This window comes from Trachurus japonicus, chromosome 3 (assembly GCF_045865225.1).
Source record: "Trachurus japonicus isolate A0001 chromosome 3, Traja_1.0".
NCBI lineage: Eukaryota > Metazoa > Chordata > Actinopteri > Carangiformes > Carangidae > Trachurus > Trachurus japonicus.
Window position 1 is genome coordinate 34,389,101 of NC_140909.1, and position 72,089 is coordinate 34,461,189.

The window sequence follows — 72,089 nt, forward strand, 5'->3', positions numbered from 1 at the left end:
AAGAGGAGGAAGAGGGAGAGAAAGAAGGCAGAAGGAGGGAGAAGAAGAGGAGGAGGAGGGAGAGGAGGAGAACGAGGGAGGAAGGGGGAGAAGAGGAGGAGGAGGAAGGAGGGAGAAGAAGAGGAGGAGGAGGAGAGAGGAGGGAGAAGAAGAGGAGGGAGAGGGAGAGAAAGAAGGCGGAAGGAGGGAGAAGAAGAGGAGAAGGAGGAAGAGGGAGGAAGGAGGGAGAAAAAGAGGAGGAGGAGGAAAGTGAACTTGGTGGAGACATGAAATGATGTGGTAATGGTTTAATTCAACCAGTTACTCTTTCTAAAAAATATGTTGATGTTCATCTGGCCTCTAAAAAATAGAGGAGGACCAACCTCCTCTGACTCTATGGACCAGCACATAGCCAGAACAATACAAGTACAATAGTTGATCACCACAAAACCCCTCCATGTGCTAATGATCTGATTGAATACACCTGTGTGGCAGCCTGCACCATGGTGACTAACTGCTTACCTTTTACTGGGTGGCACTGTGGGTAGGTTAACTGTGTGTGTGTGTGTGTGTGTGTGTGTGTGTGTGTGTGTGTGTGTGTGTGTGTGTGTGTGTGTGTGTGTGTGTGTGTGTGTGTGTGTGTGTGTGTGTGTGTGAGACTTGATGGCCACCTGCACAACAGAGCAGGAGCAGAACAGTCAGTTTTGAGCTCGGCGCAGCTCTCCTAATGACAGCCAAAAAACAGAGAACCGTACCTCTTATCAGAATGTGGTAGAGACCATCTGGGCAAGGAGACCTTCCTGAGCATTCTGATGTGCATTAAGTGTTTGTAGGACAAATACTTTTCTTGCCGTCGCAAGGTAGAGAAGGGGGGCATTTCTGTTTTTCTAAAAAAATCAGCTCCTACTTTTCTATTGAAGTGGATGAGCCACTGGAGCGGGTCTAGCTGCACAATTAGGCTCACTGAGACAATTCTGTAAGTCTGTCTGCTGTTTTGAGCACATCAGATGAGACACGACAAGTGTGGCTACAAACCGGTGAGGAAATCATGTGTCTAGAGTTAAATTTGTGGCCGTGCTGGCAATTTATCCAGAAAAAATCCTGAATGTTTTTTCGATCCCTCTCACTCTAACGATGATGTCACTCACTCTGACCCAACCCCATACACACTCATTGAAAAGTGTGAAATTTGTCAGAAATCCTCATGTGCTTTTAAAGGATTTATCTCAAAAACGGTACAAGCTATGAAAAAGTTGTAAATACAGGATGAATACATTAGAAGTTTGTCTACAGCTCAGAATTTGAATGAAGTCTCTAGCTGAAAGTATGTGGACGCTTTAAAGGCTGAAAGAAGTAAGAAGATTTGAAGAGTTTCAAGACTGTTCCAATGCATTCTCTATGGGGAAAAAAAAATCAGAAATAGTTGAATATTGCAAAAAGTATGAATAGTTGAAAAGAGAAAAGACATAGCACACCTGTCCCGAAAAGGCTGAACATTTTGATATTTGAATTGTTGAAATAGCACAAAGTATGAAGGACTAGTTACATGACGAAGAAAGGCAGAAAATGGCCGAACCGAATAACAATAGTGTGAATGCTTCCAGCATTCACACTAATAAGGTTGATATGGATAAATAACTCGCACAGTCGTTGCCATAACGACGGTGACGCTGCTCACTGGCAGCGACTAGTTTCCGGTGTCCAAACTTTGTTGCTATTTGAGGCCAATGTGCATTTAATGAGGTCTGTGTTTAACTGCTAAACTAGTCAATAAAGCAATGTGAAATGTAGCTGGTAATGATCCAAATGTGACCTTAATGTAACTGACAACAAGTCACGTCTTTCTGAGAATTGACAGCCCGGACAGATTTGCCAGACGCACAGCTTCCGCCAACAGAAACCACGACAAAAGTCGTTTATTTCAGCCAGGCGCCTCTATTTGACACGGTTCTTTGGCGGGGGTCCGAAGAAAAACGTAGTCACACTCGTAGACTGCTGTCTCTCAAGTTATAATCATTCATTTATTAATCATACGATAGAAATTATGACGTCAATACCTCGGAGCCATAGACGCTCAGCGCCAGACACAACAGCGCCTCCCCGAGTGCCGGCAACGTAATGACACCAACAGTTAAAAACATAAAAAGGAGTTGTGAACAGATTACTGACAGGCTGTAGTGTGTATTGTCTGTCTATTCAAGGCTATGATCACGGTAAGCTGTATACTAAGGGAGCCATGTTAATTTCATTTAAGATAAAATGTGGAATCTAGTTCAATTATCCACAAGAATAAAAAGTGAGAAGTCAGAACAGTTTGTAAGCCCTTTTGAATAAAAACCAAATGAGACAAGTCAAACATTCTTTCTTTTTTTTATTATTTTGACTGTTTTTATTTTATTTCTGCACTCTTAACACGTGCAAATTATTATTATTTTTTTTCAGAACACCCAACCCCACCCCACCCCAAGATTATAAACAATAAACAAACAATATAAAACAATGTACACAAAAACATCATTGTTGCAGTCCCCCCAGGAATGAGCGTGGCTCCCATGTGGGCTTCCATGTACGTTTACTGTTAAAAAAAAGAAAGAAAGACATTATTTTTAAAAAATGTACATGTATTATTGTAGGTAAAGGTATGATCACCACACCATACAATTTATTGATTCTCCCCATCCTACATATCTAAGTCTTTCCCTGTTACAACCTAATCCTTTTAAAAACATTTTTTTTTCAGTCATTCACATTTGCTAAAACAATGTCATGTTGGACCAGACTCAGGCAGCAGAGAGGAGGAGGAGTCACTTTGCCTCACTGTCAGCAGCATATGATGCAGCAAATTAGCTGTTGTGTGACAATATTCTAAATACACTTTCAACTGGTGATTAAAAAAAAATTCTTTGCTGGTGTCTCAATCCACAGAAATACATGGTTAGCTTCTCAGCACTTTATTGATGTATTTTTGGTTGTAATTATTGTGATTATTTGTTCTATTGTACTCTTTTATCTAGGGAACATCCATTCGGGACATACGATGGAAATTAGCTGAACGGCTACAATCTATACGTGCATGGTGATGTTCATGAGCACTGTCCCTTCCAAATAAATAAACTTTAACATCTGTTGGGATACTAACATCTGTTTCTACAAACTGAGAGTGCTGTGATCCAAATCTACTGCAGTTCAGTCAGACATGTTTACAGTTTGGCGTTTAGGCTTCGATCTCATCACTCCATGCAGATCCCTCTTTCATAAGGTATTATGGAGTGATAAATACATATTCCCCCCCAAACAGAGCCTGCAGGTGGATGCTGGGGTGGTGGTGGCACTGAAAAAGCAGGCAGCATGGCTGACACAAGAGCAGCAATGACAAACAAGAGGAAGAGGAGGAAAACCATGATGACACTGTGGCCATGAATGAAATAATACAGTGGGAACTCGGGTAATTGGAGCAAATCTTTAAACAATTTACCCCCCTACACAATTCATATTATATACATATTACATTACATATTGTATACATGTTACCCAACTGAAACCTCAATTTTAAAACATCCTAAACCTTAACATACCACTGGATTAAGAAAAAACTTACCATGTCCCACATGGTTGCCACTCAACCAGGGCCTGGAATAAAAAATAACAACAAAAACAAATCAGTAAATCAGTACAAATTAGAGTGCACACGCTTCAGCCAATATCTGCTTCATGCCAATGCTACAGTTCTGATCCATCCAGCCATATAGATAGTGGTCACATCAGAAACATAGCCAGTTACTTAAATAACGATGAGTGAGGGCTAGATCTGTCCTGATGTTACAAATGCCTTATTTTGTCTGACTATGCAGCAAGCTCATGTGTGAAACGTCCATCAAAGGCTGTCAGACCAAAGTCTGATGATCCTAATCATAACAATAGGCTGTCAGCGGTCTGCATTGGGTCCCTGTCATCACCAAGCATTTGCCACTGGAGTGACAACTTTACCGCTGTCTGCAACAGTACAGCAGGGCTTCAGGATGTACTATACAAGTAAAAATATTTGGACTAACAACTCATGTAATACCGGAATTAATAAATCTCTGAATAAATAATTGAACATTTATTCAGCTCTGTGTCTGAGCATGGACTTTGAAATTGTATACTGGAATACTAACTGTAATTGGACAAATTATATATATATGTCAAGTACAAAACAAGCGAAAATACTGAGTTTGAGTGTTCAAAAAAACCCTGGTATGAGTCCTGGTATGTGTTGTTTTCACCAATTAGTTTGTACAAATAACTAAAAATAGGCTAAGACCGTTTGAGTTGTCTTCAACATAAACTATGTTTAAAACTAATAGGCTACTGTACAATCTTTGTCTCAAGACGTAGACAGAATCTACATGAACTGCCAAAATAACACTGTGTATCAAAACTGTAGCAGAATAAAAACTGTCTTTCAAATTTTACATGTTCATGATTCGAATGTTTCGTCTTATAGTTATGCTCTGATAAGGTTTTTAACACCAATACCAATTTCATTCCTGTAATTTAAAAAAGATGACACTGTTTATAGCCTGCTGGGAGTTTATACCAAGATTAGGTTGCTTGATGTATAGCTGTTGTCTAAGTTGTATAGATGAGCGCCAATAAATTGGTGTTTTCTCTACATTGAAAGATGATTTCAGGCTGTGAATATTCTTTCATCAAAACAGGTCAACAGACAAAACAACAGTCCTACTGAACATGAAAGAATATGATGAGAGCATTGACTTACCTTTTGACCTCTCTTTTTAATGACTCTGGAGTACAGGAAGACCCCTGAGAGGTCCCTCTCCCTGCACTCCAGGCAGTTGCTGAGCCCCATAGCCTCTTCAGCCGCTCTGGCTTCTGACTCCCTCTCCGATATCGGAATTAATGTCAGAATTACTTCTGAATCATCTGCAAAGTTAATCATAGAATGTTAAGATTTCATAATCAATATTAAAAGTAAACCTGTTGGTACAAATTTGTCTCTTGTTAAAACATATCATACAACATTTATACGTTAAAGGGACATTGTGTAAGAATTACTCCCATCTAGTGTTGTAGTTGTATGTAGGAAAGCAACTCAGTCAGTTTCTATATGCTGCTACATTCACATGAAATCAGGCCGGCAGGCAGACGACAACCGCTGCACGTAATGACATCTGGTTTGTTACCAAAGGCCGTCTTCTGGCCTCCACCTGAATGCACAAATCGTTGTAACACTCCATTCCTCCTCACTGCACTGACTTTTCACAGACCCCACCTCACTACTTTTAATGTATTACTGTTATATGACTGTGTTGATGTTGCCATTACTGTAATTTTGCCTTGTTGTTACCATTACTACTACTACCAGTACTATTATTATTATCATTACTATTATTATAATAACTAACATAGACAAAATAGCAATATGAACTAGAAAATTTCCTCTCGGGAAATTTTGAATGGGCCACGGGAGCTACTGCGGGTTGTGCCATCTCTGTCAACATGGGAATCAAACCCATGATCTTAAGGTCAAGACAGAGCTGATCAGACAGACACATGATCATCTTTCTATAAGCACTGATATGGAGGAGCTGTAATCACATTAGGTTAACTGTGTGTGTGTGTGTGTGTGTGTGTGTGTGACTGTAATCACATGAAGCTGGCTCTAGAGTCTGTGTGTGACTGACTTGACACATAGTTAGTTAGTAGCTGCATCCTGTGTCAGTCTGATTTAGCTGTGTCTGTGTTTATAAACATTTAAACGAGCGCCAGGTGGATTGTTTATGAAGTTAACGAGCTCTGGCCTGAGGATCAAAGAGGTTACCACGGCGATAGGGGCCCCCGCAGGCTGAGGCAGACAGAAACGTGGAGAAAAAGAGCCATTTTCTGCCTCTAAACCGGTCTCACAATTAGGCTTAGCATGACAAAACGGTAACTCCTATCAGAACAAAACACAGATCAACGTTGCTCTAAGGACTTACTGAAAATTTCGGTACGATTTGGTGTTTCTACAGTAAATATTTTGGCGACGCTGGCAGTTTTAAAACATCAGGCCGTTCTGCTCCTCTCAGAAAATATTTGTATTGGACTCAATGAGGAGCAGAGACAGACGTGGCCGCACTCAGAGGCTGATTCTGTAAGTTCTGTAAGTCTCTCTGATATTTTGAGCACATGACATGAGAGATAACAAGTTTGTCTTACAAATTCTGAAAAAATTATGTCTGTAGAGTGTAAATTGTGGCCGTGCTCACAGTTTATCCAGAAAAAATACAGAATGTTTCTTCACTCTCTCCCACTCTAACCGATGATGTCACGCACTCTGACACGAACATTCTATGCAATACACACCCATTATAAACTCATAATTTCTCCAAAAATGATCATGGTCATTGATCAGGGATTGATCAAAAACTATATGACCTATCAAAACGTGGAGTAATGCGACAATACACAAGACTTGTGTCTACTGTTTAAAGTTTAAATGGAGTCTCTAGGTGAAAGTATGCCTGAGCAGTAGACGTTTGTTAAACTCCAATGATTGGTCTTTTTCGCTCTTTTTTTTTCGCCCGTCCCATTGACTTACATGCAAAAATTTTGCGCAGTTTTTCGCGACTTGCGTCGCGAAAAATTTGTACACTGTTGAGAAACGTAATAGCACACCGATCCCGATCAAGCCGCACGTTCTGATATATAATATGTCCTGCAACTCTTCGAGTTGCAGGACTAGTAGCGAACCGAAAGTCGGCCGGAAGTGGAAAAATAATAACTAGAAAATTTCCTCTCGGGAAATTTTGAATGGGCCACGGGAGCTACTGCGGGTTGTGCCATCTCTGTCAACATGGGAATCAAACCCACGATCTTAAGGTCAAGACAGAGCTGATCAGACAGACACATGATCATCTTTCTATAAGCACTGATATGGAGGAGCTGTAACCACATTAGGTTACCTGTGTGTGTGTGTGTGTGTGTGTGTGTGTGTGTGTGTGTGTGTGTGTGTGTGTGTGTGTGACTGTAATCACATGAAGCTGGCTCTAGAGTCTGTGTGTGTGTGTGTGTGACTGACTTGTCACATAGTTAGTTAGTAGCTGCATCCTGTGTCAGTCTGATTTAGCTGTGTCTGTGTTTATAAACATTTAAACGAGCGCCAGGTGGATTGTTTATGAAGTTAACGAGCCCTGGCCTGAGGATCAAAGAGGTTACCACGGCGATAGGGGCCCCCGCAGGCTGAGACAGACAGAAACGTGGAGAAAAACAGCCATTTTCTGCCTCTAAACCGGCCTCACAATTAGGCTTAGCATGACAAAACGGTAACTCCTATCAGAACAAAACACAGATCAACGTTGCTCTAAGGACTTACTGAAAATTTCGGTACGATTTGGTGTTTCTACAGTAAATATTTTGGCGACGCTGGCAGTTTTAAAACATCAGGCCGTTCTGCTCCTCTCAGAAAATATTTGTATTGGACTCAATGAGGAGCAGGGACAGACGTGGCCGCACTCAGAGGCTGATTCTGTAAGTTCTGTAAGTCTCTCTGATATTTTGAGCACATGACATGAGAGATAACAAGTTTGTCTTACAAATTCTGAAAAAATTATGTCTGTAGAGTGTAAATTGTGGCCGTGCTCACAGTTTATCCAGAAAAAATACAGAATGTTTCTTCACTCTCTCCCACTCTAACCGATGATGTCACGCACTCTGACACGAACATTCCATGCAATACACACCCATTATAAACTCATAATTTCTCCAAAAATGATCATGGTCATTGATCAGGGATTGATCAAAAACTATATGACCTATCAAAACGTGGAGTAATACGACAATACACAAGACTTGTGTCTACTGTTTAAAGTTTAAATGGAGTCTCTAGGTGAAAGTATGCCTGAGCAGTAGACTTTTGTTAAACTCCAATGATTGGTCTTTTTCGGTCTTTTTTTTCCGCCCGTCCCATTGACTTACATGCAAAATTTTTGCGCAGTTTTTCGCGACTACGTCGCGAAAAATTCGTAAACTGTTGAGAAAAGTAATAGCACAGCGATCCCGATCAAGACGCACGTTTTGATATATAATATGTCCTGCAACTCTTCGAGTTGCAGGACTAGTAGCGCATCGAAATCTGGCCGGAAGTGGAAAAATAATAATAACTAGAAAAAGATAGCATTTCCTGCAGAAAATGCGTGTGAATGCTGAAAGCAGCTGAACGCTGTTGCTGAAGCAATGCTGAATGAGCTGAAGAAATTGTTGAATCAATGCTAAATTAGTTGACGAAACTGCTAAAGCAATGTTGAAAAGACTAATGCTAGAGTAGAGTAGAGTAGAGAGTAGAGGAATACTTTATTCATCCCTAGGAGGGAAAAAGCTGAAACATATAACTTGTAGTGTGAGATGAATGCCTTTTTAAAGGTAAAAAGCAGTAGAAATGCTAAAGGGAGAAGAAAACATTGAAATTCTGCATGTTTAAATGTAATGGTTAAATAGTTGAAATCTGCAGCTAACCTGACAGGAAGGACAACTGATGAACCAGCACTAACATAGCCGAAGCAATGGCTGAGAATATATTTAAAAGTAGAAGATGTGAGACTTTGTATGAAATGGCTGGAAATTACTTGAATTGTCAAAGAAGAGTTTGAAATATTCCTGAATTAGGAAAAAAGTTAATGCCTACTGAAATACATTGTAAACTGACAGCAGAAGAACATTGTTGAAGAATATAGATGGAGCATTAGCTGAGGAGTAGAACATGTAAACAGCGGGTTTAATGGTGTGAAATGGTTGAGAAGAGCCTCAGTAGTTTAGGATACGTGTAAAACAATGTGTTCAACATGACCAAAATGGGGAAATGTGTATTTTCAGTTTAAATAGCTAAAGAACAAAATTAACAGCAACGAGTCCATTAACTACAACAGGAAGATAGAGAGGTACATACAAAACAGTCAGACAACTGTAGGAAAAGTGTGTGCGTGTGCGTGCGTGTGTGTGTGTGTGTGTGTGTGTGTGTGTGAAAGAGAGAGTGAGAAAGATATACAAAAAGTTCTGAACTGACAACTGTATGAAATGTGTGTGTGTGTTGGACGTGTGTGTGTGTTTGTGCATGGTTAGTGTGTGTCCATTTGTGTGTGTGTTTGTTGTGTGTGCGTGTGTGTGTGTGTGTGTGTGTAATTGTGTAAATTGTGTATGTGTTTGGTAAGTGGTTGTATGTTTGTTGTGTGTGTGTGTGTGTGTGGTAGTTAGTGTGTGTCCATTTGTGTGTGTGTGTTGGATTTGTGTGTGTGTCCATTTGTGTGTGTGTGTAGTAGTTAGTGTGTGTCCATTTGTGTGTGTGTGTTGGATGTGTATGCATGGTGAGTGTGTACATTTGTGTGTGTGTGTGTGTGTGTGTGTGTGTATGGTGAGTGTGTGTCCATTTGTGTGTGTGTGTGTGTGTGTGTGTGTGTGTGTGTGTGTGTTGGATATGTGTGTATGGTCAGTGTGTGTCCATTTGTGTCGGTGTGTTGGATATGTGTGTATGGTCAGTGTGTGTGTGTGTGTGTGTGTGTGTGTGTGTGTGTTGGATATGTGTGTATGGTCAGTGTGTGTCCATTTGTGTGTGTGACTGACAGACAGTCAAATAGAGAGAATGTGTGTGCGTTGCCATGGTGACGTTGCCATGGTGAGGTTACCATGGTGAGGTTGCCATGTTGAGGTTACCATGTAACTGGTGGCTGGTGGCTTTAAGGCATGGTGGCAGCTTTAACCATAGGCTTTAACTGCTCTGTGACACCCTCAAACAGATCTAATGTACGACAAATCTGTACTTAGTACGAGCAAAAGGTTTACATTTTCCGAACCATAAGACCTTGCTGAACGCGTCCATGTCACTTTGGTGTTTCTAGAGTAAAAATTGTTGATTGGGTCGCAGGTTGGAAACTTTGGGACGTTTAGAAAATCAGCTCCTACTTTTGAATGGGAGTCAATGAGAGGAGAGAGGGAACTGGCCGCACTCAGAGGCTCCGAGTTTAAATTGTGTAAGTCTCTCTGGTTTTTTGAGCACATGAAGTGATCGAGGATGAGCTTGTCTACAAGCATGCCCGAAATTATGTGTGTAGAGTGTAATCTGTGGCCGTACTGACAGGATAGAGAGAAAAATGTGAGAGGATTTTTAGACCCTCTGTCACTCTGCCAACTGCCAACGTCCGAACATTCCGTCCCATTGACTTTCATGTTAAATCTGAATTTTGTCAGAAATTTTAATGATTTTAAAACTATACATATATCTGAAACTGTTGAAGATATCAATAAGCTGAGATATAGCTGAATAGTTGAAAGGTTTGTGAACAGTTTAAAAGTTGAATGAAGTCTGTAGCTGAAAGTATGCTGAAGCTATTAGAGGCTGAATGAAGCAGAAGATTTGAAGAGTTTGAAGACTGTTTCAATGTATTTCCTATGAGAGAAAAATTGCAGAAAAAGTTAAATATTTTAAAAAGTATAAATAGTTGAAAAGATAAAAATCATAGCCTAAATGTCCTGAAAAAGCCGCACGTTTTGATATATGAATTGTTAAAATGCCACAAAGTATGAAGGACTAGTTAAACAGCGAAAAACGGCAGAAGAACCCAGAATAATAAGAATAAAGATTTGAATAACAATACTGTGAATGCTTCCAGCATTCACACTAACTAGAAACAGCATTTCCTAACGGAACATGCGTGTGAATGCTGAAACCCAATGCTGAACCATGCTGAATTAGCAGAATAAATTGACAAAGACATGCGGAATGGCATACAAGAAACATGTCCATGGAAGGAATTGAACCCACAACTCCATGAGTGGTAACCTAACACACTAACCATACGGCCACAGAGAACCTGAGTTACAATGAGCTTTATACTATGAGGAATCAAAGACTGTCCAATGACAGCTGAATAATTGGAATCAAAACTCAAGCAATGATGTGAAATGCCTGAGGCAGGAATCGAACCCATGACCTTATGATCATAAAGCCTTCACTCTGCCACTCGGCTACAGAGAGCACACTGCTTTCAAGACTGTTGTCATTCATTGTAATGTGATGATGTGCTGCAAACTGGTATGAGTAATCAAGCAGATAACAAACACCTGTAACCAATTGAAGGCGGGGGAGGAGAGCAGAATTCAACATAACATAAGAAGAATTCTTCCCTTGGATTCGAACCAGTGACCTTAGGGATGGCAAACAGCCACCCTAACCCCTACACTACAGTGGTGTTGTGCAAAAGAGGTTGAGACTTTGATGAATGTGAGATTTTTCAATGATGCTTAAAAAAAAAGTAAGGAAAGTGCAGAAATTAGCCACACCAAGCAAGAAGAGGACTTTTTTGTGACCTGTGACTATTTTTTGGTGAATTAAAATGAATTAAAAAGCACTTAACAGCAAGTTACAAAGTTGAGCTCCTTCTCCTGCTGCAGAGCAGAGAGCTCCCTGGCTGCATTTAAAAAATATTTTAAATTATTATCTAAGAATGGAAGAATGAAGAATGGAATGGAATTGTTTGTTTGTGTATGCGTGCATGTGTGACTGTGTGTGAGTGTCTGTGTGTGTCTGTGTGTGTCTGTGTGTGAGTGTGATACCTGTGTTTGTGCGTGGACATCCTCTGTCAGTCTGGTTTATCATGTGTGTGTGTGGGGCTGTGTTTAAAAACATCTTAACGAGCGGCCAGGCTGCACCTGACCTGTTCTATAAATAGACTTTGATAACGAGCTGGCCGCTACAGCTGGACCAACTGCACACAGAGCAGAGCAGAGCAGAGCAGAGAGATTTGAGCTCTGAGCAGCTTCTGAAAACAGCCCAGAAAAAGAGAACCGTACCTCTGATCAGAATGTGGCCATGTGACTACTGGGGCAAGGAGACCTTCCTGAGCACATTGATGTGCATTAAATGTTTGTAGGGCAAAAACTTTTCTCAGGGTCGCAAGGTAGAAAAGGGGGGCATTTCTGTTTTTCTAAAAAAATCAGCCCCTACTTTTATATTGAAGTGGATGAGCCACTGGAGCGGGTCTAGCTGGACAATTAGGCTCATAGAGACAATTCTGTAAGTGTGTCTGCTGTTTTGAGCACATCAGATGAGACACGACAAGTGTGGCTACAAACCAGTGAGGAAATCATGTGTCTAGAGTTTAATTTGTGGCCGTGCTGGCAATTTATCCAGAAAAAATCCTGAATGTTTTTTCGATCCCTCTCACTCTAACGATGATGTCACTCACTCTGACCCAACCCCATACACACTCATTGAAAAGTGTGAAATTTGTCAGAAATCCTCATGTGCTTTTAAAGGATTTATCTCAAAAACGGTACAAGCTATGAAAAAGTTGTAAATACAGGATGAATACATTAGAAGTTTGTCTACAGCTCAGGATTTGAATGAAGTCTCTAGCTGAAAGTATGTGGACGCTTTAAAGGCTGAAAGAAGTAAGAAGATTTGAAGAGTTTCAAGACTGTTCCAATGCATTCTCTATGGGGGAAAAAAAATCAGAAATAGTTGAATATTGCAAAAAGTATGAATAGTTGAAAAGAGAAAAGACATAGCACACCTGTCCCGAAAAGGCTGAACATTTTGATATTTGAATTGTTGAAATAGCACAAAGTATGAAGGACTAGTTACATGACGAAGAAAGGCAGAAAATGGCCGAACCGAATAACAATAGTGTGAATGCTTCCAGCATTCACACTAACTAGAAAAAGATAGCATTTCCTGCAGAAAATGCGTGTGAATGCTGAAAGCAGCTGAACGCTGTTGCTGAAGCAATGCTGAATGAGCTGAAGAAATTGTTGAATCAATGCTAAATTAGTTGACGAAACTGCTAAAGCAATGTTGAAAAGACTAATGCTAGAGTAGAGTAGAGTAGAGAGTAGAGGAATACTTTATTCATCCCTAGGAGGGAAAAAGCTGAAACATATAACTTGTAGTGTGAGATGAATGCCTTTTTAAAGGTAAAAAGCAGTAGAAATGCTAAAGGGAGAAGAAAACATTGAAATTCTGCATGTTTAAATGTAATGGTTAAATAGTTGAAATCTGTAGCTAACCTGACAGGAAGGACAACTGATGAACCAGCACTAACATAGCTGAAGCAATGGCTGAGAATATATTTAAAAGTAGAAGATGTGAGACTTTGTATGAAATGGCTGGAAATTACTTGAATTGTCAAAGAAGAGTTTGAAAAATTCCTGAATTAGGAAAAAAGTTAATGCCTACTGAAATACATTGTAAACTGACAGCAGAAGAACATTGTTGAAGAATATAGATCATTAGCATTAGCTGAGGAGTAGAACATGTAAACAGCGGGTTTAATGGTGTGAAATGGTTGAGAAGAGCCTCAGTAGTTTAGGATACGTGTAAAACAATGTGTTCAACATGACCAAAATGGGGAAATGTGTATTTTCAGTTTAAATAGCTAAAGAACAAAATTAACAGCAACGAGTCCATTAACTACAACAGGAAGATAGAGAGGTACATACAAAACAGTCAGACAACTGTAGGAAAAGTGTGTGTGTGTGTGTGTGTGTGTGGTAGTTAGTGTGTGTCCATTTGTGTGTGTGTGTTGGATTTGTGTGCATGGTGAGTGTGTGTGTCCATTTGTGTGTGTGTGTGTGTTGGATGTGTGTGTGTGGTAGTTAGTGTGTGTGTGTGTGTGTGTGTGTGTGTGTGTGTGTGTGTGTGTGTGTGTGTGTGTGTGTGACACTGACAGACTGAGAGAGAATGTGTGTGATAGATATATGAATTGTTGAAATAGCACAAAGTATGAAGGAGGAGTTAGATCCTGAAAAAGAGCGGAAGAAGTAAGAATAATAATAAGATAGATAGATAGATAGATAGATAGATAGATAGATAGATAGATAGATAGATAGATAGATAGATAGATAGATAGATAGATAGATAGATATAGAGAGAAGGAGAGAGGGAGAGAGAGGGAGGGAGAGATGGAGGGAAGGATAGAGAGAGGGAGGAAGGGAGGGAGAGAGGGAAGGAGGGAGACAGAAGAGAGAGAGGGAAGGATACAGAGAGGGAGGAAGGGAGGGAGAGAGGGAAGGAGGGAGACAGAAGAGAGAGAGGGAGGAAGGGAGGGAGAGAGGGAAGGAGGGAGAGAGGGAAGGATAGAGAGAGGGAGGAAGGGAGGGAGAGAGGGAAGGATAGAGAGAGGGAGGAAGGGAGGGAGAGAGGGAAGGAGGGAGACAGAAGAGAGAGAGGGAAGGATAGAGAGAGGGAGGAAGGGAGGGAGAGAGGGAAGGATAGAGAGAGGGAGGAAGGGAGGGATTATAATTATTATCATTTAGAAGTATATAGTATGAATAATATCATTTCAGACAGACAGACAGACCCAGAGAGAACAAGAGAGAGAGACAAATAGAGAGGGTGACACAGAGAGAGAGAAAGAGAGAGAGAGAGAGAGATAGATAGATAGATAGATAGATAGATAGATAGATAGACAGACAGACAGACAGACAGACAGACAGACAGACAGACAGACAGACGGACAAAGAGAGAGAGACAGATAGAGAGGGTGACACACACCCACAGATAGATAGATAGATAGATAGATAGATAGATAGATAGATAGATAGATAGATAGATAGATAGATAGATAGATAGATAGATAGATAGATAGATAGAGAGAGAGACAGACAGACAGACAGACAGACAGACAGACAGACAGACAGACAGACAGACAGACAGACAGACAGACAGACAGACAGACAGACAGACAGACAGACAGACAGACCATGCCACAGCATGGTGGCAGCTTTAACCATAGGCTTTAACTGCTCTGTGACACCCTCAAACAGATCTAATGTACGACAAATCTGTACTTAGTACGAGCAAAAGGTTTACATTTTCCGAACCATAAGACCTTGCTGAACGCGTCCATGTCACTTTGGTGTTTCTAGAGTAAAAATTGTTGATTGGGTCGCAGGTTGGAAACTTTGGGACGTTTAGAAAATCAGCGCCAACTTTTGAATGGGAGTCAATGAGAGGAGAGAGGGAATTGGCTGCACTCGGAGGCTCCCAGTTTAAATTGTGTTTGTCTCTCTGGTTTTTTGAGCACATGAAGAGATCAAGGATGAGCTTGTCTACAAGCATGCCCGAAATTATGTGTGTAGAGTGTAATCTGTGGCCGTGCTGACAGGATAGAGAGAAAAATGTGAGAGGATTTTTAGACCCTCTGTCACTCTACCAACTGCCAACGTCCGAACATTCCGTCCCATTGACTTTCATGTTAAATCTGAATTTTGTCAGAAATTTTAATGATTTTAAAACTATACATATATCTGAAACTGTTGAAGATATCAATAAGCTGAGATATAGCTGAATAGTTGAAAGGTTTGTGAACAGTTTAAAAGTTGAATGAAGTCTGTAGCTGAAAGTATGCTGAAGCTATTAGAGGCTGAATGAAGCAGAAGATTTGAAGAGTTTGAAGACTGTTTCAATTCATTTCCTATGAGAGAAAAATTGCAGAAAAAGTTAAATATTTTAAAAAGTATAAATAGTTGAAAAGAGAAAAGTCATAGCAACATTGTCCTGAGAAAGCTGCACGTTTTGATATATGAATTGTTGAAATAGCACAAAGTATGAAGGAGCAGAAAACTGCTGAAAAGGGTGGAAGAAGTAAGAATAATAATAATAATAATAAGTATAAAGATTTGAATAACAATAGTGTGAATGCTTGCAGCATTCACACTAACTAGGAAAAAATCCACACAATAACAGTAGTGCCCGGGCTTCGCCCGGGCACTGGTCCCTGCAGCTATTTCATAGCTGTTGGGACCAGTGCCCGGTGCGATTGCCCGTGGCCCTAATAATAAAAACTAGGAAAAAATCCACACAATAACAGTAGTGCCCGGGCTTCGCCCGGGCACTGGTCCCTGCAGCTATTTCATAGCTGTTGGGACCAGTGCCCGGTGCGATTGCCCGTGGCCCTAACAATGCCATCACTAGTTATAGGTCGATATGTATATGTGTGTATGGATGTATGTGTACATATATATGTATGTATATGTGTATGCATGTGTATATATATATATATATATGCGTGTGTGTGTATATATGTGAGCGTGTATGCATATATATTTAATAGTATTATTACTTACATTATTATATAAACCTTTAGTTATTCATAGCAGTGAAAGTGATTGAACTATATCCTTAGACCTACCTTATAACACAGCTCAACTAGATATTATTCCTAGGACCTTCTACGCACTTTTGATGACTGTAAGCACTTTATCATGACACGGTTGCACTTTTGTACTGTCTGAATCTGTATTATTTATCTATTGTACTGCTGCTATTTTTATAACATGCCTTTGTTTTTATTTATTGTAATTTGTGTGTACCAGGGAACATCTATGTATGGGACAGCGGATGTAAATTAGCCTGTGGCTACAATCCGGCGTGCTTACGATTGTTTCGTTCATGAACTCGCATTGTCCCATTTTAAAAAATAAATTGAAATTGAAATTGAATAATTTCCCCCCAAGACGGGGTCTCCGCTGACTACGGTCATGCTGCCACTGAACAACATGGCAGCCAGCACCAAGCTCGCCAGCTCGCACTATGTACTGTATGTAGAAATGATATGAATGGCTAATTCATAGTCCATACTGGAACACTTCACTTTGTTGATGAGGGAATTACTGATTAATGAAAAACATTGAACAGCTGGTCCTCTGGTGTGGTCAGAACAACCTGGAGCTGAACTCGTTCAAAACTGTGGAGATGAAAGTGGATTTTAGGAGGAGCCCCCCAACACTGCCCCCCATCACTGTACTCAACAAGACTGTGGCTACTGTGGATGCTTTCAGGTTCTTGGGAACCACTATCTCCAAGGAACTGAAGTGAACATCAAACAGAGAGAGCATATTAATAACAATAATACTTAATAATAATAATTTTGATTTATATAGCGCCTTTCAAGACACTCAAGGATGCTTAACAATAACACAAGAAACAACAAATTAGCAGGTGAAGGCCTGAGAGGACAAGCGCCTTTTCAACAGGAATTTAGTGGAGACCAGCGTTTGTGCTTGGTGGAGATGTTGTAGGAGCAAGTTCCACAGAGTGGGAGCTGCCACACTGAAGGCCCTGCTCCTGATGTTGCATCTGCTTGTGCGAGGGATGGTGAGGGGACGCAGGTTGGCAATCATCATCATCAAAAAGGCCCAGCCCAGGATATACTTCCCGCACCAGCTCAGGAAGTTCAACCTGCCTCAGGAGCTGCTGATCCAGTTCTACTCTGCAGTCATCCAGTCAGTACTCTGCACTTCCCTGATTGTCTGGTTTGGTTCAGCCACCAAACAGGACAAATACAGACTAAGAATCAGGACTGCAGAGAGAATCCATAGTGCTTAACTGCCCTCCATCCAGGACTTATACAGCTCCAGAGTCAAGAAACAGGCAGCAAATATCACCGCCGACCCATCACACCCCGGACACAACCAGTTCATACTTCTCCCCTCTGGTAGATGCTACACAACTCTGTATGCAAACACAACAAGACACAAACCACAAGACACAACAGTTTCTTCCCACAGGCCGTCACTCTGTTGACTCTGTTGATTCGACGATTCGATTCGGAGAGGTCTGATTCGACTATGAACCTCATATGCTGACATCTAACGTTGTCAGCATGTAGGTTACATATGGAGGATGCAGACTTTGACCGGGTTGCATTCAAGATCCTGCTTTCAACCACAGAAGGTGGAAAACTCGAGCTGTAATTGTTTTTCCGATCATTCAGCTGTGTTTACCGTTTCATGTGTCGTAGTTCTGATGTTCAGACAGATTAATTAGTTATCTAACACCTTGTAACTTTGTTTTGAAAGGTGCTCTACAAATAAATTATTATTATTATTATTATTATTATTATTATTATTATTATTATTATTATTAACACATCCTAAAGTTTGACATGTCAAGAGTTTGTCAGAAGAGGAGCTCGTTTTTTGCGACTTCCGAGTTGTCATGAACGCACCATTACGCACCATTATCCCTCTGCAGCCTGTCTGTCTCTCTGCCGCTGCTGGTGTCGCGGTCACAGTGTGTATATTGATTAAGCTGAAGGGCCCTATTTTGCTGGCGCAACTCAGGGGGGCGCAGCGAAGCGAGCCCTGACGCAGCTGGCGAAGTGGTATTTTCCTCCAGTGCAACAAGGTGCGCAGCGGATTCGGTAAATAGGCAGACTGCTGTGCGCTGAGATGGGAGTGGTCGCGCAGCAGGGGGAGGTGTCGACAGATTCGCCGTGGCGCAGTGACAATTTGTTGCCGATAGACCGCGCGGAGAGTGCGCCGAAAGCTCGTCAGCTCCAACCTGGTCTAATGTCAGCGCAAGGCGCAGCGCAGCCAGTGCAGTGGCAATTTGACTGCCCAGCGCGCAGTGCAGACACGTCACCAAGACCTCACAGGCAGATTTCCACACTTCCAGGCACATTTAAATGCAATTAATAATAATAATAATAATAATAATAATAATCATCACAATAACCCCTATTTATTGTATCTGAATCAGCACATACACCTATATCTATATAGATTGTCCCGTCACACTGATGGCAGATCAAAGGCTTGCGTAATGGAAACTCATCCTGACTGAATTAACACAGATGAAACCAGGGAGGGACTGAGACAGCCGTGGATGTCCCAAGAGCAGGTGTTGACACTACACACTGTGCCGTTGCAGATGATCAGCTATTTATTTATTTACTTATTGATTTATTAGGGGCCAGCGCCGCATCGTCACGCGACCATAACAAATAAAACTGAAAATAAACTATCATCTCTCACAGCAAACCACAATCAGCCTCGGCATCATAGTGAGCAGATATTAACATCTCCCCTCTCAGGTAAATTCTAAAGAAAAAAGAAAAAGAGAGACGCTCCGTGATGCTTCCGTTACGCACAGCTGTTTGTTATGTTGTGATCTGTGCACACGTGTTTAAATATAGGTTACTAAATATGAGTGTCTTTATTAATGGAAAAGGGGTGTGTGTGTTTTGTTTTTTGTTTTTTTTTTACTGGGCAACAGCTCTCAATCTGTCAGAGCAAACATCATAACCTCCTCCCTCCCAGACTACTTTTGCATCATCAGCCCGTGAGGTCTGTTCGCGCGACCGGACACTGCCAGCTTGGACCGGACCAGAGCATCAGTTTCCTCCCGTCTCACTTGCTCTGACGGATTGAGAGCTGTTGCCCAGTAAAAAAAAACAAAAAACAAAACACACACACCCCTTTTCCATTAATAAAGACACTCATATTTAGTAACCTATATTTAAACACGTGTGCACAGATCACAACATAAACAAACAGCTGTGCGTAACGGAAGCATCGCGGAGCGTCTCTCTTTTTCTTTTTTCTTTAGAATTTACCTGAGATGGAGATGTGAATATCTGCTCACTATGATGCCAGGCTGATTGTGGTTTGCTGTGAGAGATGATAGTTTATTTGTTTTCAGTTTTATTTGTTATGGTCGCGTGACGATGCGGCTCAATAAATCAATAAGTAAATACATAAATATAGCAGATAATCGTGTAGTGTCAACACAGCAGTAATCCATCCTCATCTTTCATCTGTGCAGCCTTTGATCTGTCATCAGTGTGACGGGACAATCGATATAGATGTGCTGAATGTCTATGCTGTAATCTGTAGGTGCTGATTCAAATCTTCTCTTCCACGGTGAAATCAAACGTCCGCCTTGCGTGCGCGGCGGATTTAAAGGCGAGGAGAGGAGCTCATTTGATTGGTGAAGATCTGACTCGGCTGTGTCAAACCCACTCCACGCCTTCTCTCCTCCCTCTATGCCATTTGCGCCGGTGGGAGGGAAGTAGGCGGGATGCGCTCCGCTGCGTCTCGAAGGAAAATCGCAATCTGCTCCTGACCACTCCCCATTGGCGAAGCGAAGGCGAGGCGCAGGCCTTATCCGCTGCACCTGCGCTAGTTTACGAAAGTAGAGCCCGAAAACACACAACGTAATGTACGGATTGTTGAGTCCTTCTGACCTCAGTTTGTTTTGATATTAGCCTACATGTTTTACCCATGGATGTATTGGTTTTACCCGGTTTATCTGTGAAAGGGGAAAAAGTCGCAAATAAGATCTTGCTGCTATCTAAAATAAATAAATAAATAAAGGTCCGACTATTAGTCGACTACAGCAAAATCTGACGAATCAGATTCGACTATGAAAATCCTTAGTCGAAAACAGCCCTAATATATATACTGTATATCTGCACTACCAAATGTCCACCTTAACCCACCTGCCACTTTACTTATCTATCTGTACTTGTACGTGTTCTCTGTTGCATTGTATTACTGCTCAGTTGTTGCTCTCCTCATTCTGTATGTATTTTTATATATATACATATACACATATACACATATTTGTACAAGTGAGTTCATAAACCAGAGTCAAATTCCTTGTCTGCACATGGCAAGTACATCTGATTTTGATTGTGAAATAATCTATTTTCATGCATGGACAACAACAAGGACACCTACACACTGTCCCTTTAGAGGTTGAAATTACATGAATGCTTGAGTGTGTTTGTTTTAAACTGCCATCATGCCTAAAAGAAAATCAATTCAATACCTCCCTGGACTGGTTCTTGGGAGGGTCCAGGGCTGGAGCTGGGCTCCAAAGAGGCAGGGCCTGAGGTGGAGGGCTGCGGAGAGGCCAAGGTCAAGGCCTCCCTGGACTCGTTGCACCATACTATGAAAAGGATGCATTAAAAGAGTATTGTTGTGAAACACATAGTTTTAAACAAAAAAAATCTATTTTCATGACAACAAGGAAAGCTACATACTCAGGGTCCCCACTCTTTAAATAATTAGAAAGAATTAGAAGACTAGAAATAATTTTCCATGGCTTTTCCAGGACATTTTCCATAGCTACAGTCTGAACAACATGTTATTAGGTCATACACTAACACATCCCCCGTCCTATTCATGCTTTTAAGAAGTGTTCTTTTCAACAGTTGGACCTTATTTTGTGTACATTTGTTTCTTTTCTATGTTTATTCCTCTCTCACCCCCAGAAGTCTGATTTAAAGGAATAGTTCAACATTTGGCTCATTGTCATAATCACTATAGTCGCAGCAGTAGGTTTGTTACCTTTAATTGTCTGTGCAAGCTATTTTTAGAAAGGTGGAGCAGAGCCGTGAGCTGCTCAGAGCTACGTTGCATCAAACTCATCAAATACATAATCCAACACCTCAAAAATGCTCTGGTGGACAAGTTGTGACCTGCACATTCACCACGCTATGAGATAATAACACAACGTTACCACACAGAGTTGCTTTAGAGGGAAATTCTTTCAAAATGCTGATGTACGTCTCTTATAGGCTTAGAAATTTTGTCAAATTCACCATACAACAACGCAAAAACACATTGTTTTTTTTAACCAGGCCCACAACAGCTCTGTGCTGCTTCTGAATCCATCACTCATGTTCATGGTCCAACACTGGTAACATTCATCAACAAAAAGTCTCTATTTTTCTCTCTTCTTTGGAAAACAAATCCTTAGCAGGTATGAAAAACTCAAATAGAGCTCTGGTAGCTGATGTGATTAATAATTCTCCAGGACAACTCAAGTTTTTCAAGGACATTTGATTAGTCTCTCATTTTCCATGTGTTTTCCATGACTGGAAAATTGGTCAGCCATTTTCCAGGTTTTCAATGCTTTCCAGGACAAGTGATAACCCTGACAATGTCCCCTTAGAGGTTGAAATTACATGAATGCTTGAGTGTGTTTGTTTTAAACTGCCATCATGCCTAAAAGAAAATCAATTCAATACCTCTCTGGACTGGTTCTTGGGAGGGTCCAGGGCTGGAGCTGGGCTCCAAAGAGGCAGGGCCTGAGGTGGAGGGCTGCGGAGAGGCCAAGGTCAAGGCCTCCCTGGACTCGTTGCACCATACTATGAAAAGGATGTGTTAAAAGAGTATTGTTGTGAAACACATAGTTTTAAACAAAAAATCTACTTTCATTTCACAACAAGGAAAGCTACATACTGTCTCTTTAGAGGTTGAAAATACATGAATATGTGTGGCAAGGTGAAGAGGGCCCGGGCGGGGATTGAACCCACACCTCCCGGTTAAGAGTCATACACGCTTGCCAGTCAGCCAAAGGGACATCCCCTTGGCCAAGTAGCCAGGGCACATGATCAACTGGAGGCATAGTGACAGGGACCTCAACTGTCACATATGCTTGAGTGTGTTTGTTTTAAACTGTCATCATTCTTAAAAGAAAATCATTTCAATACCTCCCTGGGCTGGTTCCTGGGAGGGTCCAGGGCTGGAGCTGGGCTCCAAAGAGGCAGGGCTTGGATGGGGGGTAGAATGGAAGAGCCAACAGTTTTAGACTGCTTCGCTACATAGACAGAGAGGAGTCTTACGAGTGTATTTATGCATCATTGGGTGTTTAAGTAAGAAAATGAGCAAACAAAGCAAGTATGAAGTGGAAATTCCAAGTGCAATTGCATGCTTTCATCTGATCTGTGCTTTTGTTCTCCTTTTTATTTATCTTTTTGTCAATTTGAAGCTGCCCAGTCAGAAGTGCAAGAGGCACAGCAGACTATTGGTAAGCCCTAAGCTATGTTATTAAATTAATGGTGCGTTCTAGGCAACCCGTCCATTGTGTTTGTGCGACCTGTTCTTATGGTTATCCATTGGAACGTAGAGTGTAACTCGTAATGTCTCACCTGTGAACTCGTACTAGATTGATCTACTCCCAGTTCCTAGTGGTAACTTGTAAATAAAAGCTACAAACTTGTAACTGGTGACTTAAAGTTGTAACTTATGAGTTCAAAAGCCTGCCTGGAACGCACCAAAATAATCGTAAATAAATAAATAATTTGAGCCGGACTCAGCAAATGTCACTCTGTTCTAGACTGCCAGCTCCAGATGTTGAAGGACACCTTAAACGATGATCCATTCCAATGTTATGAGGCTGTGGTGTGCAGTAGTAGAACTTGGGACATGCGGCAGACACTGTCTGAGGCAAAGTGGGAAAATGCCAGGCCACTGCTGTTGGACATGATGCTGTCGGCAGAGAACACTCTTCACGAGCTGTGTCACCACTGCAACAAAGAACAGGCTGTCATCCGTTGCCGGGAATGCCTTCCGAAAGAGCTGTTTTGCAGCACGTGTGATGTATCTGTCCATCGCAATTCTGTTTTGCACAACAGAGACTGTATGTTGGAAGGCTTTTACCAACCGATTCCTCCAACTCGATATATAGCCAGTGATAATGGGGCACATACAATACGTGAACAAGGTAAGTTTGAAGCGGGACAGTTTTTGTCCATTGGCTTCTCAAAACATTTTCAAAGGCAAGAAATGCATTTGTCCTATTTAGTACAATGGACCTCAATGTTTGTAAGTTTGTTGCAGCTCCTTATTCAAAGACTGCTTTGAGGACTCTTGTCATACAAGCTTACCACAAAGTCTTTACATTCCAAAAAGTGTCAATTTTATTCTTGCTGTATTTTAAAGACCACATCAATGTGACTAATAGCACTCTCCTCAAATATCATCTGGTCTGACAGCTTTTTAACCTAAATGTAATTGGTTAATCACCCTTCCCTGGTTTGAAGTGGTTCAAAAGTTCTGTTTTTTTTAGGCTTTCTTTCTTTTGCTTATTTGTAGCATGCCTGTTACCAGTTGCCTGTCCAACTCGGATTTGTACATGTGACTCTGCCAACAACACTGTTGGTGTTGGACGAGCCATTATCCTGGTCTCCATAAATGGTAATCATGCTACTATGATGTTTTGAATATGTTGAGTTGATCAAGCAAATCTCTCTTAGAATTGTTAATTTTGAGAACGTTATGTTTCCTTTGTCTCGACAGGACGATACGATCTGTCACTACCCCACATCACCTGCAAGTCCTGCGTCGCAACATGGACTCCTGGTCTTAAGCACCTCCTGGCCAGTGGTTACTGGCCTGGAAATGTTGACTTTCACACAGTGTATACAGTAGATGTTTTCAACTCATTTGAAGAGATGAAAATAAGTGCACCAGCCTTGTCCAGACAGGCTTTTGTAAAGATGCTAGACAATCGTTCCAGCAACTTTGGCCGTGTAAGTCATAAAATATTTTATGCCGTTAAATATTGCAGTCAGTAACATATTTTCCTCCTATTAAAAATTCTACATAATGTTCTGCAGAGCTTATCAAATTAACAATTAAATATCTTTACATCCTGTTTACTTGCAGTCTGGGAGTATATGTGGTGACAGCCTACAGCGCAGCTTCTTAGAGTGGACCTACTGTAGGCATGAGAAGGAAAAACTCTTGAACATTGACCACTTCTCATGCCCAGCCTGCACTGAGGACATGACAGCAGTGTCTCTTGATGGAAACAGAAAGATGTATCGTTTCAATCGTACTAAAGGGTATTAATTACTTAATTTAAGTACCATTTGTTATTTTTGGAGAAGAAATATCAATCACAAAACTTACGTGTGCTACAATATCAAAAGAGCTTTGGTGTCTGTATTGTAGTAGCTCTCTTGTCTTATTTTTCAGAACGGGAGAAAAAGCATACTTTGATGGTGCTTTCTTTGCACGGGACAAGGATGTGGCAGACTTTGTGGGGACCATTCGGAATGCAGTCCAACCTGTGAGTTTTGCTACTGCTGGGTAGATAAGAACAGTTTATGGATTAGATCATAGATAGGTTTATCGAATCATTTCAAATTTAAAATAAAAATAACATAAGATACAACCTTAAAGATGTGGGTGACCTAGCCTTTTATCTGAAGAATAAATTATTTGTATTTGTCAAGTAAGGTATTAAGAGGTGTGCTTACTTACTGTACTTGCTGTGCCCCATATTTCATGGGAAAGGGGAGGAAGGTGTCTCCATCCATACCCCTGGGTGTCCCCACCTACTAAATTTACTTGGGTTCAGCAGTTGCTGGTTGAGATGGATGGGACAGGTTCTGATTGGCACGGTTACACTAGAAGGGTGTGAGGTAGGTGGGACTGCCTCTGACTAGGGTTGTTTAGACAGGATGAGAAGGCTGCTGTGGTACTTGATCCTTGTGGTATTTTTGATTATATATTTCTTTGGCTTTTGATCCCTTTTTTTATTTATAGTATAGTTGAGGGAGACAGGAAACAGGGAGATGGAGAGAGGGGAATGACATGCAGGAAAGGGTGCCCGATGCGGGATTAGAACCGGGGCCAACTGCATTGAGGACTGTGGCCTCTACATTGGGGACCTGCTTAGCCTCTTGCGCCACTCAGTGCCCCAATCCTTGTGTTATTTTGTTGAAAACATGTCCGATATTAGATTAAGACTCCATGGAACCCCTAACACTTGGAGAAGGACTATGATATGGCCCCTACAGATGTGATCCTACATCAGTAATTGGATGGAAAGTAAAACATTAAGACCTCTGTAAAAGACAAATCCACCAGAACTGTACTGAATACTTCACTCTTCTCCACCAACCACAACAAAGTGGAGTAACAGAATAGTCAATTTTGTTCAAATATCATGTTAGAATAGTGTTACAATATTAAAGCATAAATAGTTTTCCATGTTTTTAATGTGTTCCAAATGATTCATAGGTATCTGGAAAAGGTGTGTGTGGGAAGTCTCGCTGGACAGCGGCAAGAGAAACTTCCAAAAAGTCGGGGGCAAAGGTGGATGAAGAGGGTGTGGAGGTGGCTGTCTGCCGTCATGGCATGTTGTTGAGGGCACTCAACATGTTCAGAGGGGAAATCTTCGCCTACCCTATGTTCCTGCAGAAGGAGCTTGGCACAGCTGACACCAAAATAGGGTTTATTTGCACAGACATTATGTGCAAGTATTACCCATATCTGCAGAAGGTGTGTGAGACATTTCCAGAACTGTCCCCACTTTTAAAACAGAAGCCATTCCTGTCAGTGATGCACGCTAAGGGGCACTCCGGCAAATGTGAGGTAAATTAATCCTTCACCTTATGCATTGCTTGTGCTATAATAAATGAATAAAATGTTATACAGTTGAAGCTTAAGTCTAGGTTTTATTCTTCTAAACTAGTTGTGTCCTTTCCCAATTCAAAACTTGTGTGCTATATTTTTTTAAAGCATTTATTTAGATTATATGTGGAATGATAAATGTGATTTCCTATTGCTCTACAGGTGCAGTGGGGTGGCCGTAATCAGGAAGGAGCAGGTTAGTTGTCAAACATGCAGCAGAGAGACAGCACAGAAGACAGTCACTTAAACATTCATATTTAAAATGGCATTAAGGAGTTATTACAAGGGCTGTGTTCTGATTTCAAATAATATCATGACTATTGCAATGTATTCCTTGATTAATGAGCAAATATTTGTTCACATTTTCAAGTGATTAACAAATTGATAGTAGTCCCCTTAGCCTCTCAAATGTTTCGTTTTAAATTCGGCTTTTGGTTTGTGTTGTCTTCAATGAAAACAAGTTATGTAAAAAGCATGGCTAAGCATTTTTTTTTATTGGTATAACTCACTCGGCCTCTGAGCTGTTTGTGTCATCCATGCAACCACATTCACTTTGAATGTGGACTGTGGTTAACATCACTACAGAAACATGTTGTATTGTCTTAAGGGGACAGGTTGAGCATGTGGATTGGGGAAAGTATTCATTGAATTAGTCAACATAAGCAAGCTGAAGTGTTATAAACTCCAAATGTCTGTTTATCTGGTTAATTCCATTGGTTCTAATCTGCCCAAGTAATTTGAAATCAAACTTGAATTACACATACTGTATTCTAATCAAACTGTCATATTTTCCCAATCTTATTAGGTATGACTGTTGGTGAGGAGGTAGAGCAGGTTAACTCCTTCTTGTCACGGGTTGCATTGACAACAAAGTATATGACCAAATCCAGTAAGTAAATAATGCATGTACTCTGCAACTTGTCCTGTAGTACAGAATTTGTCATATCACCACAGTGATTATTGTAACAGTTGACTTCACATTTCTGGCTCACATCCAGGCTTTTTACATTTATCATGATAGAACAAAAGTGAAATTGTTAAGCTAAAAGCTCTCTATTGCAACACAAGGTAACCTTTCTCCCCTTCACTCATAGCACGCACAGATATGATAACTCTGCAAGCTAGAGGCTGGAATAAAAGGAAGAGGCAAAACCTGCACAGATACCTCTCTCAAAGATATGTCAAGGTATGATTCCTGCTGACACATTAACATGTCTGATCATGGAGGACATTGGGCCTTATTCACAAACCGTTCTTGAGAAAAAATTTGTTCTGAAGTTCTAACTCGAGAACAAAATCCCGGAAAAAAAAAATCATGAATGCCACAATCGTTCAACAAACGTCTAAGAACAAAATCAATGCACACTAAGGAGCATACTTGCACACACATTTGAGAACTGATGCTTGTGCAAAATTGTTTTTTTCTGTGCAGTTTGTAGTGTATGATTTGAATTGGAATATTGTCATAATTTAGGTTGTTTTTAGTAATATTTTAGTTAATTCATATCAGTTATGTTTATTACAAAATTGAGTCCAATAGCAATGATCATATGATATATGATATTTAGAAGGCAACACAGGGTGCCTCTCACTGATGACCTGATGTGCTGGTCCAGCTCAGATCAGTCTTGACCAGCCTCTCCCCTCCACTGCTCTGCATCTCCCTTCTTTAGCTTATCTCTTTTAGATTCACATTCATGAGTTATTGTCCGCTGGGGGAAATTCATTTGCACAGATCTGCTCCAAAGATACCAACACACAAACACCACCAGAAAAAAAATACATATACAAATAGACAACCAATGACATCTACTGCCTGCTGTTTAAAGCTGTGATGGCAGAGGTTAGACAGTTGTCTAACCCTTCAAACAGAGGGGAGGAGCGTAAAGTATGGATGTGTTTCGTTTTTTTCCATCACCTCTTTTTTTTTTCTTTTTCCATCACCTGAAAATGTCACAAATGTGATTTTTCACCGACGTAATGCTCATCAGACTGCTGCTTCAGCTTGAACAGCATTTCAAGAGTGCCTTTCTGTAAGACTCTGCTATAGCTGGTGTTTAGATGTTACATAAATATCTTAGGATAATACATAGTTATTATATTTCAAATTTCCAGTCAACTTCTAACATCAGCTTTATGGAATCACAGCTTTTAATTTCTACTACCCGTTTAATGAATCTGTTACCTATAGGGCCCTGCCATCAGTTGATGGGATCAGGCCCTCGTCACAACAAACACACTTGCACGCTGGTGGGCCACCCTACCACTGATCTTAACAAGTTTTCTGGGGGAAACCCAGCAAACCATTTCTTCTTTACTTCATCAGTTGGCACTCTGCTTCTTTCACTTCCAGCAGCAGTACCTCCATGTCACTACTAATGTTGTTTATATGTTTGCAGTCCAGTGCTCTCTCAGCAGATTTTAGTTTGAGCCTTTTAACTTTCCTACTTACCTCACCTTCTCTGCTGTTGATTAATGCGACATTGAGTTCTTGATTCTTAAGAATTTTCATTACAGATTCTTAAGAATCTTTCAGAATTTTCTTTCTAAAGAAGATATTGGTGAATGAGGCCCATGTATTAAATGTATTCTTGTGAAATTGAGTCAGTTGAAATAAAGAAATAACAATTCTAACACAAATCTATAACAGATATTGCAGAGGACAGTCCAAGAGGAGAAGGAGCTGAACATCTTGAAAAGTGACCTCTGCATCACCGATCAAGATCTACTGCAGTGGGTTGACGATGTTCGGGCATGGGCTGCAGCAAGTATGTATGGCTCTAGCTAAAATATAAGTGACAATTCTTGACTATTTAAATGTATGTTTTCTAAACTCTGATATTGAACAGCCCCAGCAAACATCAGTCCAGAGGATGCTCCTGGGCTTCAGCGTGTCATGGAGAGCCTGGTGTTAAGCATCCAACAAAAAAAGCAAGCCAAATATCGTCAGTATGGTGCGTACAAGTCAATGTTTTTGTCTTTTGGTCTCATTACAATTGTAATAGTCATTATTTAATGAGATGTATGTGCATTTATATTTCAGACAGCAGCAAGGCCAGACAGAGGATCACCACAAAAATTCAGCAGGAGAAAAGCAAACTGGCGGAGGTCATTGGTTTTTACAACCTGCTCGTCCCTTTTGAAGAGGCTGTTCCTGCTGCCGATGATATCCTGGCTGTGGAGTGCCCTCTATGGCCATGGGATCAGGGTATGGGTTTACCTCAGTTTTGTAGTTATTTCAAAGTATGTAATGCATTCATATCTGACTTAAAACATCAGTCCCTTTTTTTTTTCTTTTTTTTTCTCATTACAGAATCGGACATTCCTTTAAGAAGGAAAAAGATGGCCTTTGACAAAGTCATGCTCGTCAAGCGTCTTGGAGAAGAGGCTGGCATTCTCCTCAAAGAAATGCAGCGACACTGGAAGTCGCTTTGCCGCTACTCGAGGCGTCTGAGAGAATCCATCAGTGATGACGAAGTGAGAGACTGTAAGTGTATAACATTTTTGAATGTTGCAACATTGCAAATGACTTTAGTCAAGTTTTTTACGTTATAACAAAAGGATTGTTACATACACTTAACAAGTAAAAGTGAATTAATCATTCTTTTCATACCTACCTGTGTACAAATCTCCACCTACTAAGGAAGCTCAGGTCTTTCAGTGATTCAATGTCAGTACAGACGCATAAAAAAATCGCAGCTTGCTCCCGCACTCACAATAAGCTCTTTTTAATGGGTCAACGTATTAGTCTATACTGTAGACCTTCATGAGGACCAACTGTGGTGTTCAAATGAAGCCACACAACAAGTGTAGCATGTTGGTCCTGATAAAGATCAAAAGACCAAAACGTTGGCCCAATGAACAGAGCTTATGTTAATTTATTTTATTAGAATTTGACTGGGGATCTGCTCCCATCACCACCCAACACCAATGGAATGTGCGTATTGGTCTACAGGATTGTATTTTCGTGCTTGCCAAAGATGATTTCCGTTACTGTGACAGACAAAGGTTTATCTTTCCCCTTGCCGCCTTATAGACATGCACTTACACCCACTGATACACACGGACACACTCACTGACCACAATGGAAATGAGCCAATGGCTTTTTTGTGTTTTTATCCCTTTGGCAGCAGTTGTGTTGACATGTTTGTTTTTAAAATATTCTGTATTTTGCCAATAAAATCTATCTTTCTATCTTCAGCTCTTCCTCCTGAGGCCTATGAGGGACTGTGGTGCACTGTACAAGCCCAGTTGGATGCAACAAAGAGGCTCATGGCGGAGGTGCAGGCCGTCTATCAAACACTGGTCACAGGAAGTGTCCTGCAGGAGGAGGAGGAGGAGGAGGCAGAAGAGGATGACATTTTTGAAGGCATAATGGATTCTGACAGCGATAGTGAGACTGAATGAGCTGTAGTGTTTGTTTGTATGTGAGAGTGCATGTGTGCGGCTGGTAGATATGATTTAGTGGGTGCGGCTGCCCCTCCCATCAGCGCCTACATCCTCTGTCAAGGACAGACACAGTGTCTCAGACACTTGTTTGTGTTTATGTATTTGTGTATAGTTTTTTTCTTTCTTTTTTTTGGGACCACACATGTAACCAGGTGACTTTCATCTGCGCCTTCAGTTCATTGAAGCCACGGACCAAACAGTTATTCGCTAAAATTTCTTTTCACTCATGGCAGGGCTGTTTTTTGGACTTTGACATTTTTATGTTTTCATAAACTGACTTGACTTTTTTTGTAACATCTATTGCACGTCTAAGGCACACCTTGCCTTATGCAATTACAAAATGTTATGCGTTACAGACATAGCAGCACAGTCAGTGTTTCAGAGCAGACACACTCGCTAAGGTTGGGTTATGTTGATGGGAACAAGTGAGCAAATGTTTTCTACCGTAAAACTGAGACAAAAAACTGTTCAATAGTGATATGTATGACATGGCAATGGTTCATTCTAATGGATGGGTCCATTTAAAAGCATAATGGAGAGCTGACCCTCTGCAATAGCACTGTGCTAACAAGTTGACAGTGGTCAAACCTTTCACCTGTGGGTGTTAAGAGTGCAGCTTACTGTACAGGAAGCGCTTTGAGAAACATTGTATAATGTGCATTTGTGTTGAAATAAAGCAAAGAATTTTGGAATTTGTCTCATTTGGTTTTTATTCAAAAGAGTTTACAAATTGTTCTAAATTTTTATTCTTGTGGACAATTGAAATAGATTCCACATTTTATTTTATTTAAATGAAATGAACATGGTTCTCAGTATACAGCTTACTGTGATCATAGCCTTGAATAGACAGAATAAACACTACAGACTGTCATTAATCTGTGCAATCCCTGTTGGTGTCGTTACGTTGCTGGCACAGGAGGAGGCGCTGTTGTGTCTGGCGCTGAGCGTCTATGTCACCGAGGTATTGACGTCATAATTTCTATCGTATGATTGAAGAAATACGTACGGTAGTCAGACTTGTAGACTGCTGTCTCTAAAGTTATTTATTAGACACCAATCAATGAACCATGTCATATAGAGGCGCTGGGCTGAAATGAACAACTTTCGTGGTTTCTGTTGGCGGAAGCTATGCGTCTGGCAAATCTGTCCGGGCTGTCAATTCGCGGAATGACGTGACTTGTTGTCCGTTACATTAAGGTCACATTTGGATCATTACCTGCTACATGTCACGTTGCTTCATTGACTAGTTCAGCAATTAAACAAAGACCTCATTAAATGCAGATTGGCCTCAAACCAATAAAGTTTGGGTACCGGAAACTAGGTGAGCAGCGTCACTGTCGTTATGGCAACGACTGTGCGAGGCACAACTTATCCTTTATTGAGGAAATGTTTTTATTAAAAAGTTGTCAATAAGCAGTTACATGAAATAACGCAACAAAAAAAACACAATAACGTCACAGCTCCGAGGAGGCAATGATTCAATTAACAACTGTAATCGCCGTATGAGTTACAAACAAAACATAATGCGCATGCATTCAAAAGTAATACACATATTTGTCGATAGAAATGTTATCAAAACACTTTTAGATGCCAGATCTAAATTTATTCTATTTTAAAATTTAGTTTTTCTCACTGCTATTGAGCGTTTCCGCAGCCAGAAAGCAAACGTGGATACACGTTTCAGAAATGTTAATATGGAACGTTTCAGAAATGTTGATATGGAACGTGATTTTGGCCCATGTAAAATGTGCGACCAACATAATGTTGACATTGGACGTAATTTAGCTCAAAAACGTTGAAAACGGACGTTTCCGTGGTTTGCAGAAACGTCCAATGTCGACATTTCATCCTGGCGACTGGGTTGTGCACCGACAATTAAAGGTAACAAACCTACTGCTATGACTATAGGGATTATGGCAATGGGCAAACTTCAAACGTCAAAATGTTGGACTATCCCTAGTCTATAGTTTCCGAATACAAATGATGGTATAGCAAACACTGCCTTCATTTACATTAACTGACTGTTTAACATAATTACAGTTACACTGAGTTACAGTAGAAGTAAAATACAGTATTAAAATAAATATATTGTAAATATAAATACAGTACAGTAAAAAATAAATAAATAAATAAAACCTCTGAAATATCTTGTTGTCCAGCACGGCCAAAAACACAAAATCTAAACTCTTGGCAAACTGAGCCCAGGGCCTCAACGCCTCACATTTATTCATGAGCTGTAAACACATTACAGAGTGAAGCAGCATCGAGCAGAGATGGTGAGAGCTGGCTGAATCACATTAGGAGAAGAGAATCTCCATAGAGCAGATGAGCACTGCAAGGATTTAGGATCTGAGTCCTGCATATCACTGAGGGGGATGTTGTGATCCCACAAGCCACAGAGAGTCAGGAGAGAGAGGGGAAATACATGGGGGGGTGATGAAGGTGATGAAAGTGTGGAGAAGGAAAAAGGCAAACATGGAGAAGATATGAGACGAGACAGAGACACGAAGTCTGTGAACAACATCTGTACTACAGCAACCATCTTCATCTGTGTCTGCAGAGAACCGCTGCTGAATAAACTGGAGTTAATCAACACTCACTGAACCACAGCAAAGAAGAGCTAAACCTTAATCCTGACGATAACCTCAACTTAATCCTAATTATACTTTAAATCCTACATCAGAAGTCCTCACCTTAAATTAACCTCAGTCATTAACCTGCAGTGAAGTGGTGGAAGTGGTGGAAACTGGTGGCTGCTTTGCTTCACATACTGTTGATGGTTCCTCCATCTGCCCAGTAAACATTAAACTTTAATTGGAATTGAGTTATTGTATTTTAGGCCTGGACTATAAGAATACAATATTTTCCTAAAGGCACATTTTTCTGTCCAATTGGGCCTCTCAACCACACGAACACGGCAAACACCCTAACTGCCGCCGTTTGACTGCTTCTTCTGGACAGTGTTGCCAACTCCTCAGTAAGCAAAGTCGCTATTGGCTGTCGTAAAGGTCGCTAGAAGTCGCTAAATGACATCATTACCTCAGTGCTCTTTATATGTCTGTAGCGTGGAGCAGTGTGTCTCTGAATGCAGCGGAGACTGCTCCGTGACACTATTGTGTAGGCTGACTACTGGTGAGTGCTTGCGGCAGCACCGCTGCTCGTGCTTTCAGGTCCGAGTCTCCAAACCAGAAACGTTTATAATATCACTGGAAAAAAGTCACGAGATTTGTCGCTAGTCGCTTTTGACAAAAAAAGTCACCAAGAGGGTTTGGAAAGTCGCCAGATTTAGCGAGAAAGTCGCCAAGTTGGCAACACTGCTTCTGGACCGTTTGACTGCGCATGCTCATAACGTTCTTCTTCTGTGATATTTTACGTTTTGCTCATCGCCACCTATCGGCCGGGCATGGCATTGCAGGCTTCAGAGGCGATCGTTTTCAGTTTTGCCTCTTCATATGGACAGAGATATTTCTGTGGTGTGGACAGAGTTTAAAAAAAAAAAAACGAGGACGAAAATATCCGCTTAAAAAAATATCCTGGGGCGGTGCGTGGCGCAGTGGTTAAGGCGGCCGCCCCATGTAGAGGCTACAGTCCTCAACGCAGGCGCCCCCGGTTCGGGTCCCGTGTCGAGCAGACCTTTCCTGCATGTCATTCCCCCTCTGTCTGCCTCCCCCTTTCCTGTCTATCTCACTATGTGCTATCAAATAAAGGCAAAAACGCCAAAAAACATATACTAAAAAAATATATATATATCCATATACGTGTAGTCCAGGCCTTAAATGGAATCTGATCACAAAACAAGAGACAGTTCTTGGCTATCAGTGTGACAAAGGAGCAGAGCGAGGCGTAAACTGTGAAGCTCTGAGATTGGCAGATGAGCCTTTTCTGTCAGAGCTACTAATTATTGGAACTCAGTACCAAGCGAGATCAGAGAGATTAGCACCGTTTAAAATCCAAGATAAAATCATGGCTTAAATCAACTCAATCATGCACCCATCAATCATAAATTCAAACATTGGCTCACCATCCACTGCTAATCTAGTGTGAAATTTTGTTATTGTTGTTGTCTGGAAAGGCTGTTTTTGTGACAATGTTTTTATATTAGTTTGTATTTGTATGTGCTTATTTGTTTTGTGCTGTAGTGTTAGATTTCTGTCATAACACGTCATGTTCTCTGTTCCCGCTCAGGGATTACAAATGAAAATTAGCTAGTAGCTAACTGGTATGGCTGAGAGCTGTGCACTGTCCCTGTTAAATTAAATAAATAAATCTCGGCCAATCAGGACCCTTACGAAAGAAAAATATATTTACCAATATATTACTTGAAACATATCGTAATATATTATTCTTCCATTACATTTTCCAATATATTATATATTGTAAATATATGGAAAAATATATTGATGACACATATATTATACAATATATTATATATTGAAATATATGGAAAAATATATTGATGACACATACTATATTATACAATATATTATATATTGAAATATATGGAAAAATATATTGATGACACATATATTATACAACATATTATATATTGATGTAATATATTGCAATATATTGGGAAATATAAAAATTAAATCCCATATATGGGAATATATTGCCTAATATATCACATGATATTTTCCAATATATTGCAATATATTTTTCTTTCATAAGGGGAGGTTGTTTAATGCACCGGTGGCTCACCTGAAAGAGTATGTCATACGTTTAACATGAAATAATATCAAGAAAAGAAATGATTTGCTATGGTTTTTCTGCTGAAATCCTTCACATGGTTGACTAAATACGTTGACTTTTTAATTCTACCTTCATCATGTGATCAGACAGGATGTGCCTCAGTGGTGACACGACCACTCCAGTGACTGAAAACCCGTTTTCTCCTTAGAGCTCGGTAAATCCACATGTGATCTGATGAGGGGAGAATTTCTGAGTGTAGCCTACCCATCAGACTCATTTTCCTCTTTCTCAGTCGACACTTATCTGACATCTACAATCACAGCAGCTGTTCAGTGATTTGTCTCTGGTTTTTATCAGCTGCCAGCCGGTGACATGACTAATGGAGCCGCAGCTGCAGAGAAACAGACACCTCTTTCTCTTCACGTCCTTGTTAATTAGAAACTCTTTATCTTCCCGTACACCTTGATCACACACAGGCAAATACAGACACACACCATTTAAAATGACTTTAACGTATTCATGATTTGAGCTCATCCAACTGAGGATGAGAATGGAGGGAGAGATTGCTGTGGAGAAAGGTGGAGACTTGGAGAATGTCTGTCAGGCTGTGGTCCAGACTCAGAGTCTCATCTGTTGGACAGACTGTCCAAACTTGTTGTGCAACGAGTCCTGATTTTTTGCCCGGGGCCATGAGGTTGATGTTTGCGGTTTTGATAGAACTGTCTTAACTGTTGGTGATGCTTGTGGTGAAGTATGATTCAGATGTTCATGTCTCCCCGAGGATGGAGTGTAATAACTGGGATGGTCAGACCGACGGTGGTCTCAGACAGCGAGCGGTTTTACTGCAGGAGCAGTAAGGGAGGGCAACAGCTGCTGCAGCTACCCTTCCTCAATGTAACCACGGAAACCACTGTGTCTGACTGAATGATTCAAACTTTCACCTTCTGTTTGATCATCTGCTTAGACAATACACTAAGACGACTGATAATTCACGGACAGAACAACAGAACAGACCCACGTTAAAGGGACAACGAGGAGTTTTGGAAAAGCGAAGTGTTTTCACACTACATTTATGAGCCTCCGTGCACCGTGAAATTCTTTGACCGGCGCAAGACAGACTCATGTTTTCATTCATCAAGAATTAAAGTCAGAGGTTCTAAGACGATCACATACCGTCGTAGTTCCGACCATAAATGGCGATTCGGCGATTTGTTATTTATTCTATTTTATTCTCTTTTTTTTTTAATGAGTCCGTACCTTGACTTTGCACCTTAATTTTGTTGTACATGAGTATAAGGACAATAAAGTATGATCTTAATCTTCCACTATGACCCAGTAAAAAGGTTGTAGAAAGTAGAAAACCATATAAGAGATGATGTTACTGTTATTTATGGAAGTAAAGACACATTTACAGTGTGGATTTATCATCAGTACATCATTCATGCCCTTTTATCACATAAGAAGGGAGGGTTCTTTGGTCCATTTTTACCCTTTGTCATAAAAGTGTATGAGAAAAAAAATAGGTTGGTCTAATTCTGCACTGTGCCTCAGTGTGATGGAGAAAGACTCTTCCGGTAAAAGCTGAAAAACGAAGTGTTCAGTAGACGCCTGAAACAGAAGCAGTGAGCGGTCCAGATAATGAGCTCAGTGCAACACACTGCAGTAATCCAAAGACCACTGCTGAGACTTAGGGCTCCATTAACCTATCAATCCTCCAGCTGAGGGTCCCTCACCCCTGGAAGTGCAGGCAGCTGAATGCAGCCTCTCATTGTAGTCCACCCCGCATTCAGTCACGTTCAGTTCAGTTCAGTCATTTGTTTCCATGATGTGACGGAGAGGTGGAGCGGCGCGCCCTCTCATCAGACTGTGGACGTGGCAGGAGGGTGAAGGACGCTGCAGGGTCACTGCATTTATTCCGCTCTGCTCCACAGAGTGCAGCCATCACCATCTCATACATAATTCACCAGCAGGGTTTCAAACTCACATTCGGCAGCGGCTCAGAAAAATAAGATATGTTCTGGTTCTGGGTTAAGTGATCCCACTAACACACACACAGCGCATGTATGACAACCAGGACTGAAGGTTGTTTACAGCTCACAGCCATCGGGGCTCCATTAGAGGAACCTCCCTTTACAGCTCTAATGAGAACCACCATGACCCACAGCTTCAGGCTGGGAGATGGATTACACCACACCTCAGGGATTGGTACCTCACCTGGGCTTCTCTCCTGCACTGAAGCACCCATGGGTGAGCAACTGAAGCCATTGGTTATGGACTTGGCGGTAGTGTTGCTTTGATCAACAAAAATTATGCTGAAATATCATTGTCAACGAACCTTTATCACGTGACGAAGACGAGACGCAACGTAAATGGCGTTCATGTGACATATACAGTATGATACAATATTGTTAACGAATAAAAACGAGACTAGATAACCATGTTTGAATTGTGAAATGAGTTTGACTAAAAGAAACATTTGGTTTCATCTATACTATACTACTGTAGGTAATTGCCGTACTTTTCAGTATTGAGCGCACCTGAGTATAAACTGCACCAGCTAAATTTTAAAAGAAAATACATTTTGTACATATAGGCCGCACTTGAATATAAGCCGCAGGTTTTCATGTTGTAACATGTCATATTTACATAGGAAGACAATAGGGAACTATGCAAGTCTGCTCGCTTTTCTGCTGAGTTGGTTACGCTCCTCTCCTCCATGTGCATTTCTTTACAATGAAGCTGGTGAAAAATCAATAAATGGAGCTGTGGATAACGTTACATAACATATGCAATGTTACAGCGTGTGTGTTTGTGTAGTCTTAACCGTCATAAACAAAAGATTACAGGTTATGGAGCGCATTTGTGTTGCGGTGCGCAGAGACAAGAGCTGGGACAGGGGGAAAAAGTAGCGGTTTATAGTCTGAAAAGTACGGTATACTATATTGACTGGGTTAAATAGAATTACATTACTAGAAAGAGATTAAAATCACTGACTAAAACTAGTCTAAAATGTCATCAGTGTTTGTCGACAAAAACTAGAGGAAATTAGTCATGGGTTATTCTGACCAAAATAAACTAAAATGCTCAGACCTTTAGTCGACTGAAACTTGACTAAACAAAAACTAATAAAAACTAAAATGACAGTTTGACACAAAGACTAGACTAAAACTAAAATTAAACAGGCCGCCAAAAACAACACTACTTGGCAGTCTGTGCTGTTCAACAATGATAAAAAGGAATGATTAACATGGAATTAGCATTTTTCTTTTAAACAAAGACAAGACCAGAGGATACAAACTTAGTTTTTCTTATGAGAATTGTCTTCTCTTTAGTCATCTGAATTGTTATTGCCTTTCTAATCAAAAGATTAATTTGAAAATAAAGGTGTACTTTACATTTGGATCAAATCAAACGCTTCCCTCCACCATCCATCCTGTTGCTGTAACATCTATAAAGTCTTTGGACGGGACAGCAGATGATTTAACTCAGCCGGGAGAGAGAGAGAGAGAGAGAGATCTATTGAAATTCAGTGCCTTTCATCAGTGAAGGCCTATCGCTGCACCAGCGAGTCGGCCGCACTAAAGTGTCTGTGGCTCTTCAGGTTATTGTGTGGAACAGAGAGGGAGAGATTAAAGGACTGGTTATTACTGCTGCAGGAGATAATAACAGGAATATATCTCCCTCCTCTCTCTTATCATTTCACCTTCATTTGCCGTCCCCCTCATCTGTCGAGCTGCTCATTCCAGCTCTGTCAATGTCACACCTTTACCTCGCTGCTGGAGCAAAGTTCAGGGAGGAGCTGGGTTCTGACATGAAGCGTCTCTGTGCTGCTACACTACATCTTAAACATCTCACACCTGAGCTGGGACTTTCTGCAGGCCAACTGTGATCCTGAAGGCAGCTGTGTGTGTGTCTTTACCTGTCAGTAATCATGTTCAGGTGGCGGGTGTCTCTGCAGCCGCCTGTACCAGTGATTAAAGCAGAAGTAAGCAATATTTTTGTGTTAATATAAGTCTTAAATAGTTATATCTTCCGACAGCAATCACTTACATAGAGTGTTTGGTCTGAAACACGGGTCTGTCAGTCACTCTGCTCTGCTCCCGAGGAGAAAACTTTTCTTGTATCCTACAATTTGTGTCCAATGAGGAGAGAGAACAGCATGAAGGGCTGTGTGTGCAGCCAAGGGCTGCGCCTGAATGTGGTGACGTAGAGACGAGGACCAGTAGATCCATGACGAGGGCGGGGACTGCTAACTCCGTCGGCTGACTTGGGCTGTGTTCCAAAAACAGGTTGAGTTTCCCTCGCTCACTTGCCCTCAGCCCTTGCTATGATGTCACACGGAGGCCACTTGGAGAGCGGAGGGAAAGTGGGCGGGGGAGGAGTAGAAGAGGTAAATGGAACGCACCTGCCCTCGTTCACTAACAGCTGGGACAATCACTGGTCGACCACATGTCTTAGGTGTAGCGCTGCACTGCCTCTTACGGGGGGGATTGGCCGGTTTACGGTGAAAATTCAATACTCTATAATATCAATATATACTACTCTTTCTCTCTGTCTGTCACTGATGATGAGCTCTGCTTCATCATCAGACCAATCCTGATTAAAATGCTTTATTAAACTACACATCAACTCAGGCACAGCAACTATGTGAATATGAAACGTCAGATTAAAAAGGCTCTTTAGACACGTTTTTTTTTTGTGACAAATAAGTTTGCCTGTTATATATCTCCACTAGCCTACCACTTGTAAATAGTTTGTTCTGACATGTCACTGCTAAACTAGTTTATTGAATTGAATATTTACTGACCCTTTCATTTATTTTCTTCTTTGGTGGTAAACACACAACTGGTGCTTGAGGTTCATTATCGCCACCGCATGGACGTATTTTTCGTGCACCACTGCAATGCATTGTGGGTGATATACAGCTCTGGAGTGACCATCGATGTTGACTTGATCACTCAGCCCTCAAGGGTCGATCTCACCAAGTTCACTTAAGCTGTTTAGAGAAATGGAACAGCCCTTATGATGGCGGCGGGGATTCCCCCGAGGGCAAGTGCTGAGGGCAAGTGAACGAGGGCGACTCAACACGCTTTTGGAACGCAGCCAAGAAGTTATGGTGCGTTCAAGGCAGCCCGTAACTCGTGTTTTTCCGACCTGTGAAGTCGTACCAGTTTGATCTGGTACGACTTCACAGGTCAGAAGTTACGAGTGGCCGTTATATTGACTTTCACAGGTAAAACAGGTCAGAGAAACACGAGTGGGTTGCCTGGAACGCTACAAAGTCGTAAGTCGTGACTTGAAGCTGTAATTTACGGTTTCAAAAGCCTGCCTGGAACGCAGCATTAGCCAAAACGACCGGATCACTTACTTCTGCTTTAAAGTCTCATCCGTGCAGAGAGCAGCAGCAGATGATATCGGGACACAAGTCAAGTCGCTCACTGTCAGGAAACATTAATTGTAATGATCCTTCTGGAAGCTTTCCAGTTTTATAAAGAAGATAAAAAATCATTTGGCTGCTGTTGCTAGGACACACACTATCAATGTCTTACTGCAGTTATCCCATTCACGGTGCAGCAGCATCACCCACGTACAGTCCATCATTTCAACAAAAATGTTTAATGTCTAATCAGCCTCCAGCTCAACAGAACTGTCTTATCATTGAGACACCGCAGATGTGGATGTGTTCAATGTTAAAGGGATAGTTCAACATTTTGGCAAATTGGCCCATTGCCATAATCCCTATAGTTTTAGGAGTAGGTTCATTACTTTTATTTGTTGGTGCAAGCTATTTTTAGAACAGCGGAGCAGAGCTGTGAGCTGCTCAGAGCTACGCTACGGAGGCTAATAGGATTTCTTGGTTTCCCTCAAGTTCACAATCCAACAACTCCAAAACACTCCGGTGGACAAGTTGTGACCTGCACATTCACCACGCTATGAAATATTAGAACGTTACGAGACAGAGTTGTTTTCGAGGTAAATTCAGTTTTTTGGGGGTCTTTTAGACCTTTATTGACAAGACAGTCAGAGTGATGAGCATCATTAAGCCTATTTTTATTGTACTGTTCACCTGTTCCATCTGTTTTTTTCAACATGACCTGTGACAAAAACTGGACCAAACTGACAAAACTGACCAGTACTGCTTCAAAAAATAATACGTCCTCCCACACCCAACCTCATTAAACTCATTAACAAGGCCATTACACACAATTCAAGCCTAATTCCCTCAGCCAGTACATACTCCAACAACAGACCCTGCTGATGTTGATCAGATGGAAAGTGTTGTTTTTGTGTTGATCTATTGTTAAAGCCCCAGTATGTAACTTATTTGGCTTTTTATTAGCAAAAATCAAATATTCTTTCATAAATACGTATTTCACTGAAGTCGAATCACACCCGCATACAAATGAAAGCTTTCTGGTACCTTAGAATGAGTTGTTACAAGTCGTTAGAAATACACAAAGGGGGGCGCACCGAACCGAGGCGGCCATGTTGCATCGCCATTTTTTACGTTGAGTGGCAGCGTGACCGTAGGTAACCACGGAAACTGAGCGGAGCTGTGGGCTCGGCCTGTTAAAACTGTCACCACTGTGTAGTGTGAGGAAGGACGGAGGCACTGGTGTTGCATTCAGGTGCAGTCAGGCAGACGGCCGTCGGCAAACCAACCGGATGTCATTTTACTCCACGAGAGAAAGACGGTAAAACGTGGGTCAGGTAAACAATACGACATCACCATGACAACATATTGTCATGCCTGTATTGTTTTGCCTCGTGCTGGCGGATCACTTGTTTACATAGAGGCTTGTTTATCCTGTTACATGCAGCGTCTGTTGTCTGTCTGACGTCTGCCCCATTTCACCTGAATGCAACATCAAGAATACGTTCAGATATGCAACCGCACCGCTAGATGGGGGAATTCCTACACATTATACCTTTAAGGAAAATAATTTCCCCTTAGTTGTTGTTTTTATCTGCTGTTGTTTACACCTTGTTTTGTCTGTTGTCTGTCCTGCATTGTCCTGTATTGTAAAAGAAGAAAAAAAAAAAAGGAAATAATTTCCCCTTGGGGACAATAAAAAGTCAAAAGTCAAAGTGAGGTTGTTCATCTCTATATGTAAACTGTGATAGACTGGTGACTGGTGACCTCTGTCTGAACTAACTCTGGACTGTTGCAACGTAAGATGCAGACCATCTTTGAAACTACCAACCACCCTGTCTACGAATCCTGGGGTTCAGGAGATCCTCTGTCCTGTCCCCACTGCCATCAGACTGTACAACCGCTCAGACAAAGGCAGTGGCTCATGAATGGACTCCCTGAATTATTATGGTTTATTATATGCAGGACTCCTGAATTTCCCTCTGGGAATAAATAAAATACCTAAAAATAGAATGAGGGAACCCCCTGGGATGAGCCCCTTTACACTCAGACAGAGCATGACAAGCGAGTGAGTCGATACTGCAGCAGAGATGACAGGAGATGTCGGGTGGGTCAAAAAATCCCGGGAATAAAGGCCGGCGGTTCAGCACGGCCCCCGAGCCTCGGAGGGAAGCTGTCGCTGTGGATTCAGGTGAGGAGCGTCCTCTCTGCTGCACCCTCCTCTGTCTGTGCTCAACCCTGTTCACCCTGCTCCTGCTCTTCACAGCTGCTCTCCACTGTGCAGGGTCAGCTGTGTGGAAAACCATGCAGATGGTTCCTCTGCAGCGGCAGGTGAACATCAGCTAACCAGACCGGTGTGTGGGATTCAGGGTGATCTGTTGGCAAAATATGATATTCATAATTATGTTCTCATCAGTGTAACATAACCTGTGCCTTTGTGAGAAGACTGAGTCCTTTATATCTGGGGAGAACTACATTTCAAACCAAACCCTGGCTCTATAGAGAGCTTTTATAATGGTTTTGATGTCACCTCAGGGCCACCGTACTTTCTCCTAGACAAAAAAAGAGGGGGAGGGGTATTCAGTTGGTTGTAATAAGTAACCATGTGCCACTAGATGGCACTAACTCCTGCAGACTGCTTCTTTGCAGTTTTTTTTTCTTTTTTTCCCCCTATGACCCAGTTTTCAATACGTTTAAGTTACCAAAACTGTTGATTTCATGCTCAAAATTACGAGTTGTAAACTAAACACAGATACATTTTCAAAATACAATAATATCCTGAGACAACTCACCAAATCTACACAAATCTACCAAAACACTAACCCATGTTGTCTTCCAACAGAAACATTTGGTCAGTCACAACAGTGTCATAAAAAACACTCAGTTTTACAATAGACAGAATATTGTATTGGTCTTTTGCAAATTTGTTTTTAACCTCTCCATTTTTCTTTTGTTGGGTTTAGTCAATAAATGAATTTTGTTTGTAATTGCCAGAATTTCTGCGGTAAAAACTTTATTTGCAACTCAAAGTTACTGCAGAAACAGAAAAATCTGCATTATAGCTGCTGTTCAAAAGGGTTTTCCATGGAGTTTTTCCTCAGTGGATGTGAGGGTCTAAGGGCAGAGGATGTTGTTATGATGCTATGTGAAGCCCTTTGAGACAAACTGTAAAAACGGGCTATACAAATAAAACTGCCTTGCCTTGCCTTCACCTTTGTGTGTAAATGCAATTTACAAACAGGCTTGTGCCTGTGCCTTTTCAGTCACTATTTTGTCGATAATGTTTGCTATTGTGTGATTTGACTGAATAAAGAATCTCAATCAATCAATCAATCAATCAATCAATCAATCAATCAATCAATCAATCAATCAATCAATCAATCAATCAAAAAGGTACAGAAAATATGAAATAAATAAAAGTCCACTGCTGATCTGCCAGCTCTTCTGCACTGGGCCACAGGTTCTCATCCACATCACACCTGACATCTTCTTTGTTGTCCTGGTACTCGTTTTCCTCTTCTTACTGGTGGATTTCAAAACTGCACAGCTTATGTTCAAAATTAACAACAACTTGCTGCCCGACTGCATTCAGAAAATGTTTAATCTAAGACAAAGCCATTACAATCTCAGAGGGGTATGTATATTTAGAAAGTTAAAAACCAGAACCAACACCAAATTACAATGCATTACGGTAACAGCTGTTAATTTATGGAACAAATTGGAGAATGACTTAAAAACATGCAATAACATAATCTTATTTAAAAAAGTACTTAAAAACAGGATGATTCATTTATATAAGTTAGAGTAATGAGTGGTGACACGTGCTATGCTGCTGCTATTTTTGTTCTGTTTTCTGTATGTTTGATTGTCTTCTTTTTTTCCTCTTTTTTTTTGAGGAGGAAGGAAGTAGGGGTGGAAGAAGGGAAAGGAAGGGAAAGGAAAGGAAGAAGAAAGGGAAATCAAATCAAGCAGCTTCTCTCTTTTCACTGTTTTGTGATTGCTTATTTCTGTTATTAATAAATAACAAATTGTACATTTAAATTTTTTTTTTTTAAATTAACCAGAGTTATAATAGGGTAGGCGAAATAAGCTATGCTTCAGCCTATGCCTTTTCGGTCTAAATTTTCTTTTTCTGTTTACTTCAGATTGATGTTACTTTTCTTTATTTACTTTTTTCTTTCTGGTTTGTTACTTTTCTTTTAATGACATGTATTGACCGAAATAAACTAAACTAAACTAAAAAAACTAAACTAAACTTATCCCCCCCCCCCACACACACACACACACACACACAAAATCAACCCAAAGACATTTTGTGGTTCACAGATCCTCAAGACCTGAGTGTGTTTCCTAGATGTGAACCAGCTGTGACTGATCTATTTTTAGAACTTCAATCAGCTGATTTTCAATAGCAATGAAAAAAAGGACTGGACAAAATTTTATTTCAATCTACAATGTTAACTGCTGTTTACTTCAGCCTTACAGGTTCGGTTTGAAACATGAGGTTTTCTGTCCCGATGAACAGATTTTAACTGCTCGATTTTCAATTGCTTCACACTATGGATTTAGTCTTGGTTGAGCTTGTGTGTAAAAGAAGCTAAAACATTTTTTTGATAAGTTAAATGTGCGCATTTTGTGTCAAAAGAACAACAAATGTGTTAATTGTATAGCCACACAGGCTGTCTGTTAAGAGTTTTGGAAATGTGGCTCCAGAACTGCAAAAAATATAAAAAAACAAAACTGTAGAGCTCTGCTTTTCCCACACCACAGCCGCACTTCTATGCTTTGAATGCAATAGTGTATAACACCTTCTGAAAGTGCACTCCATTAACATCCCATCATTTGGCCTCCGGTTACCTTTATCATTGTATTGCACCTGCTGCATGAATTAATTCATATCTCTATGTTATATATGGAGGGGAGATAGAAACCCTTGGGAGATGTGTTAAGTGATTAAAGGTTCTGTAAGTGACCACTAGATGTCACACAAGACCACCACCATCTGAGGCCCAAACTAATGCTGTGTCAGCTCACACCCTCCCCTCCCCATTCTCAGTCACTAAAAACACACAAGAAGTTGACTTGAATAGTTACAGTGTCAGCATCAGAGCAAACTAAACCAATCCAGCTACAGACATTAGCCCTCATTAGCATCGCTGTCATGCTCTACAGCAGAGATTCCCTAAAAGATTGATGAATGCGGAAATCCACGTACATTTCCGCTGCACGCGGTTTACACACACATCGGTGCTGCTCACGTTTCCTGAATGAGACCCATTGTGGATAATTGTTTGCACTTAATTATAAAACGGAAAGGTGAAATCCCGCAATCTGATTGGCTGTTAACCGTGGTATATTGAGCATATACCACGGCTACTATTCTAAAAAGCCTTATCGCAGCATATCATTCCGCGTCAGGGAAGCAACAATGTTTCCATGACAACAAACAACTGTTAGGACGGTGGCAACAGAGTAGCCGGCTTTTGACTTTTATTACAACAACAACAACTAGCTATGTTCACGGTTAACTTTGATCTCCGCTTCGCGTCGGGCCGAACAACGCCCCTTAGCCGTGGTATAATGAGCATATACCACGGCCTGTCGTGATATATTGCTTAATTATACTCTACATGTCCTGAGTAACATGGACATCTACTTGCCACATTTAAAGCAAAGTGTATAACGGTTGATTAGTGGACTTGAAAAGTAACTCCTTTAGTCCTTTAATTGTAGCCTAATTATGACAGTTCCAGTGGAGCACTGTTAATTAATTGTACATTTTTGGACTACTTAAACATTATGCCGGTCCACTCTTTCCTTAATTTTTGCACTAGTAATGCCTTTTTTTCCTGTGTTTAACCTCCTCAGACAACTCCATCAGGAGCTGTCGTTCAGCGGCCGTTAAGTAAGAAGCGCGACTATAATCTATTTTCCCATCGGTGATTCAGTGAACATCGTGAACAAGCAATTATCCCAACTATCTACACCTGGCTTGACATAGACACACCTTTTCATCCTGGCTCGGCAAGCGTGCACCAATTACACTGAAGTCACGTTTGACCATGCGAGATTTGGAATATTGAGTGCGAAGAACCTGATACTCTGCTGAAGAATGGGTTAGTGTGCGGTGTGCACTACGGAGCACACCACACACTATAAGATCAGAAGAGAGAGATCTTGTGCGATCTCTCTTTTGTTATCATCAAGTGTGTGGTCTCCTAATCTGTGAAGGTTTGAAGCATCCTGTAATGTGTACCAGCCTTAAGACAAGCCATGATTGGCTGCAAGTGTGTCCACTGACATGCTGGCTTGATTGGTTATGTGGTGCAGCTGGGAACAACAACGGGTGTAAATGATGAGTCTGATCAGGGGGTGTGGCAGGGTGGAGAATGGAGGCGGGGCAAGTGGAGTGTCCACAGCAGCAGGAAGAAGCTGGCTGTAAACTGTGCAGTTTCAATTAGTTAGTTGAGTTGTAGCAGACTGATTTGCTGTAGTGTTACTGTTTGTAGACTGTGAATGTATGATGCTTTGATTCAGTCATACGAGTCAAATTATTATGATTATTAATTCTTGGTTTGTACAACCAGTAGTCTGAGGGCCCGTTTATGGCTTTCAAGATCTAAATAAAGGTTAAAAAAAAGAAAAAGAAAAGAAAGAAAGTTTATGCATACCCGGTTATTTTTGAAAACAGAGACATTAAAGCAGAAGTAAGCGTAATATTTGTGTTAATATAAGTCTTAAATAGTTATATCTTCCGACGGCAATCACTTACTCACCTGGATCTTTTTATGCTCCTTAACAGATGGGAAAGGTGCGGGAAGCTCTTGTGTGTCCTGTGTCTTGTGTGTTTTTGTTTATCTTATTGTGAATATTTGTGACTATTATGTCTCTTTTATCTTGTATGAGGCCAAAGATGAATTTCCACAGCAGTGGACAATAAAGACTTTCAATTCAATTATATAGAGTGTTTGGTCCGAAACACGGGTCTGTCAGTCCCTCTGCTCTGCTCTGAGCCGAGGAGAAAACTTTCCTTGTATCCTACAAGCTTTATCCAATGAGGAGAGAGAACGGCATAAAGGGGCGGTCCTCTCTGTGTGTGCAGCCAAGGGATGCGCGTGAATGTGGTGACGTAGGGACGAGGACCAATAGATCCATGACGAGGGCGGGGGCTGCTAACTAACGAAGTCAGCCAAAATGACCGGATCACTTACTTCTGCTTAACCATCGTATGCACCCTCCCTTAATCGCAAACGGAGAATTCGCCCCTGAAAACGATTCTTTTTAAAAAACTCCGGCCAGAGTGGAGATTTTGGAAAACTCTGTTTCCACGTTTGCATGTAAACAGAGAAAAACTGAGCTTTGGGTAGCCGACGTCAAACCCTGACGTCTAACCGTAACCAAAGACGGTTTAGAGTAAATTAAGTATCTTTGCTGTGTACCGTAACCATATTATATAACTTAATAAAATAAATAAATAATGATAATTAAATTTAATGCAGACTTATGTGTTCATTGTAAAACATTTATTTACTGATATAAATGTGGTGATTTCTGTACATAGAGCCCTGAGGCGCTGCTCTTCTGTCCAATATACACATGAAGCTTCACTTTTCATTCAAACAAACTAATGTTACTGCCACAATTGTTAGATTTCATCAATGAGACCAACATTTATCTCCTAAAAATAATTTAACCTGCCAGTGGTAAACCTCTAAAAACCTGCGGGTAAGTTAATTGGCGATCGTTTTGTCCCCCGGGATGTCGATGAAGGTTGGCCGGCCGAGCAGCTCTGCAGACCGGCTGCTGCCTCTGTGATGTTGCGGTCACTGCTCACACAGGTGGAGCTTCACTTCTCCCAAAAACATCGGAGCAAACTTCTAAACAGCCGTCATTTGGATAAACTGACCGTATATTTGGGATCTAAACAGTTACTTCCTTGCATGAAAATAATATTAAAACTTTACACACAAGGAGGGTAAGTGACATTGCTGTTGTTGCTATGCGGGATTCTGATTGGCTTACTATACGTGGGCTTGAGCTTCTCGCTACACTGCCACCTACAGGTTTGGCTCTTGACGGCATATATACACAGGTTAGTGTAAACGAAAACTTTTCTGAAAACGGACTGGTGTGCACGCAGTTATTTTTGTAAATGGAGAGGGTGAAATGTCTGTTTATGAAAATGTAGTCTGAATATGTAGTTAACAGCAGGATGAAGGTGTGTCCCTCATCTGGGACCCAGACAAACAACCCTGCAGAGCTCTGGAGAGACATGTTGTAAATGTTCAGGTGAATAGAGCAGAGTTGCTCCGTGAATAGAGCCTAGACGCCGACTCATCCATTATTCAGACACAGTTCATCTGAGTCCCGCTCTCAGAGGTGTGTGTTGACAGTTCACCTGAGGTGCTGCTGCTGCTCCTGTTGGACCTTTTCATGAGGGAGGACAGTGTTCCTGCAGGATGAGCCGTCAAAGATAGAGCGCAGCTTCTTTTAAAGCTCCACTGTGTTAAAGTGACCCTGTGTGTGTGTGTGTGTGTGTGTGTGTGTGTGTGTGTGTGTGTATGTGGAGCTTACAGAGTGGCTGGCAGGAGACTTTTCCATTTGGATGGTGGTGTAAAGAGCAGCTTGTAGCCCGAGGCAGTCGTATGGATGTGAGGAGCAGGTGAGACTCTCACACCTGTCCTAAAAGCTTTCTAAAATAGATTTTCTCCCATCAAGATAAGAGCCTCACCTCAGGTTACTGCACAGATATGAGGTGGAGGTGTGTGTGTGTGAGTCAGTGTGTCAGCCTGTCTGCTCCTCTGTGTGCACTGGTCCACAATGATGAGTCACTCTCACTGTTCTCACTTGTTTTAGATTCTATGGTGATGTTGTTGTGGGCAACAGTGATAGAATAGAATAGAATAGAATAGAATAGAATAGAGAATACTTTATTCATCCCTAGCAGGGAAATTCAAATTAGTCCAGTAGCTCACACAACAATGACACAAAAAAGAAATAAAGATGAACACAAAAAACATTGATGTGGTTAGCAACACTTTACAACTGAACCTGTATATGGGACAAGATATAAAGTTTATTATACTCAACATAAGACAGTGTCACAGAGTGAAGCAGACACCAATCAGCTGCTCCTCATCTTTATTTCTAATTTCCCCCACTTTATAAGTACATTTGCTCATATTTTAAAGTGACAATGTAACTTTTTTGGCTTTTTATTAGTAAAAATCAAATATTGCTTTCATAAATACATATTTGCCGAAGTCTAATCACAACCGCATACAAATGAAAGCGGTCTCGTAGCTCAGAATAAGTTGTTTACAAATACATAGGTGGCTGGTGCACCCACCGGAGGCTGTCATGTTGCATCACCATCTTTGAATACAGTATGCGAAAGTGGACAAACTTGGTTCAAACACTCTATTGAGTGTCTGTGACTAGACTCATGCCCGGAGGATGATCGACGTAGTTGTTTTTGTTTTTTTTATTATAAAATAGTCAGGGTTCTACAGCTGAGCAGCATTAGCAGCTAGAACTTACAATGTTGAACTGTTATACAAAGTGCAGCCAAACACCAGGCTGAGGAGAGAGGGACAGCAGAGGCTCCTCTGACAACTGTGGAGCTGCAGCTGAACCGGCTGCAGAGCACAGAGACCCACGTCCTTTTTTTTTTTTTTAGCAGCTTGTTACAGCTGATCATACCGTATCTATGTCCGAGTACGTTGTCCTCTGATCTTCCTTCATGGGACCGCACTGCATAACTGGCACATCCTGTAAGTCCTCCTGTGTAACTTTTTGCTGTGAAATATGACTGAAGGCAGAGTGGAAGTCTGCACCAGGGTTTCCGTTCATTACCGGACTTTGACCGGAAAATCTGCCGAGCGCATGACGTCTGTCCGACTACCCATTTCTCCGACCATACATTTCTTTATTTTTGCGTCCATTAGTCCGACCTCCCACTTCTCCGACTTAAGTAGCCCTTAACCTTACCCTAAACCTAACCTTAACACTGTAGAATGGGTAGTTGGAGAAATGAGCCGTCGGACTTTTGGGCAGTCGGACTGACGTATGCTCCCCAAATCTGCCTAAGTCCGATATTTTCTAACCCCGCCGGTCAAAATGTCCGGTGAAAATATTCCCTCCGAGTCCGAGCACAATTTGAATATTATTTTAAAAAACTAAAAAGCGAAATCAGAGATTTCAGCGACATCTACCCTGCGTGGAGAGAGGCTTCTTTCTGCACAATCGCATCAAAACAGCACAGTGAAGTCACCTGGGGGAGAGCAAAGTCATACGACTGATCCGCATTTCAAGCTGTGCGGAGACACTGCACACATTAGATTTTAAAGGGATAGTTCAACATTTTGGCAAATTGGCCCATTGCCATAATCGCTATAGTCATAGCAGTAGGTTCGTTACCTTTAATTGTCGGTGTAAGCTATTTTTAGAACTGAGGAGCGGAGCGGCAGGCTGCTCAGAGCTATGCTATGGAGGCTAAAGGAATTTCTTGGTTTTCCTCATCAAACTCATCAAATACACAATCCAACAACTCCGAAAGGCTGTCGTGGACAAGTTGTGAGCTGCACAATCATCACGCTATGAGAAAATAACACAACGTTACGAGACGGAGCTGTTTTAGAGGTAAATTCATGCAAAACCGCTGATGCGTGTTGCGTTCAGGGACAGTTTTTCAGCAAGCAGACTCTGTATTTACCCTGTATTTACCTCGAAAACGGCTCCGTTTCGTAACGTTCCATTATTATCTCATAGCGTGGTGATTGTGCAGGTCACAACTTGTCCATGAAAGCGTTTTGGAGTTTTGGGATTTTGTATTTGATGAGTTTGATGAGGGAAACCAAGAAATTCCTTTAGCCTCCATAGCATAGCTCTGAGCAGCCTGCCGCTCCGCTCCTCAGTTCTAAAAATAGCTTACACCGACAATTAAAGGTAACGAACCTACTGCTATGACTATAGCGATTATGGCAATGGGCCAATTTGCCAAAATGTTGAACTATCCCTTTAAAACAGCTGCAGCACATTTCACACACGCGAAAATGCGTAAAAAGTAAAAGAAAAAAAGAGAACTTGTCAAGGGATTTTTTTTTCAGTTTGTAGAGTTTTTATTGCAAAGCAGCGGGCTATTTATTAGGCCTATTATTATTTCAAGTTGCCAGCACGCCGCGTTATTATGAAATGAGCCAGTCCAAGATGTGTTTTATGTTTGCAAATTATTTTATCTGAGAAAAGGCTTTTAGTTTCTTTATGTTCTTTATGTAGGCTATGAGCGCAGGCTTGTGCAATATTTATTTTAGAATTTACGTGGTCAATTGACGGCATTAACAGTAGGCTAAATTACGTCCGCCGTGAATAGATTTTTCAACCAGCGCAACATTGTTCTGTTCAGTCACCTCCGCATAGCGCGCTTTAGTCGTCGACACACACAGAGCAGCGCGCCGCGCATGCATTACAGTAGTGCCTGGTAACCCCCCCCCCCCCCGGATGACCTGCTGCCTGCATATCATTTATCATTTTAAGCTCAATGAATTCAGATAATATTTGACAGGAATTTCAAACATTTGTCCGGTAAATTGAAAACCTGCCGGTCACGTTGTCCGGTGCCATTTTTTTCTAGCGGAAACGCTGGTCTGCACGTGTGAAAAAACGATAGTAATTGGTCAGAGATATTGTTAGTTGTTAGCAGTTAGCGGTGTAATACTACATACTGAGGCTTTAATATGAAGCCTCTTTATTTACTATTTTCCTTCCATTTGCTCTGTTGATTTTTATACATTAGCGACCGTATGCAACAACAAGTTCATTGTTCAGGAGATCATCCTCATCTTCCTCCTGGGCTGCTCAGCACCATCCTGTTCTCCTTGTGGCACTGAGCTGGGTCACCCTGTTCCATCTCTGCTGTGCACGCCGGAGCAATTCACTCTCATTGAAGTCGATCAGAGCAGCGTGTGCTGTGGTCCGTCTCCAGTCTGACGGCGACTGTCCCAGGTGGCAGACTTTTTGTTACCCCCGGCCTGTTTTGGGGCCTGCGTTATTTGTTCATGTAAACAATGCCCCTTGGCCATTATAGGGGGGCAACCGCCATTCCGACATCCCACCAGTCCAACATTGGCCTCTAATTGTCTAAATGGCAACACTTAATTTTCTATCAAATTTCCCGTAATTTCCTACAATTTTTGATTCCTATGGTTGGAATGACGGTATTTTTTTTCTTTTGTTGTGGGGGTAGTTGTGGCACTGGGTTGAAATATATCACATGTATCACTATGCTGCTACATTACAACAGGTCGGTTACATGCTGTCATTCCGACATCCCACCACCATTTAGACATACCGCTATTCTGACATGCGAACGTCCCACCATTCCGACAAGGCTTTAATATAAGGAAATGTGCGTTACTCAACAGGTGACTCCCTTCTTTAAGACATGCTGATAGAGGAATACCCATGTGGTTGTGCGTAATTACACAGCAGAGCACAGACAGGGACTAGTCTGCCTGTCTATCTCTACCTGGTCTTTTTTTACTAAATTTAACCAACTCCTTTCTTCATTGCCTAAGCCAAACCAGTGCAAAAATCTTATGGGGAAACAAATACGCTATTAAAGGAATTGTCAGAAAGGCAGGATGTTTGAAAAAATAATAAAATACCGTCATTCTGACCATAGGAGGCAAAAATTGTCGGAATGATGGAATGTTTGATAGAAAATTAAGTGTTGCCATTTAGACAATTGGAGGCCTATGTCGGACTGGTGGGATGTTGGAATGGCGGTTGCCCCCCCAACAGGTCAGTCAGGATGCACTCCAGCAAGCAGGACAAAGAGGTAAACTAACGCCAGAAAAATGGAACATAAAAAGAGCAAGGGTGGCGCTGAAAGGGCAGAAAAAAAAATAAAGAAAAGCTCTGGAGACATTTAGTCAAATGTGCCAAAATTAGCACATCACGGTTTAAGAGGGAAACGCCAAATGAGGATGATGAAATGGGTAAGGCAAGATTTTAAGGTTATATGATTGAAATAATGATATGACGCAACACCAGATAACTGTGTCTTCTAGCATCTAGATCCCACACCAAGCACCAGCCATGAGCCCATAAATCTGGAGTATAGGATTGCTCATTGAGTGAATATGATTAGAATGAATATAATGAACAGTATGGCTCTAAAATTGGGAACTGCCCAATGGTCCGACCTCCCGTTACTCCGACAAAATACCCACTGGTCCGACCGCCCGTTACTCTGACAAAATCAACCACAAGTCGGACCAATAGGAGGTCGGACCAGTGGGTGGTCCGTTCGAACTGTCATCGCTACTTTGTGACAAGCTCTTCCATTGATAGGAGCATGCAGCTTTCTCTCTCTCTCTGTGAGAGAGAGCAAAATAACGAGAATTACTGAAAAAGAGAGCGCTCTCAGAAACGCACATCACACACATGCGGCCCAGAAAGGAGCCAGATCATGTCAGATCGCGCACAACCATCATAAATGCTGATCAAGATGTGTAAACCAGAGGTCTTCAACAGGGGGTCCGTGACACCTAGGGGGTCAGTGCAGGTGCTGCAGGGGGGTTGTGGAATTTTTGGTTGAGTAGACAATTTTTTATATCTTTTAGTCTCCATATTTATGTTTCAAATATATAAAAAGGTCAATTTGAATAGCTTGTGTGCATGACTATCATGCAGTTGACAGGCATACTTCATATCAGCATTGGTATCCGTTAACAAGGTCTGTTTATAAATAGCAGAGGCATGGCCGCCCTACTCACTGTACGAAATAGAAACATTAATATATAAACCTGTGTATTATTTGAATAGCTTAGTAGTGAACACACAATAACAAGGTACATTTATTATGTGGCACTGGGTCCGGTTTAATGTAATACACAATTTCTTAATACTGTATAGTAGGAGTCCCTGCTCCATCTCTCCATCAGTTTGGGGGTCCTTGGCCTGAAAAACGTTGAACACCCCTGGTGTAAACTGATAATCAAAGCCCCCCCCTCCGCTCGAGCACGGCTGAACCTGGCCGGCTTGAGCTCACTTCACGGGCGCGAGCCTGCTGCAGCCGCCGCTGCTGCTGACAGCAGACTGAGAGAGAAAAAAAAGAGTAAATTTCGCTTTGGTTAGGTTCAGGCAATGAAGAAAGGAGTTGGTTAAGTTTAGTAAAAACACCAGGTAGAGGCTAGACAGGCTGGAAGCATAATGAGCGTTATGTTATTAATATGAAGTGCTTGTTTTGCAGTTAATTATGCACATGATCCGTTTGATCCCAGAAAGGAAAAAAGGATCAATGCGCAGCCTCCGTTTCCTTTCTGATTGCGTCCGTCTGTCTGTTCGGAGTGGGAGAGAGAGACAGAGAACCCAATCCACCTGTCTGTAATGTAAGTTTGATTTGATATGAGTGTCAAGGTTTAATTACGGACACTAATGAGCGCGCAGTAGTGCGTAAAAGTCGTGCGTAATGACAGCTCCTCGTTGGTGAAACACAATAAACTGCACCTCTTCTTCCACGTGTGTCTTATTGACAGGTGGAGCCTATATGAATAATGATATAAATGCATAGTGAACGGTAAGAATGGAGAGTTGGACTAATAACTAGTCCAGTTCGAACTAATGAGGACCTCCCATTAGTTCGAACTCTCATTACTCCGATTGTCGGACCAATGGGAGGTCGAACTAATGGGAGGTCGAACTAATGGGAGGTCGGACCAGTGCCATGGACCCCTAAAATTGCCCCAAGATAATTGATGATGCTAGATGATTCAGCAGCACTACATTAATGAAACTAACTTGAACTGATCATAAGTATTTGTAAAAAAAAAAAGGAAAAAAAAGATATAATTTCTGCTGAGAATTCTTACCTCTTTTATTTTTTGCTTTTATTATTATTTTTAATTGTGAAATGCAAGACAACACATTGGACATACATCCATGTATAGACAAAGGGTGAACAAGGTGTGTGTGTGTGTGTGTGTGTGTGTGTGTGTGTGTGTGTGTGTGTGTGTGTGTGTGTGTGTGTGTGCGCGTGCGTGCGTTGTAACGTGCAAATTGTAGGCTACTTCACTTTAAATCGGTGTCAAAACAACCAGAGAGACACGCAGCAACGTGTGTGTGCATGCATGATTATTTATGTGCATGCGTTGTAACGTACAAATTGTATTTCACGCGCAACAAGAAGCTGTGTATGTATGTAGCAGCGTGTGCACGGGGACGGCTCTCCATTCCGACACACCTCCTCCGACCCCCCTCCCCCGCAGCTGTCCAAGGTGCTGTTCCACTTGCTTTCTCCCAGACTCCGTTGTTGGAGATCTCCCGCACAGTAAAAGAAATACACTCTCCCCCCGCCCCACCCGAGCACGGCTGAACCCGGCTTGAGCTCACAGGGGCGTGAGGCTGCTGCAGCAGCCGCCGCTCGTGCTGACAGCTGACTGAGGGAGATGCTTTGGTTGGATTTAGGCAATGAAGAAAGGAGTTGGTTAAGTTTAGTAAAAAGACCAGGTAGAGGCTAGACAGGCTAGAAGCATAATGAACATTATATAGTATGGGGACAGCTCTCCATTCCGACACACCTCCACTTCGACACCCCGCTGTTCCGAAATACCCCCACTTCGAAACACCGCTACTCCGACACCCCCTCCTCCCCCCCGCAGCTGTCCAAGGTGCTGAACCGCGTGACGTTGTTTACATTCTGCTTTGTGGCTTGTAAACGTGCGCTGCTCAGAGACTGGGCAGATCTGTCCCACTTGCTTTCTCCCAGACTCCGTTGTTGGAGATCTTCCACACAGTAAATAGAAATACACTTTTTTTCTTTTTCTCCCCCCCTGCCCCGCTCGAGCGCGGCTGAACCCGGCTTGAGCTCACACGGGCGCGAGGCTGCTGCAGCCGCCGCCCGTGCTGACAGCTGACTGAGAGAGATGCTTTGGTTGGGCTTATAGGCAATGAAGAAAGGAGTTGGTTAAGTTTAGTAAAAAAGACCAGGTAGAGGCTAGACAGGCCAGAAGCATAATGAACATTATGTCATTAATATGAAGTATTTGCTTGTTTTGCAGTTAATTATGCACATGATCCGTTTGACCCCAAAAAGGAAAAAAGGATCAATGCGCACTGCGCACTGGGGGTTTCCCCCAATAGCCTTTTCGGAGTAGCGGGGTCTTTAGAAAAAATAGAAAACCCCGCTATTACGATGAATGGAAGTCTATTGTCGGAAAGGCGGGGCTTCGGAAAGGCGGGGTGTAACCATATAGTATTTGCTTGTTTTGCAGTTAATTATGCACATGATCCGTTTGACCCCAAAAAGGAAAAAAGGATCAATGCGCACTGCACAGCCTCCGGTTCCTTTCTGATTACGTCCGTCTGTCCGCTCGGAGTGGGGGGGGGGGGGGGTCTTTAGAAAAAATAGAAAACCCCCGCTATTGCAATGAATGGAAGTCTATTTTCGGAAAGGCGGGGTGTAACTCTGGTGACATATTGAGTGATCTTTTGTTTACTTTACATACATTTCTTCCATTCAGCACCTTTAAGGCTGGATTGCACCAACAAGGTTTAACTTTAAAACCAGATTAAATCATGGTTTAAATTTAAATTCTGTTGCACTAAACTTTAAACCTAGTTCAAAATTAAGACAGATTAGATTTAAACCTCCCTTTAAACCTCAGTTTAATTTTTACTCTAAACTAAGTTTAATTTTAATCCTGTTGCACCAGAACTTTAAACTCCAGTTTAAACTGTGATCTAGGGTTAATTTTAAACAGACAGTGGAGGAGGTTTAATTTTTTCAATGGCTGCATTTTTGAGCTGGAGTGAGCAAAATTATGAAGTTCCTTGAGGAAAATTGAGAGACAGGCAGCTCTGTCTCTCAATTTTCTCTCTTTTGCTTTGTTTTGTTGCGCACAGAGACGTTTCTGGGCGGAGAGAGACAGTGTTTTCTCTGAAAGAGCTCAGGTGAAGCTACTGCAGCAGAGTAGAAGGCTCAGGGCTGCTAGCTGCACTAGCTGTCTCTGATGCTAACGAGTGCTAGCACGTCTCTCCCTCTCTCTCTCAGCAGCAGTCAGGAGGACAAAAGAAAGAAGTACAGTCTGAGTGAAGCGCTGGAGCTGCAGACCGATTCCTGACCGTCACTGACAACTAAAGCCTCGACTGGTAACAAGTATGAGGACCGTTGTGGGGAGCTAGCTCGATGCTAAATCCGGCTAGTGGTAGTGGTTAGCATCCACCGCTAACACCATCTTCCCAGCTCGGCTCTCCTGTTTAAAAAACAAAACAAAACCAGAGGCTCCGTGTTGGTGATGGCGGGTATCGGCCCAGACTGTATTTCGTTTCCTCTGCGGTCTTGACTGCTGCTGTCAGTGGCAGGAGGCTAGTCTACACAGTTGAGCCCGCCCAGCTTGAATGTTTTGTTTACAAACTGCAACGAACAAAACTCCATTTCGCATATTTAATTAGTTTCCTTTATACACACTTGTCCCTACTGATTTAAATCAGTTTAAATTCAGTTTAAATTCAGTTAAACTGAGTTTTACTAAACTGAGATTAATTTTAAATGGTGCAACAGAGCTCTGCTTAATTTTAAACATGGATTAACTCATTTTAAACTGAGTTTTACTAATCTCTGATTAGAGCTAATCTTAGATTAAATTAAACCTTGTTGGTGCAATCCAGCCTTAGTGTTATGTATAAACATACCTCTGGATAAACTCCAGGGTGCAAGAGGCCTCGGCTGGATACTGCATGTTGAAGACGTAGTACGCAGCAAACACTGCTGCCACTCCGGTCACATGACTGTGGTGTGGCCCCAACACACAGCTTCCCTCCATTGAGAGAAACCATGTTTCTGTGCTCAGTGTGTCTCCTGAAAAACATGATAAAAAGAGACATAGCCCACGGGAGGATGCTGGGGAGGAGGTGGGTTTGCAAAACCTCATGGGCTAGCCCGCCCTAGGAGGAGGGCATGTGACTGATCAGCTGATCAGGATGGGCGCAGCTTGAGTTGTCTGCCTGAACTAGCTCCGCAGGCTTCGTATCATTTATTTTCACGAACACTGGTATCTCTTACGCATGCGCAAGATCCAAAATGAAGAAATCCCCGACTGCGTACCTGACGGAGTTCAATACAATGTATTTAGTCTTCCAGAGAAATATAGAATCAAAACAGTAAATGAATTAACAAAAAGGGTAACACAGAAGACATGACACTTAACCTTATGCAGTTCCAAATTGGGGTGACTGCAGTATCCCCGAAATCATATAGTCACTGAAGTCCTCGGAAGAGGTGTGCAGAGGAAGCCTCAGGATCAGGGCACATGTGTTTGCCTCTGGGAATTTCCTCCTCTGATTTGAATGTGGGGCGTGTAGAAATCCCAGAGTGAGGACAACACTGAAGCCCAGAGGTGGGATTTTTTCGGCCCCAGTGGCAAACATCAGGAGGTTCTCCATAGTGATCTGCACTGGTTCGAGTCCCTCCTGGTGCAGGACTGCATCTCCACCTGCAATGTAAAAGGTGAGAAATGTAAAAGACAAGATTCCAGTTATACTATCCACAAAGCAGAAAATACAATATCTCCAAATGAATCTGTAAGTGTGTAAGTGTAAAACCACCCATCCAATCAAATTAAGGAACATGATTACGATTGTTTCTAGATACTGGTGCTTTGTCTGATGTTGTAAAAGCACAATCTCGAAACTTGACTATTTCATTGTATATGTTTATAGGATAACTGTTTGGATTAACATCACCCTAAGTACCCCTAAGGAGGGGTACTCAGCTGCTGTGTTCGCTTCCGCCCGCCTCAGCCTTTACGTTTGACCGAAAACCGACGTCCCAATTAAAGTGAACCTTCCAAAATAAAAGCCAAATGTGAGCGAGACTGTACTTCCCGAAGCTTCCTTTTTCTTGTTCGCTTTCAAAACGTTTTCTGTACACGGCATATAAGTAGAGAGCCCCGCACGGGCCTGACCACCATATGAGCGCGTATTAAACAGCTGTTATTGCAGTTGTTGCTTGAATTATTACAGTGTTTTCATTTCGTGGTTTTCAGGTGTCTATTTTTCCCCCACTAGTTATTGTTTTGATTAGATACGGATTAGGTGAGAGAAATACCAACCAGAGAGAAGAGAGAGATGAGTGGTGGGTGGTGGGGTGTGGAGGGGGCGTTAAAAGAATGTGTTGTCAACACCTAATTTGTTGATGACCTAATTAACAAAAACCAACGAGAGTAGGCTGTGAGTATCTCAAATAACACTAATAAATAACATAAAATAAACAAAGTTAATGAATAAAACAAATTAATTTAACAAATGAATCACTTGGCCATAATATTGCTGTGTAGGAAGAGAATGTTGCTGACCGACTGGGTCCCAATCCTGTGCGTCTCTCTTCCAAAATGCGCCCACAGACACTAAAGGCCCGCTCTGAAGGCGCACTGGATGCAGGTATACTGAAGATGAAATGCACCAGCTTTGAGAGTGCTGGGAAGCGCTCTTTGTTGAACTTCCACCATTGAAGCACGCTGTCTGGGTCTGGGTTAACTCCGTCATCCTGTCCCGCTGGACCCAATCCCAATGCAGCCCTCTAACCAGGACTGCTTTATGATCCTGCCACTCGGATGGTTTTCTGACAACCATTTCAGATTTACCTCTTCCCTGATTTTGTAGTTTTCTGTCATTTGTGATCTTCGATTTGCATGGTGCAGGGATTCTATTCTTCATAATGGTCCGTGTTCCCAGGAGACCATTTGCTTTCAAGCCATCCAGTAGCTTGATGGAGGTGAAATACCTGTCAAAGTACAGGCGTGTTCCTCTTGGAAGAGATTGTGTCATCCGAGCGACTGCATTGCCTCCGATTCCAAGTTGCTGGGCAGTGAATGTATTCTTGCCCTTGTGAACCTCAAATTCCAGTTCCAGACCATTGGGGCTGGCAAGGACAAACACTTTGAGTCCTGTGGGGTTTGGTTTCCCTGGTACAAACTGCCGTACAGGACACCGGCCTGTGAATGGAATCATTGTTCATCTACATAGGCCTTCCCTGGCCGGGGCAGATTGAGGCAGCCTTGTTGCACTCTGTTTAAGAGTGGTCTCACCTTCCAGAGGGGGTCACTCTTCTTCTCCTCATCAGAGACTTCAAGGTCATTTGTGACCTCTGATAGCATTTTTTGGCCCCCAATACCAATTCAGATACTCGGCCGATGCTGATACCGATACCACGCCGTTTGAAAAAAAAAAATATATAAGAGCTTTTTTTCTTCTAATACTAAAGAACTGCATACTCACTTGGATGTAAAACCATTGCTATCATGGCTTGGTCAGGCACTGCTTAAAAACATTTGTGAAACAGGAAAAAAGACTAATACACAGTGAATCCAGTTGAACTTTTTTATTGCCTACCTGGTATGGGTGACAATAATTGAATAAAGTCTTCTAAAACCTGAGAGTTTTGGCTCTCAAAGGCCAAAGTAGTGCAATATCCATGGATACTTCACTACTCTAAACCGTCATTGTAAAACTCTCTTTCTCCTGAACAACGTATGCTCCAAAAATTGTCATTTCTTCTTTATCTGCAACCAATTGTAAAAGTATAATTTACATTAACAGTCTATGGAATTTTACAGTACAAGTCTTTAAAGGCCATTTTCTCAAAATGAGTTTATCCTCAGACTCTGAACCAACAATCTCCACTTCAGCAGCACTTACAGACACCAAACCTTCTAGTTTTATTCCTGTCTATATTCTGAAGGTTTTTACAGAGGGGATTGTTGATAGATCGTTCACAGCCTGATTTATACAACATTCTAAAAACATTTTTTTGGGCTGGTGACAGTATTTTGTCATTTACAGAGTGATAAAAATAGATATACAAATCCCCTCGGTAAAAACTTCTGACTCAATATGTCAACAAAATAAAACAATAATTTTGAAAGTGGCTTTATCCAAAAGTGCAAAATCTGTAAAAATGTGATCATGACAAAAGAGAAACATTGCCCCAGAGTCCATTTGGTCCCTGACAAAAGTGCAAAACTGTAACTATTATAAAATTGCAAAACTGAAACCAATACAACCAATACAAAATACAAAAAAAAAAAAAAAATGTAATCATGACAAAAGAGAAACATTGCCCCAGATTCCATTTGGGTCCCTGACAAAAGTGCAAAACTGCTGTAAAAATGTAAACACACCAGCTATATATATATAGCGTCTCCATAAAAGACTGGCATGCAGGTTGATGGGGGTGTTTTGAGTGTTGGGTGACCCTGCGCAAATGAATGAAGCTGTTCACCACAGAGATGTCCAGAAAATGGTAAAAAAAAAAAGAAAGAAAAAAAGTCTTGCACCATTTCATGGTCTCATGGAGAACCTGTAGTAGCCAATCAGCGCATCTGACACATCCACACCACCCATGTTACTGTTATAGTGAATGACAGCGTCCGCCACACACCACCTTCCTTCACTCTCCTTCTGACTGTCTTTCCACTGCAGGCTTTGTGTACTGAAGAGCATACAATGACCTCCTGGGTGTCCATCCATTTTACAAAAAGAAGCCTGTCTTTTCGCAGCCACCGCAGGTCCCCTCTCTCAGCCTTTTTGTCCAGAGTGTTGACCTTGGTTTTGGGAAAACCAACCCGGCTCTTTCTGATTGTTCCACAACACCCAAAATTCCTGGTGGATTAATCGCGGAAGAGCTCAGGGCTGGTGTAGAAGTTGTCAACAAACAGCGTGTAGCCCCTGCCAAGCAGAGGGAATGGCAGCAGATCAATGACAGATGAATAACTCAGACCCTTGTCTGTGACAGACTCATTCTTACCAGAATACACACAAAAAATTCCAGGTGCTTCATGTTTATGCGGGCCTTCGATGCCACCATCCTCTCATCGATACAGATATCTCTGTAAGGTTGAAAATGAGCTTTGCAGGCGGTCACTATATCTGTGTACAAGGGCTTGATTTTGAATAGCCTATCATAAGATGCAGTACCCTTCTTTCTTTCATTTTTCTCATCTTCGGGAGGTAGTTTCAAATCGCATTTGGACAGATGCGTCTCAGTCTGAACAGCTCCAAACACTCAGATCGGTTTTGACTGTCCGTGACGTCACTCTACGTGGCGCCGTCACAGTGTTACAGGTCCTGTGGGCTCCAGTTAAATATCCATTTCCTTCTTGTTACTTTTCTTTTATGCAAACTACCGTGCTGTCGGTGACAGGAGTGACGGCGACGGCGCGCTCCCAGCTCTGGGGTCCTGGAGTTTCCCGTCCCACACACACACACCAGTCTGTGGTACACGTACACACACACACATTGAAACTAGCGGGGTCGTGCGGCTGCAGCGCCAGGCAGATCACTGTGCTGCAGCGAGAGTAGCCACCCTGTCCGGGAGGCATCGCCTGTCACATACGGCGTAGCCTCCGCTCCAACGTCGTTGCTACAGCAACCTGTCAGATGGGTCAATAATGTGGCCCAGTCTGAACAGAGCCAAATGCGATTTGGACACTTGCTAAAAACAGTGTGGACAGTCAGCCCTAAAAATTGGATATGAGAAGGAATCAGATTCGCCTGCTGTCTGAACGCGGCCGTAATGAAGCAGGTGGCGAGGTACAAACATTTTGACAGCAATAATCTTCCTCGGTGTCAAGGTAAGTGTCTGTGCTGAATACTGTTTCAGCTGCAGCATGTATGTTCACCTCGGTCACTTGCCGTTTTCCACACCTTTTCTACATTCTCAGTCAGTGAGGATATGATGTTGGCTGGCTTCATAGTTACTGGTGATTCCACAGATCGCTGCTACGGGGGAGCATACATCAGTCCGACTGCCCATAAGTCCGACGGCTCATTTCTCCGACTACCCATTCTACGGTGTTAAGGTTAGGTTTAGGGTAAGGTTAAGGGTTAGGGCTACTTAACTCGGAGAAATGGGAGTTCGGACTAATGGACGCAAAAATAAATAAATGTATGGTCGGAGAAATGGGTAGTCGGACGGACGTCATGCGCCCGCTGCCACGTAACTTCCTTCTCCAAGCCAATTGCTCTCATTCAAGATGAAAACTCCTCATTCTACATTCATGTGCGATGTGCCACCAACAATGAAGACTACAACCCTTGGCAAAAATTATGAAATCACCACCCTTGGAGGATGTTCATTTAGTTGTTTAATTTAGTAGAAAAAGGGGCAAATCACAGACATGCCACAAAACAATTTTTATTCAAAATGCCAATCTTCTGGCTTTAAGAAACACTCAAAAAGCAAGAAAGAAAATTGTTGTAGTCAGTCACTTTTTTTTTTTTTTTTTAGATTAAGTTGAGGAAAAAAATATGGAATCACTCAATTATGAGGAAAATGTTATGGAATCACACAGCATCACAGGGCTCCAGACTAACACCGTCCCGTTGTCCCGGGGACGAAAAAAAATGTATTTGGGACGATAATCAATATCCCCCGGGACGCAGTCTGGACGAAATGTTTTTTCTTTTATACTGAAAATGCACATATCACTGTCACTACACAAATTGGCGAGAAGCTTCCTGCTGCACGAGACATACACAGTAAACAATAAACCCGCGAAATTAACAATAAAGACATGTTACTACTCTACTGCAACCACCGGAGTTGAAGGCGGCTGCAGGTGACAGGTCACACTGTTCATAATCGGTTTTTAAAAAGAAAATCCCCAGGGGGGGATCACGAGTGCGAGGCAATCACAGAACAGCCAGGGCCTGCTATTTCAGAACCAGAGTCAAAGGTAAGAATATGATTAATTAACTTCTAATATTTTGTTAGTCAGCTTCAAGTTTAGCAAGCCAGCAGACCCGCTAGTCAGCGCTTTACCGCAACCTGCCGCAAGACAGCCTGACTGACACCTGAGATCGCTCTCTCTCTTGCTCTCACTGACACACACACACACACACACACACACACGTGAAATGACGGAGTATGTATTTCTATTTCCCGCTAGCTCTTGTGAATGCACAAAACCTCTCAAAACCTACAATTGTCCGTTTGTGGTTTTATAATATGAATAACTTTATTTGCGATCGACTGTGGGGGCGGCAATCAGACCGTACAAGTTTAGCTTTTACCGTGCACTTCTGTCATGCTTGCGCGCTTCTCTGTGCGTGTGGACGACAATAATGGAGAAACAGCGCTATGCGGAGAAATCTAAACACTGCGGGGGTCCGGGGGAGTCTGATGGAGGTGGGGCTTTAGACTTCAGTGGTGAGGACTGGGATGAAGAAGAAAGCTACCAGACTCCGAGCCTGAGCCTCCGCCACGGAAAAAAGAAAAAGAAGTCACCGTCCGCTGACACGTCCACTACAAAGGGCCTGGCCACAGACATGTGTGAATAAAAATGATTCATATAAACATCAGAAAACACCGTCATGAATAAAGAATTATAATTTGTTCCCATAAATCTCAACAGAGCCTCACACCGGTCCCTGTGAGACCATTGGGACCCACATCGCAAATATCTATGCACAGTAGGCTACAGGATTTAACATAACAGCAGAGTTGCTACAATATATTAAAAGAAGAAGAATTATCAATATTGATCAATGAATGTTTTCTATCAATATTATTTTTTATATTGTTATATTATTATTGAATACATTCCACTTAGGAGCATTTTGACTAAATCTGTGTATCTTTTCCTCTTTTTATAGAAGCAAAGCTCTGTCTCTGAGACCAAAAGGAAGAGAAACTAAACCTAAACATATCCATTCATTGAGTATGACCAAGGAGCACAGATGATGTACTGCAAAACATGCAGAAGCTGTCCTACTGAGACCATGGGGAACACCCTGTTCCATGGGGTAACTGGTGACAAAGTGAGACTGAGGACCATCAAGGAACATGAAGGTATTTAATTATTCTTAAAGTTGTATTTGTCACTAATTGATAATGAGTAATTTTCACTGAATTAAAATTAAAATTTGTATTAAACCAAAAAATATAGTATATACAATTAAGAAATATACAGATTGACTGGTACAATAGGTGATCATTTAGAGCAAGAGTTGATGTCAGTTCAGTCACTTATTTTAAGTCATAACTGCACACAAGTCATCAGAAAAGGCTCTGAAAGCATGAGCTGATCCACAAGGAGGAGCTTTGGTGTCGGCCTTTGACCGAATTGATGCAGCACTCAAAGAGAAAATGGTAAAGCTCTTCAACATCGCCTACTTCATTGCAAAGGAGGAGGCCTTGTTTACCATGTTCCCCAAGCTCTTGGCTCTCCATCGGAAGAATGGCCTGGATCTTGGTTCAACATAACAGAAACGACATGGCATGTGCAATGTTCATTAAAAGCATATTGGTTCCTGCTTGTTTGAGGAGCTTCAGCTCCTACAATACTGTGTCACGCCGCATCGATTCAATGTCCGAAAACATCCTCACAACACTGTGTAACGCGCAGCCTTTTTCTGGACTGAACATTATCTCTCCAAGGGGTTCATGGAAGAATAGATTTCATATAAACAACCATTACACAAACGAAACGCCACCTTGGTGCTGTTAAACGTAAAGATCCACGTCTCTTTTAATTCAGACGGACTTTCCCAGCTTGGCCACTCTGAGCGCAACATTAATCACCAAAATAAATTAATTACATACAAGCCACGCAAAAAACCCCAGTCTTTCCACTTTATAAATTAAGTAAATAACCCCCCCAAACGAAATATCACTTATTGAACCGAATGGTTCACGATAAATATGTCCACAAGTCATAACCTTTTCGATACTCAGGAACAATACAACGCCGAGCGGCTCGTGCACCGGAGGAAAAAACAAACTAACAAAAGGAGTCAGTCTCACCCCGTTTACCCGCGGTCCTTTGTGTCAGTCCACCGGGAACAGAGTCAACCAGGAGGGAAACTCAACTGGCGGCTTCGTTTGCTTAGTCCGTGTGTCGGCTCCGTCCGATACAGTTTACACCGCTCTCCCCCGTCTACCACCAGCCGTCCACCATCTCCTCCGACCCTCACCAGGTGTCCTTCTTCCCCCGGTCCACGTCACATCCTCCCTTTATCCCCTCGGCCCATCAATTTTGCTATTATTATTATTATTATTAATAATTTCAAGGCACCCACACTACCCATTTTGTTTTCAGGCTACATCACACATCAGGCAACCAAGTGCACTTTTCTTTTAAACTTTTGTTTGCACACTGTACCTTTTATTTCATGTCAAGGTGACGCTGTCACAACTGGTCAGTCGTGTGAATAAAAGCGAGTTTTATTCACTTCAGGTAGACGAGTCCACAGATGTGGCAAATCTGTTGGTGTACATTCGCTACATTTTTGAAGGCACGGTGAAGGAGGATTTTTTGTTCTGTCGGCCGCTCGCTACCAGAGCAACAGGAGAGGAAATCTTCAAATTAATTGATGATTTTATGAGGTCCCATGAAATCGACTGGACGCGCTGTGTGGGAATATGCACGGATGGAGCAAAGGCGATGACAGGGAAGCACACAGGTGGTGAAATGAACAAGTTTCTCGGCAGATAATGTGTTATTTAGAGGCTGCATTGCGCTGCCTCGTGTACTCGCATTATACGGATATACGCCACTCTCGGCTGGAGGTAATTTCGTTGGGACGACGTCGACTTGTAATGACACCAAAGTTATCTGGGTGAGTAAATGATTGTTTGTTATGCTAGAAACAAGGTCCAGATTATAAAAAACGGCAATTCCCCTTTAAAGCTAGAGGGTTGGCAATTTGAATAAAAATTGTTTTGTGGCATGTCTGTGATTTGCCGTTTTTCTACAAAATTAAACAACTAAATGAACACCCTCCAAGAGTGATGATTCCATCATTTTATCCAGGGGTTAGTGCATCTTCAAAAGTCTACCAGCTGCAGCTGAAACAGTATTCAGCACAGACACTTACCTTGACCGTCTTCATTTGCCAAAATCTGCTGAGATGGATCGCAGAGGTTGTGGTGAATGTTTTATGGTGAATGTGCATTGACCCACTGATTGGAATGGTTTTCTCACAAATGATGAAAACAAGAAGACACTCATTCATTTACTTCTGGATCGCTGGAGCTCTCAAGATATGATGGAAGACATCCTCTGAAGGCCTGTTATTTTCATATAGAGGCTGGTCAAGCCTTCAAGATCGAATGCAATGCTGGAGTGACGTCTAAAGAGCTTCTACCTGAGATCCAAACCAAAATGCCTCACATCACAACAGTCAGAATTAGAGCAAAAGACTCTGACATTTTCTTCACCCTCCTGTATTAGGCCAACATCATCTTTGACATGGGAGATAGACTTATCACCATCAAGCAGCTGGCTGAAGATTACTCAAGAGGAACACATTTCAGCTCTCCTGGCCTTGCATGCATTCACTGGTGCTGACTGCACATCAGCATTCAAAGGCAAAGGGAAGGTGCGACCGATGGAGATTCTGAATCAGAACTCAAAGTTTATCCAGATCTTTGCCCCCTTCTTACCGCTGTGGATATCAGAGCATATTAGCATGCCAAATATTATATTAGCCTAGAACACCTTTCTTATGCATATACTGTATATTTATTTTTTTATTTTCATCTTTTACATTTTCAAACTGACAGAAAAGGAAAATGGCCTGCAGCAAAGGTTTGGCCCCCTGCATAGTTAGTAGCTAGTAGCCCCCCCCTTTGGAAAAACTATCATAGTATGTAAATGTCTGATACCTTGGTCAAAGTTATCTGAGAGCTCAAGTCTCCTGGGTTTCCCATTCTTTTGCAGGCTGCTGCTTTGTTTCTCGTTTTCACTCTGAAACTGTAGAAAATACACTGACATTGCTTGAAATATTATAAAAGAGTGTTTCGTGTTTAACTTTAAGCCTTTTGGAGATCATTTCATCTTCCACTGTTTACATTAACTGAAATTTTCCCAAACTTTTGCATGGATAATAAGTTGGACTGGTCCCTAAACACAAAAACTCCTGTTTTTATTAACTCATTGGCTGCCATTGACGTCGATAGACGTCAATTGCGTTTTTCAACGGGAGGGGCTGGAGGACGGTCTGGCGGAGCTTGTCCATCAGTATCAGGCTTGTAAACTAGTGTAAAGACGTGTAGCTGTCCTGTAGGTGGCAGCAGTGCCCTCTTTGGATGAGAGATCAGCATTGATTATGAGAAGAAGAAGCGAGATGACAAGAGATATGCTACATTATGTACCGTACATGTCGCGGTGGTTCGGAGAGGAACAGGGTCGCGATCGTGAGAAAACGACGGAGATCATTGAAAAGACACCGGCGATCGAGCCGGGCCGAGCGGCCGGTGAGGGAGTCAGCTGACGGTGCGTCACCACAGCCCAGCTCAACTCACGGCTCGGCGGATGTGACCCGGTGTCATGCCAGAAGTTGATTTTTGCCAGAAACTGATTTCCGGTCCGCGGGAGCGCTGATTCTGTGGCGCTATGGCTGCTTTCATTAGGCTCAAACAGCGCCAGTATGCCACAGTTTATCGATAATATTTGTGAGACAATAAAACATGTTTTAACACATTTGGCGGTGATGAGCGTTGGCTGTTCAGAATGTAGGCCAATCAAGCGTTTTTTAAGCGATCATTGAATGATCCGGGGTCCGCCCGCTATTCAGACATCCCGCTATTCCGACATGTCACTATTTAGACATGCCGGTAGTCCGACATCCCTCTATCTAGACATGCCGGTAGTCCGACACTTTTTGATACCGCTATTCCGACACGTCTTTTTTTATTTTATTTATTTTTTTCTTTTTTTACAGCTGCGATACCCAGGCGCGTCTCTCTCTCTCTTTTCTTTTCAGCATGTCTATCACTGGTTTGATGAGGGAGTAATGTTCTTAATCTCAACAACTCAACTATCAAGTCGCAAACAAAACTGACACATATGATAAACAAACAGAACTATGCTGCAGTTTGTTTGTCAAGTTAACCTGTCACCTTCAGCACCACGGACAGCGCCGCGGATGAGCCGCGGAGCTGCAGCTGTGAGCGTCTGGGCTCTGGGCTTATGGCCTGGGGCCTCATTTATCAAAACTGTAAGTAAGCAGTGTAAAACTGCTGCTACTAAATGTTTTGCTTAGGCCTACGGCGAAAAGACAGCCCAAAATATTTACACCTTTTTCAGATCTATCAAACTGTGCGTGCACAACTCTGCACCTCAACTTTGATAACTGGATCCAAGAATGGTGCGCAGTTGCGCACGTGAACACACCTCCGTCCCCGGAATGCCTAGACACAACCATATGGTCAGCACGTGCATATTAATTAGCCATGTGCGCTCTGTGGAGCGACAACAAAGTGACAACGAAGACAACAGGCAGAGGGGGGGGGGGGGGAGCTAGATACATGGCATCGGGCAATAAATCAGGCAAAAACCTCCCAAATCTCAACAAAAGGGAGCAGAAAAAAGAATAATCTTATGTAATCTGCCCCTTTATTCCAGACAATCTTTTTTTCTTCTTTTACCTATGTTAAAACAATGTAAAGCAGCAGGATAAACTCAGGTGACAGAATAATAACAGTCTCAGCTCTGCAGATCAGTGTGCGCTGCTGCCTGTGTGTTTTTAAACTTGGAGGGTTTGTTTTTTCTTCTCTAATAGGCCTATGTATTTGTGTATGAGAAATAGTGTCTCAGATGAAAAAATAAAAATAAATCAGAAGGACATGTATGACTATAACGTAATCAATCAATGTCGGAAAAGCGGAATGTTTGAAAAATAGTAAAGTGCCGCTACTCCGACAATGAAAAAAAAAAATGTCGGAATAGTGGGACGCTTAAAACATAATGTTAATGCCGCTATTCCGACAATTAGAAGTCAATGTCGAAATAGCGGCATGTCGGAATAGCAGCATGTAACCGAATGATCCGATAATGACGACAGTGTAAGTGAATATGATCATCAAATGTTGTTATTTTGATCTGTTTGTGTTTGATAGCCTCCTGTATGTCCAGTAGCCTAATAGGCTTATTGTTGTTGGGTAGATGGTGATTTATATCTGGCTTGTATCTAGGCAAATAAAGATATTTGGCATCGAGATTGTTTTTTTTTTCTGCCCTAAAATGACTTTATATCACTCAGCAAAGTAATATTGACAAGATTTGATGTCAACCAGTGCTTGAATAATGTGTAAAGGGCCATTACAATGTAAAAAATCAGGGTATTTCACCTGCCAGAAATTGATTTAAGCCTCTGGTACTGCACAGAGATGAGTATTTTTGCTCAAAATGACTTGATATCACTCAGCAGAGTAAGATTTACAAGATTTGACCTCAACCAGTGCTTGGATAATGTGTAAAGGGCCATTACAATGTAAAAATCATGGTAATTCACCTGCCAGAAATTGATTTACGCCTCTGGTACTGCACAGAGATGAATATTTTTGCTCAAAATGACTTGATATCACTCACAGCAGAGTAAGATTTACAAGATTTGATGTCAACCAGTGCTTGGATAATGCGTAACGGGCCATATGTAAATATCAGCCCATTTCACCTGCCTAAAATAGCTGTTTCAATTGAGTGCACTTAATACGTAATATGCGTATAGTTACGCACCATCACGCACGGTTGACATCAACGTGCACACTACACCGCCAATGAACCTTTACGCTAGGAGTAATTCTTTGGAGTGGACATCATGGATCAGGTCTTTCCTATGTGATGGAACCCTCCCTCCTGCATTGACTAAGGTCCAACCAAATAACTTCCGTCGAAAGACAAAAAATTACGAGTTGCAAGGTGAGTTGGATCATCTGGGGCACGTGTTGGGTCGTCATAGACTTAGGCCTAAAAAAAAAAAAAAAAATCTATCTTGTCTGTCTTTTGCCTCGTTTTATATTTTAATTTATTGATTTCAAACGTGAATAACTGCCTGTCTGTGTGTGCATGTGTGTATCTTAATTGACCCTTGGATCAATAAAGTTTTATTGATTGATTGATTGATTGATACGTTGCACGTGGGAAATCATGTTAAATTATTCGAAATCTAGGTTTCCAAGTAAGTAAGTGTCACTCTTAGGTGCTTATGTTCAGGATACGTTTGTTTCACAGTTAATTTTGTTGTCAATTAACACTACCTACTGTAATTAACTAAACCACACCAAGCCAAACATGGTGATAACAGCAGCAATGATTATATTATAACTTCTTTATCTGAAGTTTCTCAGTAATTACTTAAATATTAAATGGCTGGGATAAAAGTAGGGCATATCCAAATATAAATAAATAAATTTACTGTATTTGATCACAATTCATCAATAATTTGGTTTTCTTTTAATAGATGGTCTGTTGTACTGTGTGAGGCATAAGGGGCAGCCTAATTCCACCAGAGCGAAAGTTCTTTGTGGACAAGAGGAAGCCAACAATGTCTTCATAGCTTTCATGCCAGCAGCCATGGTGCACACTGTGGGCAAAAGAAAACGAGAGAGGCCATCTCTCTGAGGTCTGATGACATCCATCAGTGGGTCAGTATGAGCATATGCTTTCCTGCCTTTCCAATAGTCTGTGGTGGTTTTACATTTTGGTCTTTCCTTGACATTTTTACACTTTAAATTATTGAACTATGCTGAAGTTAAAACATTTTTTTCATTTATTTTTATTTATTATTTATTTGTCTTTTGTCTTTTATTAGTTCTTTTATTAAAAATGTTATAATATATAATACA

General features: G+C 41.7%; 1 protein-coding gene and 2 long non-coding RNA genes across 3 annotated transcripts; 1 reads left to right on the forward strand and 2 right to left on the reverse strand.

Moving 5' to 3' along the window:
- Nucleotides 1-2,502: 2,502 nt before the first annotated feature.
- Nucleotides 2,503-22,119, reverse strand: LOC146990272 (uncharacterized). Its single transcript, XR_015035654.1, has 5 exons — nucleotides 21,771-22,119; nucleotides 20,567-20,686; nucleotides 4,742-4,905; nucleotides 3,578-3,609; nucleotides 2,503-2,554 (listed from the first exon to the last, which is right to left on the reverse strand). It is a non-coding gene; the product is annotated as an uncharacterized LOC146990272 (long non-coding RNA).
- On the reverse strand, nucleotides 17,601-20,275 carry LOC146990273 (uncharacterized). The gene is made up of 3 exons (XR_015035653.1): nucleotides 19,945-20,275; nucleotides 17,883-18,053; nucleotides 17,601-17,790 (listed from the first exon to the last, which is right to left on the reverse strand). It is a non-coding gene; the product is annotated as an uncharacterized LOC146990273 (long non-coding RNA).
- A 712-nt stretch (nucleotides 22,120-22,831) lies between the features above and the next one.
- Nucleotides 22,832-31,072, forward strand: LOC146990274 (uncharacterized). The gene is made up of 8 exons (XM_085773153.1): nucleotides 22,832-25,908; nucleotides 26,110-26,143; nucleotides 26,753-26,836; nucleotides 27,042-27,133; nucleotides 28,598-28,715; nucleotides 28,797-28,901; nucleotides 28,991-29,155; nucleotides 29,261-31,072. The coding sequence occupies exons 1-8, from the start codon at nucleotides 25,672-25,674 to the stop codon at nucleotides 29,500-29,502; spliced, it is 1,077 nt and encodes a 358-aa protein (XP_085629279.1). The 5' UTR covers nucleotides 22,832-25,671; the 3' UTR covers nucleotides 29,503-31,072.
- The last annotated feature ends 41,017 nt before the right edge of the window (nucleotides 31,073-72,089 follow it).

Excerpts from the sequence above, each read along its gene's own strand:
- LOC146990274 (XM_085773153.1), top strand. The coding sequence starts at position 25,672 with ATGTTGTTGAGGGCACTCAACATGTTCAGAGGGGAAATCTTCGCCTAC. Across the intron at positions 26,837-27,041 it reads AAAGTATATGACCAAATCCA|CACGCACAGATATGATAACT; the intron begins GTAAGTAAATAA and ends CTTCACTCATAG. Across the intron at positions 28,902-28,990 it reads AGCCAAATATCGTCAGTATG|ACAGCAGCAAGGCCAGACAG; the intron begins GTGCGTACAAGT and ends TTTATATTTCAG.